The sequence below is a fragment of the Diceros bicornis genome, chromosome 27 (assembly GCF_020826845.1).
Source record: "Diceros bicornis minor isolate mBicDic1 chromosome 27, mDicBic1.mat.cur, whole genome shotgun sequence".
Lineage (NCBI taxonomy): Eukaryota > Metazoa > Chordata > Mammalia > Perissodactyla > Rhinocerotidae > Diceros > Diceros bicornis.
This window is the reverse complement of record NC_080766.1, coordinates 43,251,191-43,322,081: the sequence shown is the minus strand read 5'-3', so window position 1 is coordinate 43,322,081 and position 70,891 is coordinate 43,251,191. Positions and strand designations below refer to the sequence as shown.

Sequence of the window (70,891 nt, the reverse complement as noted above, 5' to 3'; positions counted from 1 at the left end):
AGCTGCGCTGCGAAGCGAGGTGAGGGATCATGAAGAAATCTGGTCAGGACGTCACGTGCCACCCACCTATGGGTTCTCAGCCCGAGTCTGCAGAGCTGAGAAGCAGTGCTATGGATCTGGCTTAGAAATGGGCTCTGAGGAACCTCAGAGAGAGAAGCAGAGCCCAGCTACCACCCCAAACTGCAGCCACATCCTCTGAAGAACAGTGGCACAGAGCAAGCTGAACCACTGGCAGAAGGGCCACTTTCTCCCCAGGCTGAGCACCTGCCTGACACCCACCCCTGACCTCATGACTTGCCCCACTAGATCCACGAACCCAAGCAAGCACAAAACCCTGCTGATAATGGGTATGTCAGACGCAGAGTGCTATGGGGACATATCCCCAGTCCCTCGGAATATTACTTTATTTGGAGGTAATTACCTTTACAGAGGTAATTAAGATAAAATAAGGTCACTGGGGTGGGACCTAATCCAATGTGACTGGCATCTTTATGAGAACAGATCAGGACACAGACACACACAGATGGATGACTGTGTGAGGACACAGGGAGAAGACAGCGTCTACATGCCAAGGAGGAAGGTCTTAGGAGAAACCAGCCGCACCAACACCTCAACCTCAGGACACAAACAGGGCATCTCTTATCTTCCATTACAGGCTTCCTCAACAGCAAAGGTTGATCAGATGGTTCAGTAAGGGACAGGCCTGCGTTCACTAACTCATTCAAGCGTCACCTGGTGAACACTTTGTACTTGGCCTTTTGTTGAGCACAAGAACTTTTCTGTAGGTTCTTAGAAGGTACAAGTTGTGGAGGATAATCTCCTCCACTAATTACTCAAATGCAGTTAGAGACTCTCCCAAACTGGGAAAGCAGCAACTGTAACTCTTTGCACACCCCCTAATTTTGACTACTTTGCCTACTTAAGTATAACTGAACTAAACCCTCCCACACAGCCAGGGGCATCACCAGCAATGGTCCTAGTGGTCTATCTAGGGGTCTATGCCAGTGATGCTGCCCAGCCCTGCTGCCCTCGGAGCACTGTGGGGAGGCTGCAAATGCTGGTGCCCAGGCCCCACCCCCAGAGCTTGATCTGACGGGACCAGGGTCTGGACATCAGGATTTCTAAAGACTCCCAAGTGATTCCAACAGGCAGGCAGCAGGGCTGAGAACTGCTGATCTCGGTCAGGACAAAAAGAGCAGAGTTAGAAAACCGCATGACAGGAATTCACAACTATCGGATGACATTCAGTCAAACAGCTCGGTAACACCATCCAGCTTTCCATTTCAATTTTAGAATGTAAGATATCAGCCCTTTAGATTATTGAGCTGAATCTATTTTGGGTAACTGAGTTAATGCGTGTTGGACACTCAGGAACAGTGTTTCACACATAAGCACCAGCAGAAGCCAACTAGAACAGGGACCTCTCTTGCCCTAGATCTTAGAACACAAGCCTGTGTCTGGTAGCTGACTCGCAGTGATTCTGGCCTTACAAAGGCCTTACCCCTGGCCAGGATACTCACGTGCCTCTGTGCTCCGAAAAGCGTGCATGAGCTGGGAAATGGTCCTGCTTAGTTCCTCCTGTGCAGGAAACAGTAAAAACTCCCTCAGTCCCTGAAGAAAGGTGGTCTTACAACCACAAGCAAAAGCAGAAAGACAAACATACTCAACTGTCCACTCATCACGAGAACCACTTCCGCTGGCTCTTTCAGCCCAGTGTGCTTGAGGTTTGCAAGGTTCACCCCTGCTGGGAAAAGCCTCCCCTACAGCTGGGGCCAACAGAACCTCAAAACAGGAAAGGGCAGTAACTGCCCTCAGGACGGAGGCTGAGCCCGGAGCAAGAGGCCGACTGTCAGAGGAGGGGGTGGCAGGGAGCAGGGAACCACCTGACCAGCAGAAAGAGGGAGCCGACCAGACCCCGCTAAATTGCTCCCTGCCTTGCTGTATCACTGTGCCAAGCGTCACCTGGCACACACTGACTGCAGAGACGATTCCAGAGCCTTCCCGGAGAGACCCCAGCTTAGAAGGCATGGAACACAGCACAGGGATCCACATTTTAAACAAGTACCTCACCACCCAGGCGATTTTAAAGAAGAGTAGACAATGCACATTCTGAGACACACTGCTCTAAAAAGGCTAGCATTTTAGGGCGGTGAAACTACTCTGTGAGATGCCACAGTGGTGGATTCGTGTCATTATACATTTGTCCAAACCCACAGAACACACAGCACGGGTGAACCCTAATGGAAACTGTGGACTCTGGGTGACAAAGATGTGTCAATGCAGGTTCATCAATTATAACAAACGTACCACTCCGGTGGGGGATGTTGATAGTGGGGGAGGCTGTGCGTGTGTGGAGGCAGGAAGGATATGAGAACTCTCTGTACCTTCCTCTCAATTTTGCTGTGAAGCTAAAACTGCTTTAAAAAACCAGAAAAAAAAACAGGCTAGTGGGAGAAATCCTTGTCTCAGGAGACCTGGATTCTGTGCCTTGGTTTCCATCGTCTCAGCGCTCAGTCTGCGATCTCTGACAAACACAAAGCAGATACCTGGGTTCTCAGCCACGCCGTGACCGCGCTGCCATCAGCTGCGTCGCCATGGTGCACAACTCAGCAAACATAAGACACACTCTAACCACAGGCCCAGGCCGTCTGGCCAGAAAAAAAAAACCTTGGAAGCTGTGAAACTCCATCCAGCATCTTTGGCTACATTACAATGAGGGCCGAGCACGTGCCCACCTGTCCTCCCACTGACACCCCTGCTCCAGCTTCTTCCGCTACCTTCCCACACACTCACCTGGAGGAGGGGCTTGTCCTGCATCCACATGCAGTAAAACAGCCCTTTCCACACCTTCAGCAGCTCATCGTGAGTGAAACCACCTGCACCAAAACAGCAACACTCAGACTAAGTGAAGCCAGCCCTTCAGCGCCAGGAACAAGGCCAGAGAAATAGGACCGCCTGAGTCAGACCCAAGTCTTCCTATCGAAAAGGCACCTGGCCTTCCCCTCTCAAGCCGTCCTCCGGACTCAGAACCTGCCGGGCCTGTGGCTATAGGGCCTCCCCCAGGTAACTGCCACTTCATTCACTCAATAAACACTGAGAATCTCACGTATCAGGCACCTTACTCCGTTTTTGGAGATTCAGAATTGAGTGAGCCACCATCTCCTGAGCTGGATGGTGGCGACACAGGCGAACTTGTTGGTGATAATGCATCCAGCGTTACACTAGGAGTTTGTGCACTTTTCTGTTATACCTCAAATTTTAAAAGGAAAAGTCAACTCATTCAGGCTAGTAACATAAAACCACTCGAAATATTTACTTAGGTCCTAACTATGTGTCTGGCACGCTGTTCCTGGAGCAGTGGATCTCAGACTTGAGTTCTCGTAGGGAAATCACCTGGAGAGCTTCTCAAAACACAGAACACTGGCCCTACCGCCGGGGTTTCTGATTCAGCAGGGCTGGGACGGGACCCAGAATTCGCAATGCTAACAAACGTGCAAGTGATGGTGATGCTGAGGCTGCTGATGGGGGGCCACCGTTACAGAAAGCAGATAACAAGCAGCTTGTTCTCTGCCCTCGCGAAGCGTACAGTACAGTGAAACTCAGGCGACAACCCAATAATTACACAAAGAGAAAGCTACCAACAGCGACAACTGCGCTCGAAGAGAAAAATACGAGATGCCCAAACAGTGGGCACCGGTGTATACGGTCTGAGGGGGGACCGGTTCCCAGCAAGAGGGCGGTCTGAGCCGGGAAAAGGAAATATGGGGCTGGGGAGGGGAGTCCACGCAGAGGGACAAGTGGTCACCGTCCCCGAGCTGGGGGCCAAGCGGCCTGGGCGTGGGAGGGGGCGCAAGGCTGAGCGCTCCGGGGGCGGGGACGGGAGGAAGCGCCGCCCGCCGGCCCGGCCACGTGGAGGCTCCACGCGGTTCGGAGGCCCCCGGCCGCCGCCGCCCCCGGCCGCCCCGCCGCCCGGCCCGGCCCCTGAGGTGCCCCCCCGCACACCCCGCAGCCCCGCGCCAACCTGCGGGCCGCTGAGTCCTGGCGACGATGTATTTCCGGAGCCTCCTCACCGCCCGGTCCCGCGTCACCTGCTCGTTCCCCGCCAGGCGCTGCGCCAGCTGGATCTCGGGCGGGAGCTGCACGCGCGGACCCATGGCGACCACCGCGCAGACCCCTGAACACCCGCGACCGCGCCGCTTCGCCTGGACGCGCGGAGTGACGACACAAGATCGCGCCGCCCTCCCCCGGGCGCGTGACGTCACACGACCACGCCGGTCTCCCCGGGCGCGAGGAGTGACGTCACAGGTCAGCGCCGACCTCGCCCGAGCCGCACACCACCGCCGCGTAGTGGCCAGGCGGAGCAATGACAGCGCCGTTGCCTGGCCCTCCTCTGGGTGGAAGTCCGCTCCTGACAACTTGCAATTAAAGGGAGATCGTTAAGCGTGTGCCTGACTTTTGGCGGGGGGCTGTAGTCCACCCGGTTGATGAGAAAAGGCTTTTCTTTAGCAAAGAATGTCAGCGAGTGGGCCAGCCCCGGTGGCCTAGTGGTTAAGGTCCACGAACCCCGCTTCCGCTGCCCACCTTTGGTTCCTGGGCGTGGACCTACACCACTCGTCTATCAGTGGGCATGCTGTGACCCGACTCACATACAAAACAGAGGAAGATTGGCAACAGATGTTAGCTCAGGGCGACCCTTCCTCAGTAAAAAAGAAAAAAGAAAAAAGAAAAAAAGAACGCCAGCGAGCACAGGCAGAAGGAATACTAGGAGAAAACCCTGTGCTGCCCCCTAATGAATTGTTGATTCAGGCAAAGGCCATCAGAAAACTCCACAACGGCCATAGAAAGGTGTCGGGGATGGGGTATTGCACGAGTACCAGCCCCTACTCCACATGGCTTGCCACCGCTGGCAGGCACCCTCACCTGGGCAGCGGCAGCAGCATCTGTGGGGCAGTCTAGCCTGACCCTTGTCCAGCCTTTGGGTCTGCACCGTGGCTGTCAGGAGAAAGGGAAGGCCGTCCACCGTGCATAACAATGAACCCAGATCTGGGACAGTCCACAAGACAACAGTCCAGGTCTCTTCACAAAGTTAGCATCACGAATGAAGGAGCGAATAAAATAAAAGTAAAAGAGGGGGAATGCAATGTGCAAATCTTGATTGGATCCTGGTTCAAAGAAAAAACTATAAAGTCATTTTGGAGACAACTGGGAAAGCTTGCGTATAGACTAGATGTTAGATTATAGTGCAGAATAACTGTTTATTTTCTTAGGTGTGACAATCGTGTTTGTATAGGTTGGGACTCAACAGACTTTTTCTGTAAAGGGCCATGTGGCAGGGGCCCCCAAGACCACTCCCAAGTTCATTGATTTCCTAGGAGGACTCACCACTATGATTTATTATGGATACAAAGATACAAAACAAAGTCAGCACAGGGAAAAGAGTGAAGTCCAGGATGTCAACTTGAAAGCAAATTTTCCTGTTATTTTACCCTCAAAATGACTTTACTCAGGAACAGCCAGAAGAATGGCAATTCAGGCCATGCATGCTATGGCAAACCACAGGCAAATCCAGGAAGCAAAGGATGGGAGCTGCTTTTATAGAGAAAAGGGGGAGGGGAGGGGCTGTTCAAAGGAAAGTCCTTTGGGGGAAAGTAACAGTTTAGGGCGGCAACAGCTTCTCATGGCTGAGCTGCGGTGTTTCTCATTGGCTGAGCTGCAGTGTTTCTCATTGGCTGAGCTGCAGTGTTTCTCATTGGCTGGGCTGATGCCAGGTAGGGAGAGAAACCTCCCTTCAGTCTTAAAGTAGTTGTACTTCCTGTGGAAGATGCAAGCCTCTGTCTCTTCCTGTTTGGTGTGATTCATAATGTGTGAGATTGATAATGTGTGAGAGCTCCCCCTGCAGGCCTTCCTGATCCAATTGAGTTAAGGTTTCCTTTATTAATTTCCACAAGTGGAAACTGGGAGGAAGCTACTTCAGGTTTAGTAACAAAATTAGACAGCCTGCCCTGGTTCTGGCCATTGTCGTGGCCCAGCCCCCTCCCCCTCCCTGGACCCCTGCTCTGTCCCCCAAAGCCCCGGCCTGCTGCTCCCAGAGCCCCTCTCCAGCCTCAAACTCGTTCACTTCCTATTGTGTGCTTGTCCCCCCATACTTACTCCCTCAATTTTTTACTAAAGAAAATTATGGACTAAGAAAATTTAGAAGAGGGAAACACTCAGAGTCTCATGGGCTAAAGGAACAACTTCTGACATATCTGTTCTTCATTGTCTGTGCATAGGATTTTTATAAATTATATTAATTTGTTGATGTTATGTATTAATTATACTAATCACACTATGTTGTCAATTTTGAACCTGCTTTTCAATACCATACCTAGCATCTTCCTGTGATATCATTAACTTTTCAAGACTGTACAGTATTCCGAAATAAAACAACTGTTGTTTCTAAAAACAAAAAGTCCTTTAAATGAAACTTTGGAAAAATGCAGAGCATCTCAGATAGATAGCCCTATCCCACCCTGAGATGGCTACTGCTCCATTTCAGTGAATATCCTCAATCCTGCAGCTGCCTAGACCCGTGGAGCCCCAGGGAATCCAATGTGGGAATTCGGCATCGCCACAGCACCCGGGGTGCACACCTCAGGGTCCCTGGGGACACACTGTTGTATACACGCTTTTTCCCAGCTGCACGGTGCTCCTTGCTCTGGATGGAGGCTGGGCTCTGAGATGCCTCCTAACTTCTGGGATAGACATTTTTTCTTTCTTTTTTCCCTGAGCTAACATCTGTGCCAATCTTCCTCTATTTTGTATGTGGGTCACCGCCACAGCATAGCTGCTGACTGGTGGTGTAGGTCTGTGCCCAGGAGCCAAACCCAGGCCGCCGAAATGGAGCATGCTGAACTTAACCACTAGGCCACCAGGCCAGCCTCTGGGGTGGACATTTTTATAGATAAATCTTCTGTCCATCCACTAGTTTTCATTAAGATACATTCCTGGCATCGATTGCTGTAATTGTGAAATTTTATCTGTGAATTACGCAACTGGATAAGGAGTCAAATATTTATTTAGTGCCTCCTTTGTGAGAGGTACAGAGGAGGGGAACAGGCCCAATGCCGCCTGTCTGTCTGCTGGGGACACCAATAAGGACACAGGTCATTAGGAGACACTGAGAGAATAGCAGGACAGCCCAGGACAGATGCAACAGGTGCCCCCAGAGAGTCCGCTGCCCCATGCGGGTCCCAGGCTCTCCCTCTGACTCTTCTGATGCTTCCAAGCTCAGAAAATCCTTTGCTGACATTAGTTTACAGCAACGGCCTTGTAAGACTGTACATCTGTCCCCTTCCTTGACTCGCCCCATTTCTGTGCCTCCCTCCCCTTTCCAGAGGAATTCAGGGCTGCCTCTGCTCACGTTCCTTCGCTTGGAGGAGTCCCAGCTCGGAGGTCGAGCCACTGTCCCCTCTGTTGTCTGCTCCATTCCCGGCAGCCAGGCCTGTGAGGATCCTGATGCAGAGGCGGGGCAGTGCTGAGCCCACGTGGGGTACCTACTCTCAGCTTTACTGCCACTAACATTTCCCTGGCTATTGAAGACGAATTGGTCAATTTAATAAATACTTAGTTGTTTAAATGTCTCATCTTTCTTTTTCTCTCCTTTTTTTTTTTTCCAAAAGTTTTCTTGGGCTAGAATTTAATTAGCAGCAAATTCTAACAATGACATTTCTGCATGATGAAACACAAGCCACAGATTAGAACCAGGATCCAGTGTGACTCACCTGCCTAAGAATGTGAACAGGAGAGCAAGACAGCTGAATTCTCCTGCTGGGAAGAAGGGATCATGAGACACAGAGGGAAAAAAAAAAAAAAAAAGGAAAACTCCTGGCTTCTACTTTCGCTGGGAAAATCAGAGATTTCATAAGTGAGATTTCAAAAGTGCTTGAATTTCACATTTGACCTTCTGAATACAGACTTCAAACTGAAGGGACATTTAAGACCCTGGAGGAGGCCCCAGGACTCCGGGTGGGGAGACAGGATACTCTCCCCCAGCTCTAGGAAAATGAGACACTGTGGCATCAAGGAATGAGAGATAAGTGTCAGCATCTCACAGGACCTTCGGATAGAAAAAGCAATACTAATTACGGGTAAGGCTTTCATTAGTAAACTAATCATAGACAGTAATAGTAATAACTCTATCAACTCACCCTGGGGCTCAGACACTGTCGCAAACATATTACACATATTAACTCATCTAGTGTTTAAAAAAAAACCTTGAGATTCATTATGAATATTATCCCCACAGAGGGGGTTTAGCAGTTAGTCCTATGCCACACAGGAGGTACAAGGGCTGGATCCCCACTCAAGCCTTTGGCTCCAGAGCCTGCCCTCCATGGCAGCTTGAAAACATCTGTCTGGATGCAGACTTGCAGCAATACAGCAACACTGATTTCATCAGCAGCTTGAGAAACTGACTCTCCATGCGGATGATGGTCAGACCACATACAGGTGACAAGAGAGCTCTACCCACAACCCCTGTAACCACCATCCAGAAGCCGAACCACAGGCTCTGCAGCCATCGGCCCAGAAGGGGCAGGACTCTGCCGTGACTGACCGCCTCCCTCATTTCTGTCCCTCCCCCTCTGACTCAGGACAAGCAGAGAAAGCCAGATATGCCCCTGAGGTCAGTCACACAGGACGCCCAGCTTGTGTGAGCCCACAGGCTCCCCAGGCCCCAGCCTCCACCAGGGCACAGCCGAGCCTTCCTTTCTTCCACCCTAAGCCGTCCCCTCCCCTGCTCCTCTGAGTCTCTGCCAAACCCGAGTGATGGCGGTGGACCCCTGCTCCCGCCTCTCTGAATAAAGGGCCTCTGCTGCTTCTCATCTGGGTGGCCCTTGTGGACTCCCACAGGTGTCCCCTCCTATTTGTAAGGTGTGAGCACCCACAGACCCAGCTCCAGCAGGGAGGCAGAGTGAGACACCAGGACGCATCTCAAGATGGGTGGAAACCTTGGGCAAGACAGTGCAGGGCTGAGCCTCAGGAGCTGCAGGAGGAGAAAAGGCAGCAAGACCACCTTCCTTTCTCTCCTGATCATTATTTTCTGAGGCTTGGTTTTCTACACGGAGGAGTTTTCTGTTATGTGGTCAGACTGTCTCTCCTTCATTCACCAATTATGAATGAATTACGGAGTCTTTCTACCCCACCACCCAGGGCTCAACCCCACCTGACCTCCCACCCTCCCTTGAAGTTTCAGACCAGGCTGTGCCCCAGCAGGTAGGGGAAAGTTACCTCCCCATACACCTGCTCTCAGCCACTGCCCTTGGGGCTCAGTGCAGGGCCCACATGCAGAAGAGGCTGGGCCTGCTCCTGCAGAGTCAGCACCCAGGGATGGGAGAGGCCCGTGTCCACTGAGGTGCAGCCCTGGGCAGTGGTGGGGGCCAGATCTTTCTGAAAGGCCAGTCCTGTCCAGACAGCTAGTGGCACAGGCCCCACCTTGCCCAAAGTAAGACGGGGACTCTTCCCTTCCCGGTTGGTTGAATCTAATTTTGATACCGGCCACAAGCACAGGTTCGTTTACCTGTTACACAGGGGGTCCAAAAATAAAAACTGGAAAGCCAGGAAAGGGGCTTTTTATTATCGAAAGGCAGCCAGCCATGGAGATGGCAGCCAAAACTCAGATCCACCTCCTCGAACGGAAAAAGGTAGGGGTTTTTATTTGGGGTTTTAGGTGGGAGGGGGAGCATCTGGCCTTGCTGGTTGGCACTTTCCCACCAGCCTGCGTTTGACCTTATGAGGCTGCTTGCAGGGAAGGGGATGGCAAGATAAGGGGATCTGCAGGTGGTTGTCCTTGTTTGTTGGCCTCCGTGATGGATGGTGGATTCTGGTGCGAGGAAGCCAAGGAGGACATCAATTTCTTGATATCCTCTGGACATCAGTTTCAGTGTAATAAACCTCAAGGACCCGTAATTAGACAAAACTTCAGTGTGAGCCCAGCATGAGGCCACCTGGGCTCTAACAATTCATAATTTGTATTTGCCTTGTGAAGTTCAGGGATACAAAGTTTAAAGAAACCAATATTTACATACCAATGAATGTAACTAACGAAGCAGGGAAAGGCGATGGGTGCTTTTGCTTTTAACGCCATATATGCTGCGTTTAATGTACGAGAGTCAATATCAGGGCCAGTATCAATTTTTATTTATTTATTTATTTTTGCTGAGGAAGATCTGCCCAGAACTAACATCGCTGCCAATCTTTCTCTACCTTGTATGTGGTGCACCACCACACCGTGGCTGATGAGTGGTGTAGGTCCACGCCCAGGATCCAAATCTGCAAACTCGAGCCGCCAAAGTGGAGCGTCCCAAACCATCACCAGTACGCCACAGGGCCGAGGGCCAGATCAATTTAAATCCTAAACCAAATCCCGCCAGAACCAAGTCCTTTACTAACGCCCTTGATCTGACATTGTTATGAGCGGTTAATAATGGGCTGTCCACTCATTTTTGTGTCTTTCCACCATGCCAGAATTTATTAGGGTAAATTCAAAGGATCTTGTCTCAAGAGACTGAGGTCTGGGAACGGCAGTAACAAGCCGGCGTCCCTTTATAGAGACTCGAGCAAACATCACACATCAAATCATCTGAGTATCACAAGAACATATTCATTAACACCAACCACGGCATTGGATCTGCAAGGGGTCACCAAGCAAAGTCCAAAGACTGTCCTTGGCTCAGTCCAACAAGAAACAGGAACAGGAAATCGGTCCAGCGAATTCCTGCCTGGTCTGGGGGACGGTGAGAAGCACAGGAATCAGCAAGGCGACCAGCAGCGCATTGTCCTCTCTCGGGTGTGGCTCCCTAGCACCGTTGTAACCTCTTCTCATCCTTTTATAGTGCTTCCATACTGTCAAGGTGGGGCAAAATCCCCTACTTCCCTTCTTGTGTTCTTCTGGCTGGACTGATAATAAAATTGACCCAAAACCAGATTAACAGGAGAAAAACCCAGTTTAACAGGTACGTTTTGGAGACCATAAAGAAATGATGCTCGGAGAGGGAACCAAGCAGGCAGTATGTATATCTTCTTCACAGAGAAACAGTAAATTTGTGAGGACTTGACAGGACAAAGAAGCTTAGCTTTGGGGTACATAAATAGTGAGGAACTTAAGCAGAGTTTAGGCTGGAGGTCGTAAATTAGCGAGGTTTGTTTATGCAGGCTTCTCAGCCTGGAATCCCCTAGCTCTGGTGATGGGGATGCGGGGAGAGCACCTTCCACACTCTAAATAAAGCAGGGAGATTTAGTTCTTGCTTTCAGGGGGAACAGAGACAGGAGGGTCAGAATGCCTTTTTTGCTTCTCAAGTAACTTTAATTCAAAAGAATGAATTTGCAATTGAGGGATATGGGGCCCTGGGCGGCAAGGATATCTTGTGCAGGTCTGCAGTCGAACCCGCTGGTTATCTCTGGGCATGTCTGTGGGTTTTGTGGTTTTGGGTGTTCCATTAAGGCATTGTCAGTTATGCCGGTAACTCCGTTTTCTTGTGCCAAGTCCTTGGCATGAGTTCTTCCATTTTGTATGCTCCCTGCAGACCCCTACAACCAACCAGCCTGAGGCCTGGGAGTCAAATCCTCCCCACCACTGGAGCCCTTTGTGCCCTTCTGTCCGCCCACGCATGTCAGCCCTTCTCTGTGTCCCCGGGTCCCATGCTAGGGATGTCCACAGCAGCCCACACGACAGGACGGCACAGGTGGGATGCAGGCCCTGCAGATGAGAGGGCAAGGCGGGCAGATACACGCGGGAGTGAGGCTGCACCAGGCCTGACCCTGGAGTCTGGATGCCCTGGCAGTGCCCTGCCCCTCTCCCCCAGCTCCTCCATGTCCAGGGCTGGGCATGGACTTCTCTCCCTGCTGCCCTCAGCAGTTCTCAGGTCCAGCTCCCCACTCCTCCCACTTGTCTCCAGGCCCCAAATGTCTCAGCCATCTCACAGCCTACTGCTGCCCACGGCACACACTGGGCACTGGGTCAGGCTGTGGGGACATGGAGACCAGAGCAGGACAGGGGGGTCTGGGGTGACTGTGCAGTCTGGTGGACAGAATGGAGCCTAGCTGGGTCACTCCCATCCTGCGTCACACCCCCAAGGACCCTCCATCCTCTGGAAAGCCCACACTCGCCACACCGTGGGACCAGACCACCCTCCCCTTACCACACAAAATTGGGGTTCTCTGCCCAATGGGCATAAACAAGCCAATTAATTACAGCATCAACTTTTTGGGGAGAAATCAGCTTTATTCTGTGAGATTGAACTGCAGGGAGACAGGGGACGTGTGCCCTCAGATCTGTCTCCTCGATTCAGGACTTGGGGCCAGTTTGAAGAGGTTAGAACAGGCCGGCATGAGGAAACGCAGGTGGGACAGGCTTTGATTGGTGGGCTTCAAGCATTTATGGTAAGGTTCTAAACATTTAAGACAGGGTAAACATTTATGATGAGGCTATAAACTTTTCTGATGTGGTGCTAAACATTTATGATCGAGGTGGGGAAGGAATTTTCACGCCAGATCTTCCTGAATGAGGGACTCCTCGCTTCTGATAAGAGTCTGACTTTCAAGTTGGGTGGTTTCAAGAACCTTGGGTTCCGTGGGAAGGAGGGTCTTTGGATCCAAGGTGGGTTCAGGCCACCATTTCTTCTTTACTCAGGCCCTGGCTACAGGACTTTGCAGGTTTTCCGCGACTCAATCCTTAATCACTTTGTTGATAAGAGGTGGGCTCTAGATGGGCCTGTGGTTACACCCTCACTGCACTCAGCCCACGCACTGGAGACCCCCCACTCTCCCCACCCCTGTGGCGCCTGTCCCAGCCCACCTCCACTGCCCAGGGCTCCCTCAGGGCCACACCCCAACCTGAGCCCTCTTACCTCCGCCCCCCTGGGGAGGAGGACACCAAAGCCAGGTGTGGGGGGGGGCACTGCAGCACAGGGACGGTTGGTTCAAAGACTGTGCCTGAAGCAAGAGGGGGGCACTGAGGCTGCGGCAAGTCAGGTCGCACCCATCCAGATCCCGACGGCGCCCCCTCCCACGCCAAGTCCTGCGCCCTAATCCCACTCACGTCACGTGAGAGCCGCACCCCTGGGGTGGGGCCTCGGTCCACACTAGGTGTAGGCACTGGGTGTCCCTACTCGCTCTCAGTGCTCGCTCTCCGTGCTCAGTCTCCGCACTCGCTGTCCGCAGCTCCAGCATGTCCCACGAAATGGTTTGTGGCGGGTTCATCAACACGCAGCCCGCTACGCCTGAGATCCAGGCCATCGCCGACCAGGTAGGCCGGGCCCACGGCCGGGCTGCGGTGCGTGGATGGGGGTCCAGGTCCTTCTCAAGTCCTGGGGACTGGCCCGCCCAGGACGCTGAGATCGCGGCTGGAAGGCAGGCAGTGCGCTGGGTTCAGGGCCCGCACCCGGGCTGTGTCACGGGGAGAATGCCCTCCAGGCCTGGGGATGTGCACAGAGGGGCTCGGAGGAGAAGGGCCCTAATGTAAATACCCTCAGGTAGTTCGGAAAAATCCTGCACAGAGAGAGAGCAGAGGATGGAGCAGGTTGGGGGGAAGTTGACAGTCAGTGAATCTGGGGAGAGTGTGTCCGGGTGTGCTGAGCTGAGCTGTGATTCCAGCACTGTTTGCCCAGGTGTGAAATCACCTCCTAATCAAAAGTTTTCAAAGCATAAAGAAACGACACAGACCAGGATGGGTGGCAGAGGCAGAGCCTGGTCAGACCCTGGGCAGTGGCCTGACTCCCCATTCCTGAGTTCCTCATCTGTAACCTGGGCGTCAGGAAGGGACCTGCAGAAGGTTCTGGTGGCGGTGGGTGAGGGGGCCTGACCCTCCCGTCCTCATGTGTCAGCAACGTGGAGTCTTGACAGGCAAGACAAGATGCAGGGCACGGAAGGCTCCAGTCCTGAGTGTGGAGAGGAAAAGGGAAACAACCTTCTCCTGTGACTTTCCTCCTCTGCTGCCCCTACACCCGATGGCGGGCGGTCAGCCTGACGTCCTGGCTCTGGGTGTGACCACCTGATGGCAGGAAAAGGGGGTGAGTCAGCCCCACGAGACCTTTGAAAATGAGGAATTTGCGGGGACTCCGCGGGTGAGCCTCCCCGGGCGCTGGTTTCCGCTCTCTCCCCGCACCCGCTCCAGGGCCCGGCCCTTCCTCACAGTTCCTGGTTTTCCAGGCCCAGACATTGCTCACTGTGCCCTGAACTTTGAGGTGTGTGAGCTCATTCAGGAGAAGAGTGGCCGTCTCAGAGGGCTCCCTGAGTTGGTGTTGGTCACTTGAGAGTGTCGTGTCAGTGGCAGTGTGACTGCTACCTGGAGAGACTGGGGCAGCCGTGGGGGAGCCGGCTGCTTGCTGGGCGGCTCTAGGAGGAGAGGGGCTGGGCAGCCTCATGGAGCCTCTGGCTGCAGAGAACAGAGGTAGAGGCTGACCCGGGTCAGAGGTCATCAAAGTTGGGCATTCTGTTCCAGCTTCCTTGAGAAGTGCCCACCAGACGGGTTCTTGAGCCTTCCCTGGCCCTCTGCCCCACCCTGGTCCCTGAGGGCCAGGAATGGGTAGCTTCCTGACTTGAGGTCTTCTGTGCCACCTTGGTCAGCCCAGCCCCTCTTTCTTTTTCCTTTTATTAAATAAGGACACTTTTTATTGTTTATTTATTTATTTATTTTTATTATTTTTTGAGGAAGATTGGCTCTGAGCTAACATCTGCTGCCAATCTTCCTCCCTTTTTCCTTTTTTTCTCCCTAAAGTCCCAGTAGATATTTGTATGTCGTGGCTGTACGTCCTTCTAGTTGCTCTATGAGGGACGCCGCCTCAGCAAGGCCCTGTGACTGGTGCATAGGTCCGTGCCCAGGATCCAAACTGAAGAACCCTGGGCCAGCGAAGTGGAGTGCATGATCTGAACTGCTACGCCACTGGGCCGGCCCCCAGCCGCTCTTTCTGCTGGTCAACGTGGGAGTCAGTGAACTGTCGTCGCAGACAGTGGCCTGGGCTGAAGTTCCAGGCCTCCTCGTCCCCTGTTCCACCCCGTCCATTTCGCTTTTCTCACTGGTCCTTGCTCACAGCCAGGGCTTTCCTGCCTCTGCTCCTGAAACAGGCAAAGAGAGAGGCCATTCTTGCCCAGACCCCGGGCTGGTCTGTGGGTGTCACTCCCCTAGGCTTGTAAACTGTCTGTGGGGTCAGTTCCCTGTGGACTCAGTGCGGCATCTTGCAACACAGGTGAGTATTCAGCAGGTAACTATTCAGACAGAGGTGGGCATTGGCTCGGGGAGACACACGCACCACACCCGTGCCAGCCAGGTGGAGAGAGCAGAGGATCCTCAGGATGGGGCCTGCCTTCTCCCCACTGACCGCCCTCTGGCCTTCGCTGCCCAGACCCCAGTCTTCTCCCCATCCTCACCCCCAGGGGCCCCTCCGTGAAGGTGTTGGAGGCCAGGCTCCCGGGACTCACCTGCAGGTGGTGATGGAGATCCCCCTTGTCTCCCAGCACCTGGCCTGCTTCCTGCAGCCGGTTTAACTAAATCTAAGAACCCTCTAGAACCACCTGGTCACTCCAGCACAAAGTCAGTGTACACCAGTGCCAAACAGTTCATCCAGAGAGCAGCCAGAGCACTTCCACACTAGATTAGACTTTAAATTAAATAAAGACACCTGCTCTCTCCTTCCTCCATAAAGATGCTCAGTTACTGAAGGGCCAAGACCCTGGAAACAGGATTGAAGCAAAAGAACGGTGACTGTGACACTGATGATGAGGAGCAGCCTCTGCCCAAAGTCCCTGCATCCCAAAGAAATCAGTACAAATGCAGCAAAAAGTGCTTTGTCTGCTGCATTATCTGTTACAGGAGAAATGAGGAACACCCAGGGTGCCCACAGTAGGGGAATAGTTAAGGCAATTAAGGCACATCAGGAATAGGACTAAATTTAGTTTAAAATGTTAAAAGTTCTTAGTTTTCGATTTTAAAAGAGTAACGTAAAAATTATATACAGTCTTTCAAATGAACTGTTTCCATGTCAAGTAAAAAGAAAAACAGGGCATGAACTCGTACACAGTGTTGTAATGATGAAAATGCAAAGATCTCCCAGGCCTAGGAAAGGAAGTGTAACCGAGTGAAAATGGGGCTCATTCTGCTCACCACCATGCACTGTCAATCAATTACACACAAGCCCATGGTTGAGAAAGGAAAGTTTATATGATTAGCTAGCCTAATACAAAGATGGCAGACTAGTGTCCTAAAGAACCATCTTAAAATCATACAGAATCTTGAGGCAGATATATAGAGGAAATGGGCAGGGTAGGAGGGGGTTTAGCGATGTCGACCATCTGGTGTGATGAACTTTAAGGCGCCACATTATCTCTATCTTCTGTCATGTGTGAGGGGTACCAATGCAAAGTTTTTCTTTCTGGAGGTTGTCATGTTCCTGGGGGACTCAGAGAACAATGTTATCGTCTTATCACAATTGGGAGATATACGTGAGCAAGAGTCATACAGCTAGCAGATCAAGTATTTTGCAAAAGTGAGAGGTGCTAATCATCTAGGCTACGTGCTGGCTAGAACGTGTTCACAGAGACTAGTGAGTCAGGGTCGTAGTTACAATATTGCTTCCTTTCCCTGAGATGGCTTCCCTTGTGCTAACTTCAGATCTAGCTGTTACAATTTCCCCACTGTCAGTTGTAACTTCATAATAATATGATGTACTTGGCAATAAGGCCATCGACATCTTCTGGCTACTTCCTGCTGATGGGGGGTGCCGCAAAGGGGAAGAATATGGAAGCTAAAAACTGACGTTGTGGATCTCAGCAAGACTTAAATTGCCTCACTCTTTTTTGGAGCTGAGGGTTAGTTCTGACCTTCGTTAAGGCTATTCACTCCCCTGATTATTTTGATGGAGACCAACAACCTTGTCAGAGACACCAGCAACAACATTTTCTACATTCCCAACAAAGGAAGAAAAGGAAAATGGTGGCATATACCAGGACAATGGTTCCAGTGGGGGTAGATAGTGAAGTTGAGAGAGCAGAAAAAGGCAGATCATACCAGCCATAAATCCTATATATGTGTGTTCACATTTGTTGACCAACTGGACAATTGTTTTCCCTCACTGTCTACTGTGATCTGTACTTTATGATATACTTAACTAGTTTCGTTTAGAGTCTGTGTTTATTCTCCATTAAGGAAAGTTAGCTCTTCTTCCGGCCAAGAAGTTTTTAGGACTTGTACCTTGGAGGAAGTCTAAGTTCTAGTTCCCATTTTAAGTAGGATTTTATATCAGTTTTGTCCAATTTTAGATTGTAGGGCTTCAGGAAAAATGGCAGTTTTAGTTTTCAATGATTCCAAATGAAAAGGATAGAAAAAATTGAAAACATTAATTTGGAGATCTGTACCACATGTTTGAGGAAACTAGAAGAATTTAGGATCCGGTCCAGTTTGCAGATAGAAAACAAAAACCTCAAAGACAATTAACAGAACCAGAATCCAACATCTACAAATGTATATTATAGCTGTTATTCAAACATAATTTTTCTCTCTAAAATCACTCTCATTTTTACCAAATATAGCCAAATTAAGACTCATTGACTTGTAAAATGTCTAGTTTTAATAAACTTGGCCCAATTATTTACATAAGTACAGCAAGAATAGTAATTGATCATATAGGCTCTTTTATATCTGCTTTGCTGCAACTTTTTCTGTCTTTTTTTTTTTTTGGTGAGGAAGATTAGTCCTGAGCTAACATCTTTTGCCAATCTTCTTCTTTTTGCTGAGGAATATTGGCCCTAGGCTAAATCCATGCCCATCTTCTTCTACTTTATACGTGGAACACCTGCCACAGCATAGCTTGATAAGCGGTGTGCAGGTCAGCGCCCGGGATCCGAACCTGCGAACCCCGGGCCACAGAAGCAAAGCGCATGAACTTAACCACTACGCCACCGGGCTGGCCCCCTGCTTTGCTGGAACTTTTTACAAGGAATCTCAGATTGACCTTTAAAGGACTCTTGAGGCCACGAAAGCCAAGCCAAGGACTTTTCATTAGACTCCACCTGCAATACCTACAGATTTGGGTGAATTCCTCTCTTCTCGAGGTTCCCAAAATATCCTGGGGTCCTCTGCACATGCCAGAGGAGTGACATTCCTCACTCACCTGGAAAGGTTGCTGGGAACCCTGTAGGCATGGTACCAGGCCACTATTTCCAAGTGGCTTTAGTCCACAAAGTTAACCTTTTGTCCCTTAGCTCTCTTGTCGTATCTGAGTTTATGTACATTTTTCTCAAGTATGATGTTCCAGTGAAAGCCTCTTTAATACAACCAGTGTTTCCAATTGTGTCCTGCTATAAGGAGAACAGATTCTTATTGAACTCATGCAAACAACCATATTGCAATGAAAATAATACTTATTCACTACAAGTTTCCAAATTCTGGAGGGATCAGGTAGGGAGAAAAAGGTCAATGTTTCAATTCTATTTACAAATACATGATTTACCAACTTGTTACGCCATAGTTAGCTTAAAAGAAAAGAGAAACAGCTTTCCTTACACCTGAACAAAACATTAAAAAAAAAACAATGCTTCAAATAAAAATTATAATCATCCTTATCAATTCATTTAGTCTCATGTCACCAACTCTTGATCTTCTGTTGGCCGTTTCATGAGGCCATCAGTTTCTCTATTACAGTTTTGTAATTTTTTACCCAGCTCAGTTTCATAATCTACAAGTTTATCAGAAACCTGCATTCTAGAGCACATGTCAGAGTCCTTTCCATGAATCTCTCTGAAGATGAACATATTTGCAAAAACATCAGAGCAAAATAACAACTGTCTACAAATAATATTCAACAATGGAAATTGACAAAGAAACTTGGCTGTTTCTGTAACATATAACACTTAGAGACAATAACTAGAATTATGACTGACAACCAGGACAGATCAGAATTTTTGGAATGTTATGTAATTTTTAAAACACTCATATCAATAACATTTACCCACACGGTACAACCTAGGAAGGCTTATTATCATTAATTTGTTCATTTATTTATCATTAAATATCATTTATTTCCCATGTAATTTAACATACCAAATGAGTCTAATTAGTTTAATATCTTTCTCTTTATAGAAAGACAGAACAAATTCTTTGAGAATTCCCAGAGGCTGATTGGAAATTCTTAAAGTTCCCTTTTAAGTCAAAAGAACGACTTTAATTTGGGGGAGAAGATCATCAAAAATATCAAAATGTTTTCAAATACTGGGTAAATTGGAAACAGTGTCTAGTTATCCATTTAATCAAGGCCACAACAGAAACAGTCAAAGGCAAACAGAGAGTTAAAACAGTCAAAAAACCTTAATAGACAGACCTCAGTCCTTTTGAAAATAGGAAATTATTTTAACAAAACATAGATGTTCTCTCCTTAAGGTAAACTTACTCAAAGGTAGAGAAAAATGTTTTATAAGCTCTTTATCAAGAGCAGACCAAAAGTTCCAGAGAAGTATCTTTTTGAGAGAGAGAGAGAGAGAGAAAGCCAAACTCTAATTTTGTACCAGCTTACTTGTGATATTAAAACTCATTCATTTTAATCTCAGCCAACTTGACCACGCACAAAACTCCTCAGGGCTTTCCTTCCACAAAGCTTCTGTCACTTACTTGTTACATTCAGAATTTGTCCCATGCCTTTTTCCTTTTTTTCTTTCCTAGTACTTTAGGACAAATATATCTTTCTTAACAAACAAAAATATCTCTGTTCTTTATACCCTCTTTACTGAAAACACACATTTTACTTTCCTTGTATGCAGACTTTCTAGAAATACGTGCTTTCTCATAGAAAATATCTTAGCATGTACAAAGGATGTTTATCAATAAACTCAAGCATCTTTTAGTTTCTTTGAGATAAGAAGCCAAAGGGAGACAAATCTGTGCTTAGTAATCAATTTCTAATATTTTATCTGATGTGGAAGTGACCTACATACTTGATAAATTTTTATGATTTAACTTAATTTAGCAAAACTAAAAAGTTTTAAGTTACTGAAAAGATTGTGGAAGCTATATTTTAAGTGTATATACCATAAAACATAATTATTACACCCAAAACCTCTTACCCATTTTTATTTATTTAAATCATTTGTTGCCAATGATTATGTTTAGATTACTCTCAAAAACTTTATGTGACATTAAAGCAGTTAGCCATTACCTTTAATTGTTTTAAGTACATATACCAGAGCACATATATTGTTAAAAATAATTCCCCCAAAACTTTTGTCCTTTTCACATCTATTTAGTTTACTTGTTCCCAATAATTATATATAGACTGCCTACAAAAGCCTCAGGAGACATCAGAGAGAAACACTTATTATTCAAAGTTATTACTTTTGATGACAAATTTTGCAAAAGAGAAAGTATGAGCTCTCTTGATCGGTAAACCCAGGCTGTATGTCTGCATCATAGCCAATGCTGATAATTCTGAAAACATAATTATTTTCGTTAAAAAAAACAACTTAGACAAGCTTTCATTTACCAAAGATCATTTTATATCATGTTAACTTGAAAGACATCTGGGCTAGTTTCTATTACCTTTAGAAATAACTTATAAAAGTGTTTACACCAAGCCAATTAAACAGATAGCCTTTAGAAATTGTACCATCCGGAGACAGACAAATACATAAAGAGACAGATAAACATAAACAGAGATCTTCCAGATTTTAACCAGGTCTCAGGTACAAAATTCAGAAGAACAGTTAGATCCAAATTGCTCGCTGGCAGATAGAACTACTTAGATAGCCAAAGATATTTACTAAAGATTCTTTTTTTGTTGTAAGGATCCTCTTTACAGCTGCTTTTGAAATGCTTTTGTCTTTTAGAAGTTTCTGTATATTAATCAAAGACTGCATCCCATCGTGAGACGTTTTGAATCGTATCTCTTAAGGGTATTCACTTAAGGCGGCCTCATCTGAAACAGAGGTTCCCCGGAATGGCCATTATAATTCCAAATTACCTCAAAAGTATGCTTATTTTTACTTGCTTAATTTTAAGTCAGGAATGTCAGGGGAGTCGAAGTAGCGAAGCTCAGCGAGAGAGAAGATTTGGTTTAATTTCGCTAGCATGTGTAATTATTTAATTATTTTCCTTTAAAGAGGCAGCAAAGTATTCCTGATTTTATGCAGAAGCCTCAAAAGATTAAAATAGGCTTCTCATTGGTTGTTTAATTTTATAGTCGACTTTTTCCAATTGCATATGCAGATATACCAGGTTGGGTAAAATGAAATTGCCCCATTCTGACCATTTTCTCGCTGGAGTGTAGAGAATATTGTGGCCATGTGGGGTTACAAAAGAAGACAATCTTCTTCTTGGACGTGGGCTCATAGCTGAAGTCAGACCATTTAGCCAAGAGGCAGCCCAGAGGGCTTTTCTTGGGGACAGATGGAGTTCCCCATTCTGATATACAGAGATGGATAGACACACAGATCCAGACACAGCAAAAAGGAGACACCAGTGAACCAGTTCCCATATTTCGGGTAGAAAGTCCTACAACTGTTCTCGCTCCAAATGCACACCCAGATGGTCCCTCTGTGAACTGAAGGGAATCTAGGTGGCCCCTCCATGAATGGAAGGGACCCCAGATGGCCCTGCCATAAATGGAAGGACCCCAGAGGGAGAGGAAGGGAGTTCACGGGCATCCGCAATGTGAATTACACTACTCCAGATTGAGCCCATCAACTCACAAGAAGCAGAAAACAACAACCAAATCTAGAGCCTGTTTCATTTCTTCAGCCACCCGGAAGCCTCTGAGGCAGTTGACAATCAGGAGAACTCAGGGGACAGTCCCCAGGAGAAAGAACATCTCAGTAGCCACTTGGAGAGTCCCAAGATTTCTGCTGGAGTTGACTAGCCATGGACCAGCTATCAGACCAACAAAGCCAGGCATGACGAGCTGACGTATTTCGAGCTCCGGATTTTCTTTTTGTTTTTTTTTTATAACTTTATTTTTATTTATTTTTTCCCCCCAAAGCCCCAGTAGATAGCTGTATGTCTTAGCTGCACATCCTTCTAGTTGCTGTATGTGGGACTCGGCCCAGCATGGCCTGAGAAGCGGTGCCTCGGTGCACGCCCGGGACCCGAATCCGGGCCGCCAGCAGCGGAGCGTGCACACTTAACCGCTAAGCCACGGGGCGGCCCCCTGGAGCTCCGGATTTTCAATAGTGCCCATCGTCCACATGGGTCTCTGTCCTCCGAGGATGCGTGTCTGGGATGGTAAATGAATGTCGTCTCTACACTGTGCCACTTGGGGTGGAGGGGGTGTTACGCACCTCTCTGTGCCTCTGTTCCTAACTTTCATTGTGTTGATTTTTTTCCTCGCCATCAATGATCTTAACGAAATTACTTTCAAAGAGGCCTTATTATCTTTAATTATATATATTTTAAATTCTTTTCAAATTTCCTGTTTTGGACGTTTTTCTTCCTTTAAAGCCGTAATCACAATGTAGACATGTCAAGAGGTATGAGTGACATCTGAATAAAGGGCTTTCACAGCCACGTGACAGCTGTCTCACGGGGAGCCACTCTTGGGCTGAATGCGGACCTGAGCTGGCCGGGGATCCCTTCCATCTGAGGAGTTGAGTCCAGGGGTGTCGCTCAAGGTCACAGCAAGTGGGTGGTAGACCCAGGATTCCAGAAGCCTGTGTTCTAACCACAGTTCCTGCCACTGTGGCCTTGACTCTGCATCCTGTCTCCAGGCCTCGGTTTCCCCCTGTAGAAAAAGGATTTGAGTAAATCTGATTCTAGAGCATTGGCTCTAGATGGACTCAGACACATTCACACTATGCTCTGGTAGAGATACGCAGATGCACGTGGAAAAGGCAACAACTTTGCAGGTAACCAAGGTGTTCCTGCAAAGTAGTCGTGGGCTTCCTTGAGTGTTGTCAGCCTGGTAGGCTCTCTGAGCTTTTCCACGGACCTCCACGGGCTCAAAACCTGGAGCACCTGGGCAGGAGCACGTCTGCTTTAGTGATGCTTCTGGATTTCAACAGGGTTACTGCCCATTAGTGAAGGCAACAATAAGAGCGCCCCGCATGTTGTGAGAGTAAAGACCGTTCCGTGAAATTCCTTTGTGGTTCAGGCTCACGGTAGAAAGTGTGTTCCTGAGGGTTAAAGTCAATCTGACATTCCAGAACTCCACTTTGCCTCTCTGGGTGGCATGTGGCATTTTATGCCAGGTCTGCAGCTTCAGGATGGAGCAGTCCAGATCGTGAGGGCATGAAGAGCAGACAAGGCTCGGAGGGTGAGCAGAGCTTTGAAAGAGGCGATGAGAAGACTCTGGAGAATGAGCTGTGTGTGTCCTGTTCTCTTTCCAGGAACTATGAGAATAAAGCAGCATAACATGCTCTTAATCTTGCAAACAGAGTCAAGCAATCTTGCATTGAAATGAAGACCTTATATATTTCCCACCTGAGACCTTCTGGTGAAAGGCATGTGGGGAGGTGCCAAATGCGGTGCTAAGAAAGGGCCAGCGGCCCATGCCCTCCAGGCAAGGAACAGGAATCAGCAGGGGCAGTGGCCAGGGAGCCCCCACGGAGGGAGGTCTCACCACCACGTCCAGACAGAGTGACCGCTTCATGGGCACGGGGTGTGTTCCTGGGGTCATGAGAGAGTTTTGAGACCAGAGAGGTGGGGGACACACAACATTGCAAATGCACCAAATGTCACTGCACTGCGCACTTCAAATGGTTGTGTGTGTGAGGTGTGAATTTCACCTCACTACAAAAAAACCAGCATCAGACTGTAAACCAGAGCCTGGTTTGGGGCCACCACGGCAGAGATTTTGGGGGACAGATGCTGGGCTGGAGCTCTTCCATCTTCCCCAGGTCCAGCCTCTGTCCTCCGCCCTCCCTGGGCCCTGGGCACTGACCCGTGGGGACCCCTCACCCTATAGCTGCCAGGAAAACCTCGGGGGCTCCTCTGGGCTCTCCCTCCTACAGGACTTTTCTCCCGTTTCTGGCAACTTGCCCGCCAGGTAGCCCTTCCCAGCAGCCTGGTGAGTGCTCCCCTCCGTGGCCACCGCGGGGCCCTGCACCACCCCGTCCTTTCCTGCCCCTTTACTGAGCTCACCTCAGATCACCTGTCTGAGTGCCATCTGTTTCAGCAGGGAGCAGGACTGATGTAAATGCACGGAAGACACTGATATAGGGCCCCGCCCCTCCCCTGAGAGTCACAGACCCTCATTCTCAAGCTCTCCAGGCAGGGATAAGCCCCTCAGGGTGGGTAGGCTCCTTCCCCCAGCCCGCCCCATCCTTCCTCAGCTGCCCTCAGGGGACTCTCCTACCCTCACCTAGAATTCTCCAAGAAAGCCACTTCTCCCAAAGCCTGAGGCTCTGCCAGCCTGCTCCCAGTCTGGCTGAGCAGGCCCACCCCTCCGAGCAATGCTCAGGTCTGTCCATACCAGATGCTGACCCACGGGGACGCCCTCACCCTCTGGCCCCCAGCCCCTCGCTGTGGGGACCACCTCGGGGGCTCCTGTCGGTGCCCTCTCTTCTGCAGGACTTTTCTCCCAATTCTGGTGACTCCCCAGAGGGGCCCATCCCTGCATCCTCACAAGCTGGGAGAGGAGCTCGCCTGACACCCTCCGTTCTCCACTTGCCCTCAGAACTCAGTGCCGCCAGAAATCAGAGTCCGGTAGTTCAGGTGAGATCAGATGACCATAGACTAGATACTGGAACACGTCACTGATGCAACTTGTGGCTTGGGGACAACTGCCGACGCGGTGGTCTGTCTCATCACCAGGTGGAGCGTCTGGGAGACCCCAACTGAGATGCCCGGAAACGGCGATAGCTCATGTTTCTATCCTCAAAATAGCAGGGACACAGCTCCAGCAGGCAAGGGCTAGAAGAAAAGCCTAGAATTCCAGAGGAAAGGATGAATTCCTCTAGAACCTGGGTGTGGGGCAGGCTTTTTATCTGTGACTCAGAATCCAGTTACAATAGAGGAGCAATGAATTCACCTGTAGAAAGGGGGGAAAGAACGAACTTCTGCGTGGCAAAGACCACCAAAGTCAACGGACAAATGACAAACGCGGAGAAAACACTGCAACTTATAGATAAAGGATTAACACCACTAATGTGTAAAGAACTCTTCAAAAGAGGGAAGAAAAGGATGAAAAGTCCTACAGCAAATGGATAAAGACCTGATCAGACAATCCACAAAACTATCCAGATGCCCACTAACCTCTCTCGGTTGGAGAAGCGCTGATAAGCCACCCTGAGATCCTCTTCTGTCCTGTTCCACTGGAAACACCTGGAAGCTCACTGACCATCCTGCAGGATGGGCTGTGGGGACACCGCCTCAGAGGGAGAGGGGGGCTCCCTTTCCAGGCCCCTCCCTCTCAGATTCTGAGAACCAGCTTCGGTCATTGATCAAGTGTCTCTGTTCCTTCTGGTTCCAGTTCTTTCAGGCCTGGGAGGTGACAGTGCTGGTCCCACTAGCCCGGCAGGTACCGCACTGTCCCTGTGGCTCACCCACACCTTTGTAACTGAGTCCTCGGGTCATCTCCAGGCCACGCTCATCCAGAAAGGCAAGGGGAAGGGTGGGAGCAGACGAGAAATGCAAAATGGTGCTACCTCTGTGCAGGGGACCAGGGTGACCCCTCTCAAGGCCACGCATGCACGTGCCATTCCAGCAGGGTTCCCTGCACATTGGTTTGTTAGCCTGGATTATTGTAACCCTGGATCATTTGCCTCCCCCACCTGATCAGGGCCTGGTGTCCACAGTGCCTGGCACCTGGTAGGTAGTGGACAAATGACCGAATAACAGGACGAGGATGGATCCCTCATCTGATTCAGGGCTCTGCTGTAGTAACGTGTTCCCAGCTCACCTCTGTAGGCCCTGAGTCCGTGCTTCCCTAGCTCGTCCCTCCAGATCTGCCCCCGGAGCTTTGCCCCATGGCGACACCCAGTGGGACACACAGTGGCTCGAGGCCGGGCAGCACACCTCAAAAACCCAGGGCTGCCCAGCCCTGTGGGTGAACTTTGACCAATTAGAGGAGATGGGAGGGAACAGTCCAGACAGTGGTCCCCACGGCCCCTCCAGAGATGCCCCTGTGTGACCCAGCAGCCCAGCGGGTGTCCTGGCCAGCCAGGTCAGCACTTCTCTCCCTCTCCCTGCCTCACTCCCCTCCTCTGTCCTCACCCTGAATCCCTGGATGGCACCCTCCCCTCCACAACACTGGAGCTGGAAGCTTGGGCCAGGCTCTTCTCCAGTAATCCCAACTGTGAACGCCCTAAGCCAATGTGGTCTCAAGGGTAGGGCTGCACTTGAGGCCAGTCTTCCTGTCCCCTGGGGAAGCCTGCACCCCAGTCCTCTCCATGGTTGAGGTGGGAGGGCCGCACATGATCTTTCTGCTGGACATTTGGCTCAGAGCCTCCGAGATGGAAAGGTGACCGGGTCAGGACTAGCCCCACCCTACCCCATCCCCATCACAGGATGTGGTGGGTAGAATAACAGCCCACCCAGGATGCCCACTCCCAGTGCCTGTGAATGTTCCCTTACAGGGCAAAAGGGACTTTGCAGATGTGATTAAGACCGTGAGATGGGGGATGATCCTGGATCATCTGGGTGGGCCCAATGTCATCACAGGGCCCTTACACGAGGTAGGCAGGAGGTTCAATGTCAGAGAGACTGAAGGGGCTACACTGCAGTCTTTGAAGATGGAGGAGGGGCCATGAGCCAAGGATGCAGTTGCCTCTACAAGCTGGAACAGGCAGGGAACAGACTCTCTCTTGAGCCTCCAGAAGGAACCAGCCCTGTCCATCCATTTTTAGGCTTCTGGCCTCCAGAACTGTAAGACAGGAGATTTCTGTGGCTTCAAGCCACTAAATTTATGGAAATGTGTTACAGCAACTTCGGGAAACTCACCACCAGGATCAGGCCTCCAGGCCAGGGGGGGCCTTGCTGGGAAGCTGATCCCAGGCCAGAGTGGGTTTGAGAGGTGGAGTTAGAGGGGCTTCAGACACGAAGAGAGCAGGAAGAGACTGACACTTGCAACTTTGACAGGAAGTACAACAGCTTTACTACTGAAGGAAGATTTCTCTCCCACCTGGCAACAGCCCAGCCAATGAGAAATCCCACAGCTCAGCCAATGAGAAGCCGAACTGTTACCTCCCAGCAAGGGCCTTTGGAACAGCCCGCTCTCCCCTTTTTCTCTATAAAAGCAGCCCCCTCCTTTGTTCTCTGGATTTGCCTGTGGTTCACCACAGCACGCACATCCCGAATTGCAATTCTTTGGGCTATTCTGGAATAAACTCATTTTGAGAGTAAAATAGCTGGTAAATTTGCTCTTAAGTTGACGATAGACTACATGTTGGATTGTAGTGCAGGACAATTGTTGATTTTCTGAGGTGTGACAATATTTATGTAGAATGGGGCTAGCAGACTTTTTTTTGTAAAGGGCTATGTGGCAGGGGCCCCCAAGACCACCCCCAGCTTCACTGATTTCCTAGGAGGACTCGTAGCTGTGGTTCATTATGAATACAAAGATACAAAGCCAAATCAGCACAGAGAGAAGAGTGAAGTCCAGGGGAAACCAGGAGGAAGCTTCCAGAATCCTCTCCTGGTGAAGGTACACAGGACTTGCTTATTCCCCAGCAAGGAGCTGTGACAACACGTGTGAGAAGCCATCTACCAGGGAGCTTGTCTAAGATCAGCACCCAGGGTTTTTACTGGGGGCTGCTCCCGTGGGCAGCAAAATTCAAGACTCCTAGAGGGACAGCAGGTGTCAGCACAAGCCATAGTGCTTACACCAATGGTTTACACCCGGTGAGGCACCCTTATCACAGTTAGGGTAATGGGAACCCTCCTGAAATCCACGTTCCCAGACACCAGCCAAGGACCAGCCTCGTGAGTAGGACTTTCCAAGGATGCAGTCAGGGCTTATGTTCACTCTTTTCTGCACAGGTAAGATAGTGAATATTCTCAGCTTTGTGGGCCAAACAACTGCTATATAGTGCAAAAGCAGCTTTGGACAACATGTAAATGAATGGGTGTGGCTGTGTTCCGATAAAACTTTATTTTCAACAACAGATCGTGGGCCAGATTCGGCCCATGGACTACAGTTTACCAACAACTGATGCAGAAGAATCTCCTCACTTTAGGAAATGACTGTGAAGTACATGGTGGGCGAGAGGTGTCAGGATGTCAATAAATAGATAAATAATCACACACACGTAGCTCATATGCAAATACGGCAAAATGTTAACAAAGGTGGAATCTAGTAGCAGGAATACAGGGGTTCATTGCCCTATTCTTCCAACTTTTTCTATGTTGGAAAATGTTCATGACAAAAAGGTGGGAAATAGTGTAGAAACTGGTTTTGGAATCAGATTAGTTCTTTCACCGACTACTTAAGTCCCATCTACACGCCAGGCTCCACTCTAGGCAACGCTGATGCTCTGAACAAGACAAGGTCCCGCCTCGCGGAGCTCACGTTTCAGCGTGTGATGCTGGGCAATATAATAACAGATCCACATGATACAGAGAGGATGGTGCTTCATGTGAAAAAGCCGAGAGCAAGGAAAGACAGCCAAGCTTAAAGAAAATAGTGATTTTCATAGACGTAGTGAATTTCTGACACAAAACTTCACCAAAGTAACTCAGTGAAATGCACCAACATGTACTTTAAAAATATACTTTACGGTATCTACAGCTGTTAGATGCTGACAGCTAATGAAAGATTGGTAGAATATTCATTGTAACTAAAAAATAAATGTGCTTTGTTCTAAATGCAAAATCATCCATCTTTAGGAAAGTTTTCAAAGTGGGCTCTGCGCTGCAGGCAAGAACTATCAATGGATATGAAAATGAGTGGCAAAAGTATGATAAGAAATATATTTGCATAGTCTCAAAGGTACTTACTTGTTACAATGAGAAAAACAGCAAGATAACAATGGAGAAACCTGGCAGGCACCACTTTACTCAAGATCAAGATCAACAAAACCAGTGATAAGACTCATGGGCATCACGTGCCCTCGATATGATGCACTGAAAGGACACAGCATTGCTTTGGTGGTGGAATTCCTGCCCAAAACACATAACCTCAATCTGATCAGGAGGATACATCAGACAAGCCCAAACTGAGGGTCTTTCCTCAAAATAAGGGATCGACACTCTTTAAGAGCATCAAGGTCATGAAAGACAAAGACTGAGAAACTGTCCCAGATTGGAACTGCCTAAGGAGACGTGGTCACAGAATGCAAGTGGAGGGAGCCAGGTTCAGAAAGAGGACTTTAGTGGGACAATGGAGAAACTGAGTCAATTCCGTAGATGTGCTCATTGTATTGCATCTCAATGCTCACTTCCTGCCCTTGATAACTATGCTACGCCCATCCTTATGTACGAGGTTGACATTGGGGAAACTGGGTGAAGAGTCTACAGAGACTCTATTCTATTTTTGGAACCTAAAATGGGGTCAACATCAACAGTTTTAAAAATTAGAAAAGCAAAAAAAGAAATTCTGTTGGGAATTTGGGAATGGACGTACTTTCCAACTTTATACATATCACCCTCCACTCCCCGGGAACACTCACCCCACGAGGGCAGGGGTTTGTCTGTCTCACTCGCCCTGCACCCAGGACAGCGCCTAGGAGTTGACAGTGTGTAGGAACACCACTGAATAGCTCACTATGCACAAATCAGCAATAGAAAGGTGCTCATTTATCCCACAAATAATAACGCCCAGCATTTCTCATTTCATACACTATCACGTGGACCCATTTATCCTGAGGTTGTCCTGTTTGTGCTTTGTTTTCCAGAATGTAGAAAAATCTGTGTTCATGGATCCCGTGTGTTTCCCGAAGTCTTGGTCTTTCAATTCTAGACTCAACTTGATGAAAACAGGTGAGTCCAAGAGTGTGAGTGTGATATCTTAGAGGCATAATTCTGTATCTGAGCCAGGAGGTGTGTGTGTGACATGCAGAGGAGGTAACAGTTTCCTGGGGCTCCACAACCTGGGGGCCTTACAACAGGAGACATTCATCGTCTCACAGGTCTAGAGGCCGGAAGTCTGAAGTCCAGAGGTCAGCAGGGCCGTGCTCCCTCTGAAGGCTCTAGGGGAGGGTCCTTCCTGCCTCCTCCAGCTTCTGGGGCCCCTGGCGTTCCTAGGCTTCTGGCAGCATCGCTCCAGCCTCTGCCTCCATCCTCACGTGGCCTCCTCCACTGTGTAGCTCTGTCTTCACGTGCTGTTCTTCCTGCCTCTCTGTGCCCTCGTTTTCTCATAAGGACACCAGTCATTGGACTTAGGGCCCACCCTAATTCACTGTGAACCACATTTTAACTAATTACCCCTGCAAAGACCCTATTTCCAAATTAGGGTCACATTCTGAGGTTCCAGGTGGACATGACTTTTGGGGGGACACTACTGAACCCACTACAGAGGTGTAAAGAAGATAAACAATAGTCACTACACATAAAGAGTGCCTATTGCATGCCTGGGACTCATGTACTCCTTTTGTAAACCTCCAACAACCCTGCAAGGGAGGGATGATGTCCAGGGGCGGCCTGCTGGATGGAAGTTTGCACCAGATACTGCGGGTGGGGAGGGCGTTGCTTATACAGGCAGGGGGCACAAAGGTTATGTGCTTGCCAAGATGGGCTTCCCTTGGCACGTCCAGCATTCCCAGGAACACTAGCTCACGTGGAGGGGTTCTGTGTTCCTTCGTGATGTCCTTTGAGTGAGCTAAGGAAAGATCTGGGCTGGCCAGGCCCTGCATTGTTACAAATCCCAGCAACTGGGGTCCTGCCCAGAAGGGAGCAGAGGGACCCATGGCTGTTAAAGGGCACTCAGGCTAGTGCCCCTACAATGGTCCTCCTTGCTATGGATGGAGGCTGGCACTGAGGTGGCCTCTAACTTCTGGGATGGACGTTTTTATACATAAATCTTCTATCCATCCATTAATTTTCCTTAAGAAAACATCCTGGCATCAAGTGCTTTAATTTTGAAGTTTTATTTGTGATTTACAAAGTGTGTTAGGAGTCAAATATTTATTTAGTGCCTCCTATACAACAGGGAACAGGCCCAATGCCACCTGTCGCCTGCTGGGGACCCCCACAAGGACACAGGTCGTCAGGAGACATGGAGAGGACAGCTGGAAGGCCCAGGACAGATGCAACAGGTGCCCCCAGAGAGTCCTCTGCCCCTTGTGGGTCCCAGGCTCTCCCTCTGACTCTTCTGACGCTTCCAAGCTCAGAAAATCCTTTGCCAACATTAGTTTACCGCAACGGCCTTGTAAGATTATACATCTGTCCCCTCCCTTGACTCGCCCCAATTTCTGTGCCTGCCTCCCCTTTCTAGAGGGGGCTCAGGGCTCCCTCTGCTCAGGCTCCTTCACTTCGAGGGGCCCCAGCTCAGAGGTGAAGCCGCCGTCCCCTCTGTTGTCTGCTCCATTCCCGGCAGCCAGGCCTGTGAGGATCCTGATGCAGAGGCAGGGCGGTGCTGAGCCCACGTGGGGTACCTACTCTCAGGTTTACTGCCACTAATATTTCCCTGGCTACTGGAGACCCATTGGTAAATTTGATAAATGCTTAGCTGTTTAAATGTTTCAGCCTTTTCTTTCTTTCTTTTTTTTGTCCTCCAAAAGGTTTCTTGGGCCCGAATTTAATTAGCAACAAATGCCAACGATGACATTTTTGCATGATGAAACACTGCAACAGATCAGAACCGGGAGCCGATATGTGACTCTCCTGCCCGAGAGTGTGAACAGGAGAGCGAGACAGCTGGATGGTCTTGCTGGGGAGGAAGGGATCACGAGACACAGAAAAAAACAAAACCCTGGCTTCTACTTGCGCTGGGAAAATCACAGATTTCACAAGTGAGATTTCAGAAGTGCTTGAATTTCACATGTGATCCTTCTGAACACACACTTCAAACTGAAGGGATGTTCAAGGCCCTGGAGGAGGCCCCAGGACTCCGGTGGGGAGACAGGATACTCTCCCCTGGCTCCAGGAAAATGAGACACTGTGGCATCAAGCCATGAGAGACAAGTGTCAGCATCTCCCAGGGCCTTCAGATAGAAAAAGCAATACTAATTACAGGTAAGACGTATGTTAGTAAACTAATTATAGACAGTAACAGTAATAACTCTATCAACTCACCCTGGGGATCAGATACTGTCCCAAACATTTTACACTGATTAACTCGTCTAGTGCTTAAAAAAACCTTGAGGTTGGTTATGAGTATTATCCCAACAGAGAGGCACAGAGGGGTTCAGCAGTTAGTCCCATGCCACACAGGAGGTACAAGGGCTGGATCCCCACTCAAGCCTTTGGCTCCAGAGCCTGCCCTCCATGGCAGCTTGAAAACATCTGTCGGGACCGGACCTGCAGCAATACAGCAACACCGATTTCATTAGTACCCTGAGACTGACTCTCCATGCGGATGATGGTCAGACCACATACAGGTGACAAGAGAGCTCTACCCACAACCCCTGTAACCACCATCCAGAAGCCGAACCACAGGCTCTGCAGCCATGGGCCCAGAAGGGGCAGGACTCGGCCATGACTGACCGCCTCCTTCAATTCTGTCGCTCCCCCTCTGACTCAGGACAAACAGAGAAAGCCAGATATGCCCCCGAGGCCGTCACACAGGACGCCCAGCTTGTGTGAGCCCACAGGCTCCCCAGGCCCCAGCCTCCACCAGGGCACAGCTGAGCCTTCCTTTCTTCCACCCTAAGCCGTCCCCTCCCCTGCTCCTCTGAGTCTCTGCCAAACCTGAGTGATGGCGGTGGACCCCTGCTCCCGCCGCTCTGAATAAACGGCCTCTGCTGGTTCTCATGTGGTGGCTTGTGTACTGCCTCAGGTGTCCACTCCTATTTGTAAGGTGTGAGCACCCACAGACCCAGCTCCAGCAGGGAGGCAGAGTGAGACACCAGGACGCATCTCAAGATGGGTGGAAACCTTGGGCAGGACAGTGCAGGGCTGAGCCTCAGGAGCTGCAGGAGGAGAAAAGGCAACAGGACCACCTTCCTTTCCCTCCATATATGCTGCGTTTAATGTACGAGAGTCAATATCAGGGCGGGTATCAATTTTTATTTATTTATTTATTTTTGCTGAGGAAGATCTGCCCAGAACTAACATCGCTGCCAATCTTTCTCTACCTTGTATGTGGTGCACCACCACACCGTGGCTGATGAGTGGTGTAGGTCCACGCCCAGGATCCAAATCTGCAAACTCGAGCCGCCAAAGTGGAGCGTCCCAAACCATCACCAGTACGCCACAGGGCCGAGGGCCAGATCAATTTAAATCCTAAACCAAATCCCGCCAGAACCAAGTCCTTTACTAACGCCCTTGATCTGACATTGTTATGAGCGGTTAATAATGGGCTGTCCACTCACTTTTGTGTCTTTCCACCATGCCAGAATTTATTAGGGTAAATTCAAAGGATCTTGGCTCAAGAGACTGAGGTCTGGGAACGGCAGTAACAAGCCGGCGTCCCTTTATAGAGACTCGAGCAAACATCACACATCAAATCATCTGAGTATCACAAGAACATGTTCATTAACACCAACCAAGGCATTGGATCTGCAAGGGGTCACCAAGCAAAGTCCAAAGACTGTCCTTGGCTCAGTCCAACAAGAAACAGGAACAGGAAATCCGTCCGGCGAATTCCTGCCTGGTCTGGGGGACGGTGAGAAGCACAGGAATCAGCAAGGCGACCAGCAGCGCATTGTCCTCTCTCGGGTGTGGCTCCCTAGCACCGTTGTAACCTCTTCTCATCCTTTTATAGTGCTTCCATACTGTCAAGGCGGGGCAAAATCCCCTTCTTCCCTTCTTGTGTTCTTCTGGCTGGACTGATAATAAAATTGACCCAAAACCAGATTAACAGGAGAAAAACCCAGTTTAACAGGTACGTTTTGGAGACCATAAAGAAATGATGCTTGGAGAGTGAACCAAGCAGGCAGTATGTATATCTTCTACACAGAGAAACAGTAAATTTGTGAGGACTTGACAGGACAAAGAAGCTTAGCTTTGGGGTACATAAATAGTGAGGAACTTAAGCAGAGTTTAGGCTGGAGGTCGTAAATTAGCGAGGTTTGTTTATGCAGGCTTCTCAGCCTGGAATCCCCTAGCTCTGGTGACAGGGATGCGGGGAGAGCACCTTCCACACTCTAAATAAAGCAGGGAGATTTAGTTCTTGCTTTCAGGGGGAACAGAGACAGGAGGGTCAGAATGCCTTTTTTGCTTCTCAAGTAACTTTAATTCAAAAGAATGAATTTGCAATTGAGGGATATGGGGCCCTGGGCGGCAAGGATATCTTGTGCAGGTCTGCAGTCGAACCCGCTGGTTATCTCTGGGCATGTCTGTGGGTTTTGTGGTTTTGGGTGTTCCATTAAGGTATTGTCAGTTATGCCGGTAACTCCGTTGTCTTGTGCCAAGTCCTTGGCATGAGTTCTTCCATTTTGTATGCTCCCTGCAGACCTCCACCACCAACCAGCCTGAGGCCTGGGAGTCAAATCCTCCCCACCACTGGAGCCCTTTGTGCCCTTCTGTCCACCCACGCATGTCAGCCCTCCACTGTGTCCCCAGGTCCCATGCTAGGGATGTCCAGAGCAGCCCACACGACAGGACGGCACAGGTGGGATGCTGGGCCAGGCCCTGCAGATGAGAGGGCAAGGCGGGCCGATACATGCGGGAGTGAGGCTGCACCAGGCCTGACCCTGGAGTCTGGATGCCCTGGCAGTGCCCTGACCCTCTCCCCCAGCTCCTCCATGTCCAGGGCTGGGCATGGACTTCTCTCCCTGCTGCCCTCAGCAGTTCTCAGGTCCAGCTCCCCACTCCTCCCACTTGTCTCCAGGCCCCAAATGTCTCAGCCATCTCACAGCCTACTGCTGCCCACGGCACACACTGGGCACTGAGTCAGGCTGTGGGGACACGGAGACCAGAGCAGGACAGGGGGGGTCTGGGGTGACTGTGCAGTCTGGTGGACAGAATGGAGCCTAGCTGGGTCACTCTCATCCTGCATCACACCCCCAAGGACCCTCCATCCCCTCGAACGCCCACACTCGTCCCCCCGTGGGCCCAGACCACCCTCCCCTTACCACACAAAATTGGGGTTCTCTGCCCAATGGGCATAAACAAGCCAATTAATTACAGCATCAGCTTTTTGGGGAGAAATCAGCTTTATTCTGTGAGATTGAACTGCAGGGAGACAGGGGACGTGTGCCCTCAGATCTGTCTCCTCGATTCAGGACTTGGGGCGAAATTGAAGAGGTTAGAACAGGCTGGCACAAGGAAACGCTGGTGGGACAGGCTTTGATTGGTGGGATTCAAGCATTTATGGTAAGGTTCTAAACATTTATGACAGAGTAAACATTTATGATGTGGCTATAAACTTTTCTGATGTGGTGCTAAACATTTATGATCAAGGTGGGGAAAGAATTTTCACACCAGATCTTCCTGAATGAGGGACTCCTCGCTTCTGATAAGAGTCTGATTTTCAAGTTCGGTTGTTTCAAGAACCTTGGGTTCCGTGGGAAGGAGGATCTTTGGATCCAAGGTCGGTTCAGGCCACCATTTCTTCTTTTACTCAGGCCCTGGCTACAGGACTTTGCAGATTTTCTGCGACTCAATCCTTAATCACTTTGTTGATAAGAGGTGGGCTCTAGATGGGCCTGTGGTTACACCCTCACTGCACTCAGCCCACGCACTGGGAGACCCCCCACTCTCCCCACCCCTGTGGCGCCTGTCCCAGCCCACCTCCACTGCTCAGGGCTCCCTCAGGGCCACACCCCAACCTGAGCCCTCTTACCTCTGCCTCCCTGGGGAGGAGGACACCAAAGCCAGGTGTGGGGGGGGGCACTGCAGCACAGGGACCCTTAGTTCAAAGACTGTGCCTGAAGCAAGAGGGGGGCACTGAGGCTGCAGCAAGTCAGGTCGCACCCATCCAGATCCCGACGCGCCCCCTCCCACGCCAAGTCCTGCGCCCTAATCCCACTCACGTCACGTGAGAGCCGCACCCCTGGGGTGGGGCCTCGGTCCACACTAGGTGTAGGCACTGGGTGTCCCTACTCACTCTCAGTGCTCGCTCTCCGTGCTCGCTCTCCGTGCTCACTCTCCGCACTCGCTGTCCGCAGCTCCAGCATGTCCTCCGAGATGGTTTGTGGCGGGTTCACCAACACGCGGCCCGCTACACCTGAGATCCAGGCCATCGCCGACCAGGTAGGCCGGGCCCACGGCCAGGCCTCCGTGCGTGGATCGGGGTCCAGGTCCTTCTCAAGTCCTGGGGACTGGCCCGCCCAGGACGCTGAGATCGCGGCTGGAAGGCAGGCAGTGCGCTGGGTTCAGAGCCCGCACCCGGGCTGTGTCACGGGGAGAATGCCCTCCAGGCCTGGGGATGTGCACAGAGGGGCTCGGAGGAGAAGGGCCCTAATGTAAATACCCTCAGGTAGTTCGGAAAAATCCTGCACAGAGAGAGAGCAGAGGATGGAGCAGGTTGGGGGGAAGTTGACAGTCAGTGAATCTGGGGAGAGTGTGTCCGGGTGTGCTGAGCTGAGCTGTGATTCCAGCACTGTTTGCCCAGGTGTGAAATCACCTCCTAATCAAAAGTTTTCAAATCATAAAGAAACGACACAGACCAGGATGGGTGGCAGAGGCAGAGCCTGGCCAGACCCTGGGCAGTGGCCTGACTCCGCAAGCCTGAGTTTCCTCATCTGTAACCTGGGCGTCAGGAAGGGACCTGCAGAGGGTTCTGGTGAGGGTGGGTGAGGGGGCCTGCCCCACCTGTCCCCATGTGTCAGCAACGTGGAGCCTTTACAGGCAAGACAAAGTGCAGGGCACGGAAGGGTTCAGTCCTGAGTATGGTGTGGAAAAGGGAAACAAACTTCTCTCCTGTGCCTTTCCTCCCCTGCTGCCCCTACACCCGATGGCAGGCGGTCAGCCTGGGGTCCTGGCTCTGGGTGTGACCATCTGACGGCAGGAAAGGGGGGTGAGTCAGCCCCACGAGAACTTTGAAAATGAGGAATTTGTGGGGACTCCGCGGGTGAGCCTCACCGGGCGCTGGTTCCTGCTCTCCCCCGGCACCCGCTCCAGGGCCCGGCCCTTCCTCACGGTTCCCGGTTTTCCAGGCCCAGACATTCCTCACTGTCCCCTGGACTTTGAGGTGTGTGAGCTCATTCAGGAGAAGAGTGGCCGTCTCAGAGGGCTCCCTGAGTTGGTGTTGGTCACTTGAGGGTGTCGTGTCAGTGGCAGTGTGACTGCTACCTGGAGAGACTGGGGCAGCCGTGGGGGAGCCGGCTGCTTGCTGGGCGGCCCTAGGAGGAGAGGGGCCGGGCAGCGTCATGGAGCCTCTGGCTGCAGAGAACAGAGGTAGAGGCTGACCCGGGTCAGAGGTCGTCAGAGTCGGGCATTCTGTCCCAGCCTCCTCAAGAAGTGCCCACCAGCTGGGTTCTTGAGCCTTTCCTGGCCCTCTGCCCCACCTTGGTCCCTGAGGGCCGGGAACCGGCAGCTTCCTGACTGACCTGGGGCCTTCTGTGCCTCCTTGGTGCAGCCCAGCCCCTCTCTCTGCTGGTCCAGAAGGGAGTCAGTGAACTGTGGTCCGCAGGCAGTGGCCTGGGCTGGTGTTCAGGCCTCCGTGTCCCCTGTTCCACCCCCTCCATCTGGGTTTTCTCACCGGTCCTTGCTCTCAGCCGGGGCTTTCCTGCTTCGGCTCCTGAAACAGGCAAAGAGAGAGGCCATTCCTGCCCAGATCCCGGGCTGGTTTGTGGGTGTCACTCACCCCATTGGGTTTATAACCGTTTGCAGGGTCAGTTCCTTGTGGACGCAGCACAGTGCCCCGCAGGCAGCAGCACCGTTAAGTATTCAGACCCAGGTGGGCGCTGGCCCCAGGGAGACACTAGCACCACACTAGAACCTTCCAGCCACGTGCAGAGAGCAGAGGAGCCTCAGGACGAGGCCTGCCTTCTTCCCCGCTGAACACTCTCTGGCCTTCGCTGCCCAGACCCCAGTCTTCTCGCCATCCTCACCCCCAGGGGGCCCTCCCTGAAGGCGCTGGATGCCAGGCTCCAGGGACTCACCTGCAGGTGGGGATGGAGATCCCCCTTGTCTCCCAGCACCTGGCCTGCTTCCTGCAGCTGGTTTAACTAAACCCTGGAACCCTCTAGAACCATCTGGTCACTCCAGCACCTGTAGTGTACACCAGTGCTGACCAGTTCATCCAGAGAGCAGCCAGAGCACTTCCACACTAGATTCCACTTTAAATTAAAAAAAGACACACCTGGTCTCTCCTTCCTCCATAAAGATGCTCAGTTACTGAAAGGCCAAGACCCTGGAAACAGGATTGAAGCAAAATTACGGTGACTGTGACACTGAAGATGAGGAGCAGCCTCTGCCCAAAGGCCCTGCACCCTAAAGAAATCACCTACAAATGCAGCAAAGTGCTTTATCTCCTCCATCATCCGTGAGAGGAGAGTGAGTCCTGGGGAGTGCCAGCATTAGAGACAGTTAAGAGAATTAAGGCACGTCTGTAAGGTGGAAGATTACATTTAGCTGAAAATTTTAAAAGTGTTTAGTTTTCAATTTTAAAAGAGTAATTTAAAAAGTGTATACAGTCTTTCAAATGAACTGTTTGGTGTCCAGTAAAAGCACACACAGGGCATAAGCTTCTATATAGTGTTGTAATGATGAAAATAGAAAAATCTCCCAGGCCTGGAAAAGGAATGGCAAGGATACACTGAAGTGGCATCATTAAAGCTTTGGGAGAATTAAGGAATCGCTTCCTGAACTTTGTGGTTGGAGCTGAGAGTTTCCCAGGTCCCCCTGGTGATGAAGAACAGTTCTGATACAGAAGAGCTTAGAATTGGCCTTAGAATTCAGTTTGTAACATGTAATGTGAGAAGTGAGCTCCTGTGTAAGTTACTCTTGCAGGAGGGAAGCCCCCATGATGTGTGCATTCTCTCTCCTTCCGCAGGTGAAGCCCCAGCTGGAAGAGAAGGAAAAGAAGAAGTTCTCTATTTTTAAGGCCGTGGAATTCATGAGCCAAGCGGTCGCGGGCGCAAACTACCTCATCAAGGTAGGGTGTCAGCCACGCGGGAGGGTCTCGCCTCAAGTGGGTGCTCGAGCAGACATGGGTGGCGTGGTCTCATTGGTCCCAGGGCAGTGGTGCTTAAAGCGGGGTCCTGTGGCAGCCCCAGCTTCTGGGGGTTCATGGCCCTCTAAAACGAGTGTGTGTGCATGTGTGTGTGTGTGTGTGTGTGTATGTGTGCACGTGCGTAAGCACCCCAGCATCCTTGGAGGAGACGACCGAGCCTTTCAGAACTAAGAACTAAGGGCTGTGATGGAGTGAGTGTGGGGTGCCAGGGGTGCGGGCTGGGGTGATGAGAGCGTCCACTGCCCTTGGAGGAGGGAGATGGGAGTGTCATCAGCCCCGTCACTGATGACCTGAAGGGACGCGGCTTCCACGCATCCAGGCCTTCCTCGAACTGTCCAGTCCTGCAGGGAAACTTGGGGTCAGAGGCTGTCCCTGCCCCCCTCACTCCACTCTCTCTTTGCAGGTTCAAGTTGGCGATGACGACTACATACACATTCAAGTGTTTGCAAGTCTCCTGCATGCAAATAGGCCCCTGGAGTTGACCAGCTATCAGACCAACAAAACCAGGAATGACAAGCTGGAGAGTTTCTAGCTCCCGATTTTGAACAGGGCTCGTCGTCCACGTGGTTTTCTGTCCTCTGAGGGCATGTATCAGGGATGATAAATGAATGTCATCTCTATGCTGTGCCACTGGGGCAGGAGGGGGTGCTATGCACCTCTGTGTGTCTCTGTTCCTAACTTCCATTGTGTTGATTTTTTTCTCCCAATCAATGATCTAAACTAAATTACTTTCCAAGAGGGCTTATTATCTGTGAGCATTCCTTTGAGGCATTGTCAGTTACACCGGTAACTCTGTTTGCTTGTGACAAGTCCTTGGCATGTGTTCTTCCATTACGTATGCTCTTGGAAGATCCCCACCGCCACACGAACCTGAAGCCCTGAGAGCCATCTCCTCCTGACCACCAGACCCTGTCATGCCTCTTCTGTCCACTCATGCACATCAGCTCTTCACTGTGTACCCAGGTACCACACCTGTGATGTCACAGCAGCCCACATGACAGGACAGCACAAGTGGGACACTGGGCCAGGCCTTGCAGATGAGAGTGCAAGGGGGGCAGATGCATGTGGGTGTGAGGCTGTGCCGGCACTGATCCTGAACTCAGGGATGCCCTGGCAGCCCCCTGCCCCTCGCCCTCAGCTCCTCCACATCCAGGGCTGGACATGGACTTCTCTCCCCGATGCCCTCAGCACCTCTCAGGTCCAGCGCCCCACTCCGCCCACTTGTCTCCAGGCCCCAAATATCTCAGCCATCTCAGAGGCCACCACTGTCCATGGCACACACTGGGCACTGGGTCAGGCAGTGGGGATACAGAGACCCAGGGCAGGACGATGGGGTCTTGTGGACTGTGCGGTCCAGGGGGACGGAGTGCAGACTGGCTGGGCCCTTCCCATCCTGCATCACACCCCCAAGGATCATGGACCCTTCACATCCTCTGCAAGGCGCACACCTACCCCCCGCACGCCCAGACCACCCGCCCCTTACCACACAAAATAGGGGTTCTCTGCCCGATGCACATAAACAAGCCAATTAATTACAGCATCAGCTTTTGGGGGAGAAATCAGCTTTATTCTATGAGATCGATCTGCAAGGAGACAGAGGATGTGTGCCCTCAGATCAGTCTCCCCGATTCAGGAATTGGGGCGAAATTGCATAGGGGCCCTTTCTCAGCCCACGTCCTCTGCACGGGGAGCTCAGCCGGGCGGCGCCACGACCCGAGCCCTCCTAACTCCGCATCCCCGGGGAGGAGGACACCAAACCCAGGTGAGGGCGACCCTGCAGCACAGGGACTCTTGGTCCCAAGACCGTGCTGGCTAAGGGAGGGGTCACTCACGCTGTGGCAACCCAGGTCGCGCCCACCAGGACCCTGACAGCGCCTCCCGCCCTCTCTAGGCCTGCACCCTGGTATCACTCGCGTCACGTGACTGCCGCACCCCAGGAGGCGAGTGGGGCCACGGTCCACACCCGGTATCCGCACTGGGCGTGAGCACTCGCTCTCCGTGCTTGCTCTCCGTGCTCACTCTCCCCTCCCGAAGTCCGCACTTGCTGTCCGCTGCTCCAGCGTGTCCCATGACAGGAAGCTGTGTGGAGGGTTCACTGACACCCCCGCCCCGCCCGGCCTGGACCCAGGCGGTCGCTGACCAGGTAGGCCGGGCCCACAGGCTGGGCTGCCGTGCAGGAGTGTGGGCCGGTCAGGAAACTGAGATCGCGGGTGGAAGGAAGGCCGTGCGCTGGGTTCAGGGCCTGCCCCCAGGCTGGTTCACAGGAGAATGCCCTCCAGGCCTGGGGATGAGCACGGAGGGGCTCGGAGGTGAAGGGCCCTGATGTAAATACCCTCAGGCAGTTCTAGGAAATCCTGCACAGAGAGAGAGCAGAGGATGGAGCAGGTGGGGTGGAAAGTAGACCGTAGTGAATCTGGGGAGAGTGTGTACAGGTGTGCTGACCTGAGCTGTGCTTCTAGCACTGTTTGCCCTGGTGTGAAACCGTCTCCTAATAAAAAGTTTTCAAACCATAAACAAACGACACAGACCAGGCTGGGTGGCAGAGGCAGAGCCTGGTCAGACCCTGGGCAGCTGCTGGACTCCCTGCGCCTTGGTTTCCTCACCGGTAACCTGGGCATCAGGAACGCAACTACAGAAGGTTCTGGTGGCAGTGGGTGAGGGGGCCTGACCCTCCCGTCCTCATGTGTCAGCAACGTGGAGTCTTTACAAGCAAGACAAGGTGCAGGGCACGGAAGTCTCCAGTCCTGAGTCTGGAGAGGAAAAGGGAAACAAACTTCTCCTGTGACTTTCCTCCCCTGCTGCCCCTACACCCGATGGCAGGCGGTCAGCCTGGGGTCCTGGCTCTGGGTGTGACCACCTGACGGCAGGAAAGGGGGGTGAGTCAGCCCCACGAGACCTTTGAAAATGAGGAATTTGCGGGGACTCCGAGGGTGAGCCTCGCCGGGCGCTGGTTCCTGCTCTCCCCCCGCAGCTGCTCCAGGGCCCGGCCCTTCCTCACGGTTCCTGGTTTTCCAGGCCCAGACATTGCTCACTGTGCCCTGAACTTTGAGGTGTGTGAGCTCATTCAGGAGAAGAGTGGCCGTCTCAAAGGGCTCCCTGAGTTGGTGTTGGTCACTTGAGAGTGTCGTGTCAGTGGCAGTGTGACTGCTACCTGGAGAGACTGGGGCAGCCGTGGGGGAGCCGGCCGCTGGCTGGGCTCTAGGAGGAGAGGGGCCGGGCAGAGTCGTGTAGCCCTCTGGCTGCAGAGGAGGACAGAGGTAGAGGCTGACCCGGGTCAGAGGTCATCAGAGTTGGGCATTCTGTTCCAGCTTCCTTGAGAAGTGCCCACCTGATGGGTTCTTGAGCCTTCCCTGGCCCTCTGCCCCACCCTGGTCCCTGAGGGCCAGGAATGGGCAGCTTCCGGACTTGAGGTCTTCTGTGCCCCCTTGGTCAGCCCAGCCCCTCTTTCTTTTTCCTTTTATTAAATAAGGACACTTTTTATTGTTTATTAATTTATTTCTTTTTATTATTTTTTGAGGAAGATTGGCTCTGAGCTAACATCTGTTGCCAATCTTCCTCCCTTTTTCCTTTTTTTCTCCCTAAAGTCCCAGTAGATATTTGTATGTCGTGGCTGTACGTCCTTCTAGTTGCTCTATGAGGGACGCCGCCTCAGCAAGGCCCTGTGACTGGTGCATAGGTCCATGCCCAGGATCCAAACTGAAGAACCCTGGGCCAGCGAAGTGGAGTGCATGATCTGAACTGCTAGGCCACTGGGCCAGCCCCCAGCCGCACTTTCTGCTGGTCAACATGGGAGTCAGTGAACTGTCGTCGCAGACAGTGGCCTGGGCTGGTGTTCAGGCCTCCTCGTCCCCTGTTCCACCCCGTCCATTTCGCTTTTCTCACTGGTCCTTGCTCACAGCCAGGGCTTTCCTGCCTCTGCTCCTGAAACAGGCAAAGAGAGAGGCCATTCTTGCCCAGACCCCGGGGCTGGTCTGTGGGTGTCACTCCCCTGGGCTTGTAAACCATCTGTGGGGTCAGTTCCCTGTGGACTCAGTGCAGCATCTTGCAACACAGGTGAGTATTCAGCAGGTAATTATTCAGACAGAGGTGGGCATTGGCTCGGGGAGACACACGCACCACACCCGTGCCAGCCGGGTGGAGAGAGCAGAGGATCCTCAGGACGGGGCCTGCCTTCTCCCCACTGACCGCCCTCTGGCCTTCGCTGCCCAGACCCCAGTCTTCTCCCCATCCTCACGGGGCCCCTCCGTGAAGGTGTTGGAGGCCAGGCTCCCGGGACTCAACTGCAGGTGGTGATGGAGATCCCCCTTGTCTCCCAGCACCTGGCCTGCTTCCTGCAGCCAGTTTAACTAAATCTAAGAACCCTCTAGAACCACCTGGTCACTCCAGCACAAAGTCAGTGTACACCAGTGCCAAACAGTTCATCCAGAGACCAGCCAGAGCACTTCCACACTAGATTAGACTTTAAATTAAATAAAGACACCTGCTCTCTCCTTCCTCCATAAAGATGCTCAGTTACTGAAGGACCAAGACGCTGGAAACAGGATTGAAGCAAAAGAACGGTGACTGTGACACTGATGATGAGGAGCAGCCTCTGCCCAAAGTCCCTGCATCCCAAAGAAATCAGTACAAATGCAGCAAAAAGTGCTTTGTCTGCTGCATTATCTGTTACAGGAGAAATGAGGAACACCCAGGGTGCCCACAGTAGGGGAATAGTTAAGGCAATTAAGGCACATCAGGAATAGGACTAAATTTAGTTTAAAATGTTAAAAGTTCTTAGTTTTCGATTTTAAAAGAGTAACGTAAAAATTATATACAGTCTTTCAAATGAACTGTTTCCATGTCAAGTAAAAAGAAAAACAGGGCATGAACTTGTACACAGTGTTGTAATGATGAAAATGCAAAGATCTCCCAGGCCTAGGAAAGGAAGTGTAACCGAGTGAAAGTGGGGCTCATTCTGCTCACCATCATGCAATGTCAATCAATTACAAACAAGCCCATGGTTGAGAAAGGAAAGTTTATATGATTAGCTAGCCTAATACAAAGATGGCAGACTAGTGTCTTAAAGAACCATCTTAAAATCATACAGAATCTTGAGGCAGATATATAGGGGAAATGGGCAGGGTAGGAGGAGGTTTAGCGATGTCGACCATCTGGTGTGATGAACTTTAAGGCGCCACATTTTCTCTATCTTCTGTCATGTGTGAGGGGTACCAATGCAGAGTTTTTCTTTCTGGAGGTTGTCATGTTCCTGGGGGACTCAGAGAACAATGTTATCGTCTTATCACAATTGGGAGATATACGTGAGCAAGAGTCATACAGCTAGCAGATCATGTATTTTGCAAAAGTGAGAGGTGCTAATCATCTAGGCTATGTGCTGGCTAGAATGTGTTCACAGAGACTAGTGAGTCAGGGTCGTAGTTACAATATTGCTTCCTTTCCCTGAGATGGCTTCCCTTGTGCTAACTTCAGATCTAGCTGTTACAATTTCCCCACTGTCAGTTGTAACTTCATAATCATATGATGTACTTGGCAATAAGGGCAATAAGGCCGTCAACATCTTCTGGTTACTTCCTGCTGATGGGGGGTGCCGCAAAGGGGAAGAATATGGAAGCTAAAAACTGACGTTGTGGATCTCAGCAAGACTTAAATTGCCTCACTCTTTTTTGGAGCTGAGGGTTAGTTCTGACCTTCGTTAAGGCTATTCACTCTCCTGATTATTTTGATGGGGACCAACAACCTTGTCAGAGACACCAGCAACAACATTTTCTACATTTCCAACAGAGGAAGAAAAGGAAAATGGTGGCATATACCAGGACAATGGTTCCAGTGGGGGTAGATAGTGAAGTTGAGAGAGCAGAAAAAGGCAGATCATACCAGCCATAAATCCTGTACATGTGTGTTCACATTTGTTGACCAACTGGACAATTGTTTTCCCTCACTGTCTACTGTGATCTGTACTTTATGATATACTTAACTAGTTTCGTTTAGGGTCTGTGTTTATTCTCCATTAAGGAAAGTTAGCTCTTCTTCCGGCCAAGAAGTTTTTAGGACTTGTACCTTGGAGGAAGTCTAAGTTCTAGTTCCCATTTTAAATAGGATTTTATATCAGTGTTGTCCAATTTTAGTTTGTAGGGCTTCAGGAAAAATGACAGTTTTAGTTTTCAATGATTCCAAATGAAAAGGATAGAAAAAATCGAAAACACTAATTTGGAGATCTGTACCACATGTTTGAGGAAACTAGAAGAATTTAGGATCCGGTCCAGTTTGCAGATAGAAAACAAAAACCTCAAAGACAGTTAACAGAACCAGAATCCAACATCTACAAATGTATATTATAGCTGTTATTCAAACATAATTTTTCTCTCTAAAATCACTCTCATTTTTATCAAATATAGCCAAATTAAGACTAATTGACTTGTAAAATGTCTAGTTTTAATAAACTTGGCCCAATTATTTACATAAGTACAGCAAGAATAGTAATTGATCATATAGGCTCTTTGATATCTGCTTTGCTGCAACTTTTTCTGTCTTTTTTTTTTTGGTGAGGAAGATTAGCCCTGAGCTAACATCTTTTGCCAATCTTCTTCTTTTTGCTGAGGAATATTGGCCCTGGGCTAAATCCATGCCCATCTTCTTCTACTTTATATGTGGAACACCTGCCACAGCATAGCTTGATAAGCGGTGTGCGGGTCAGCGCCCGGGATCCGAACCTGCGAACCCCGGGCCACCGAAGCAAAGCGCATGAACTTAACCACTACGCCACCGGGCTGGCCCCCTGCTTTGCTGGAACTTTTTACAAGGAATCTCAGATTGACCTTTAAAGGACTCTTGAGGCCAGGAAAGCCAAGCCAAGGACTTGTCATTAGACTCCACCTGCAATATCTACAGATTTGGGTGAATTCCTCTCTTCTCGAGGTTCCCAAAATATCCTGGGGTCCTCTGCACCTGCCAGAGGAGTGACATTCCTCACTCACCTGGAAAGGTTGCTGGGAACCCTGTAGGCATGGTACCAGGCCACTATTTCCAAGTGGCTTTAGTCCACAAAGTTAACCTTTTGTCCCTTAGCTCTCTTGTCGTATCTGAGTTTATGTACATTTTTCTCAAGTATGATGTTCCAGTGAAAGCCTCTGTAATACAACCAGTGTTTCCAATTGTGTCCTGCTATAAGGAGAACAGATTCTTATTGAACTCATGCAAACAACCATATTGCAATGAAAATAATACTTATTCACTACAAGTTTCCAAATTCTGGAGGGATCAGGTAGGGAGAAAAAGGTCAATGTTTCAATTCTATTTACAAATATATAATTTACCAACTTGTTATGCCATAGTTAGCTTAAAAGAAAAGAGAAACAGCTTTCCTTACACCTGAACAAAACATTAAAAAAAAACAATACTTCAAATAAAAATTATAATCATCCTTATCAATTCATTTAGTCTCATGTAACCAACTCTTGATCTTCTGTTGGCAGTTTCATGAGGCCATCAGTTTCTCTATTACAGTTTTGTAATTTTTTACCCAGCTCGGTTTCATAATCTACAAGTTTATCAGAAACGTGCATTCTACAGCGCGTGTCAGAGTCCTTTCCAGGAATCTCTCTGAAGATGAAACATATCTGCAAAAACATCAGAGCAAAATAACAACTGTCTGCAAATAATATTCAACAATGGAAATTGACAAAGAAACTTGGCTGTTTCTGTGACATATAACACTTAGAGACAATAACTAGAATTATGATTGACAACCAGGACAGATTAGAATTTTTGGAATGTTATATAATTTTTAAAACACTCATATCAATAACATTTACCCACACGGTACAACCTAAGAAGGCTTATTATCATTAATTTGTTCATTTATTTATCATTAAATATCATTTATTTCCCATGTAATTTAACATACCAAATGAGTCTAATTAGTTTAATATCTTTCTCTTTATAGAAAGACAGAACAAATTCTTTGAGAATTCCCAGAGGCTGATTGGAAATTCTTAAAGTTCCCTTTTAAGTCAAAAGAACGACTTTAATTTGGGGGAGAAGATCATCAAAAATATCAAAATGTTTTCAAATACTGGGTAAATTGGAAACAGTGTCTAGTTATCCATTTAATCAAGGCCACAACAGAAACAGTCAAAGGCAAACAGAGAGTTAAAACAGTCAAAAAACCTTAATAGACAGACCTCAGTCCTTTTGAAAATAGGAAATTATTTTAACAAAACATAGATGTTCTCTCCTTTAGGTAAACTAACTCAAAGGTAGAGAAAAATGTTTTATAAGCTCTTTATCAAGAGCAGACCAAAAGTTCCAGAGAAGTATCTTTTTCAGAGAGAGAGAGAGAGAGAAAGCCAAACTCTAATTTTGTACCAGCTTACTTGTGATATTAAAACTCATTCATTTTAATCTCAGCCAACTTGACCACGCACAAAACTCCTCAGGGCTTTCCTTCCACAAAGCTTCTGTCACTTACTTGTTACATTCAGAATTTGTCCCATGCCTTTTTCCTTTTTTCTTTCCTAGTACTTTAGGACAAATGTATCTTTCTTAACAAACAAAAATATCTCTGTTCTTTATACCCTTTTTACTGAAAACGTACATTTTACTTTCCTTGTATACAGACTTTCTAGAAATACGTGCTTTCTCATAGAAAATATCTTAGCATGTACAAAGGATGTTTATCAATAAACTCAAGCATCTTTTAGTTTCTTTGAGATAAGAAACCAAAGGGAGACAAATCTGTGCTTAGTAATCAATTTATAATATTTTATCTTATGTGGAAATGACCTACATACTTGACAAATTTTTATAATTTAACTTAATTTAGCAAAACTAAAAAGTTCTAAGTTACTGAAAAGTATGTGGAAGCTATTTTTTAAGTGTATATACCATAAAACATAATTATTACACCCAAAACCTCTTACCCACTTTTATCTATTTAAATCATTTGTTGCCAACGATTATGTTTAGATTACTCTCAAAAACTTTATGTGACATTAAAGCAGTTAGTCATTACCTTGAATTGTTTTAAGTACATATACCAGAGCACATAATTATTGTAAAAAATAATTCCCCCCAAGACTTTTATCCTTTTCACATCTATTTAGTTTACTTGTTCCCAATAATTATATGTAGACTGCCTGCAAAAGCCTCAGGAGACATCAGACAGAAACACTTATTATTCAAAGTTATTACTTTTGATGACAAATTTTGCAAAAGAGAAAGTATGAGCTCTTTTGATCGGTAAACCCAGGCTGTATGTCTGCATCATAGCCAATGCTGATAATTCTGAAAACATAATTATTTTCGTTAAAAAAACCAACTTAGACAAGCTTTCATTTACCAAAGATCATTTTATATCATGTTAACTTGAAAGACATCTGGGCTAGTTTCTATTACCTTTAGAAATAACTTATAAAAGTGTTTACACCAAACCAATTAAATAGATAGACTTTAGAAATTGTACCATCTGGAGGCAAACAAATACATAAAGAGACAGATAAACATAAACAGAGATCTTCCAGATTTTAACCAGGTCTCAGGTACAAAATTCAGAAGAACAGTTAGATCCAAATTGCTCGCTGGCAGATAGAACTACTTAGATAGCCAAAGATATTTACTAAAGATTCTTTTTTGTTGTAAGGATCCTCTTTACAGCTGCTTTTGAAATGCTTTTGTCTTTTAGAAGTTTCTGTATATTAATCAAAGACTGCATCCCAACGTGAGACGTTTTGAATCGTATCTCTTAAGGGTATTCACTTAAGGTGGCCTCATCTGAAACAGAGGTTCCCCAGAATGGCCATTATAATTCCAAATTACCTCAAAAGTTTGCTTATTTTTACTTGCTTAATTTTAAGTCAGGAATGTCAGGGGAGTCGAAGTAGCGAAGCTCAGCGAGAGAGAAGATTTGGTTTAATTTCGCTAGCATGTGTAATTATTTAATTATTTTCCTTTAAAGAGGCAGCAAAGTATTCCTGATTTTATGCAGAAGCCTCAAAAGATTAAAATAGGCTTCTCATTGGTTGTTTAATTTTATAGTCGACTTTTTCCAATTGCATATGCAGATACACCAAGTTGGGTAAAATGAAATTGCCCCATTCTGACCATTTTCTCTGTGGAGTCTAAAGAATATTGTGGTCATGTGGGGTTACAAAAGAAGACAATCTTCTTCTTGGACGTGGGCTCATAGCTGAAGTCAGACCATTTAGCCAAGAGGCAGCCCAGAGGGCTTTTCTTGGGGACAGATGGAGTTCCCCATTCTGATACACAGAGATGGATAGACACACAGATCCAGACACAGCAAAAAGGAGACATCAGTGAACCAGTTCCCATATTTCGGGTAGGAAGTCCTACAACTGTTCTCGCTCCAAATGCACACCCAGATGGTCCCTCTGTGAATTGAAGGGAATCTAGGTGGCCCCTCCATGAATGGAAGGGACCCCAGATGGCCCTGCCATAAATGGAAGGACCCCAGAGTGAGGGGAAGGGAGTTCACGGGCATCCGCAATGTGAATTACACTACTCCAGATTGAGCCCATCAACTCACAAGAAGCAGAAACCAACAACCAAATCTAGAGCCTGTTTCATTTCTTCAGCCACCAGGAAGCCTCTAAGGCAGTTGACAATCAGGAGAACTCAGGGGACAGTCCCCAGGAGGAACAACATCTCAGTAGCCACTTGGAGAGTCCCAAGATTTCTGCTGGAGTTGACTAGCCATGGACCAGCTATCAGACCAACAAAGCCAGGCATGATGAGCTGACGTATTTCGAGCTCCGGATTTTCTTTTTTTCTTTTTTTATAACTTTATTTTTATTTATTTTTTCCCCCCAAAGCCCCAGTAGATAGTTGCATGTCTTAGCTGCACATCCTTCTGGTTGCTGTATGTGGGACACGGCCTCAGCGTGGCCGGAGAAGCAGTGCCTCGGTGTGCGCCCGGGATCCGAACCCAGGCCGCCAGCAGCGGAGTGCGCACACTTAACCGCTAAGCCACCGGGCGGCCCCCTGGAGCTCCGGATTTTCAATAGTGCCCATCGTCCACATGGGTCTCTGTCCTCCGAGGATGCGTGTCTGGGATGGTAAATGAATGTCGTCTCTACACTGTGCCACTTGGGGTGGAGGGGGTGTTACGCACCTCTCTGTGCCTCTGTTCCTAACTTTCATTGTGTTGATTTTATTCCTCGCCATCAATGATCTTAACGAAATTACTTTCAAAGAGGCCTTATTATCTTTAATTATATATATTTTAAATTCTTTTCAAATTTCCTGTTTTGGACGTTTTTCTTCCTTTAAAGCCATAATCACAATGTAAACATGTCAAGAGGTGTGAGTGACATCTGAATAAAGGGCTTTCACAGCCACGTGACAGCTGTCTCACGTGGAGCCACTCTTGGGCCACATGCGGACCTGAGCTGGCCGGGGACCCCTTCCATCTGAGGAGTTGAGTCCAGGGGTGTCGCTCAAGGTCACAGCAAGTCGGTGGTAGACCCAGGATTCCAGAAGCCTGTGTTCTTTTTTTTTTTTTTAATTTTTTGTTAATTGCAGTAACATTGGTTTATAACATTGTAAAAATTTCAGGTGTACATCATTGTACTTCTATTTCTGCATAGATTACATCATGTTCACCACCAAAATACTAATTACAACCCATCACCACACACATGTACCAAATTATCCCTTTCACCCTCCTCCCTCCCCCTTTCCCCTCTGGTAACCACCAATCCAATCTCTGTCCCTATGGGTTTGTTTATTGTTGTTATTATCTACTACTTAATGAAGGAAATCATGCGGTATTTGACCTTCTCTCTCTGACTTATTTCACTTTGCATTATACCCTCAATGTCCATCCATGATGTCACAAATGGCTGGATTTCATCGTTTCTTATGGCTGAGTAGTATTCCATTGTGTATATATACCACAGCTTCTTTATCCATTCGTCCCTTGATGGGCACTTAGGTTGCTTCCAAGTCTTGGCTATTGTGAATAACGCTGCAATGAACACATGGGTGCATGTACCTTTACAAATTGGTGTTTTCAAGTTCTTTGGGTAAATACCCAGCAGTGGGATGGCTGGATCATATGGTAGTTCTATCCTTGATTTTTTGAGGAATCTCCATACTGTTTTCCATAGTGGCTGCACCAGTTTGCACTCCCACCAGCAGTGTATGAGAGTTCCCTTCTCTCCACATCCTCTCCAACACATGTTGTTTCCTGTCTTGTTAATTATAGCCATTCTGACGGGCGTCAGGTGATATCTCATTGTAGTTTTGATTTGCATTTCCCTGATAGTTAATGATTTTGAACATCTTTTCATGTGTCTGTTGGCCATCTGTATATCTTCTTTGGAGAAATGTCTGTTCAGGTCCTTTGCCCATTTTTTAATTGGGTTGGTAGTTTTTTTGTTGGTAAGATGCATGAGTTCTTTATATATTTTGGAGATTAAGCCCTTATCAGAGGTATGGTTTGCAAATATCTTCTCCCAATTGTTAGATTGTCTTTTCGTTTTGTTGATGGTTTCCTTTGCTGTGCAGAAGCTTTTTAGTTTGATGTAGTCCCATTTGTTTATTTTTTCTATTGTTTCTCTTGCCCGGTCAGACATGGTGTTTGAGAAGATGTTGCTAAGACTGATGTCGAAGAGCGTACTGCCTATGTTTTCTTCTAGAAGTTTCACAGTTTCAGGTCTTACATTCAAGTCTTTAATCCATTTGGAGTTAATTTTTGTGTATGGTGTAAGGTAAGGGTCTACTTTCATTTTTTTGCATATGGCTATCCAGTTTTCCCAACACCATTTGTTGAAGAGACTTTCTTTTCCCCATTGTATGTTCTTGGCTCCTTTGTCAAAGATTAGCTGTCCATAGATGTGTGGGTTTATTTCTGGGCTTTCGATTCTATTCCATTGATCTGTGTGTCTGTTTTTGTGCCAGTACCATGCTGTTTTGGTTACTACAGCTTTGTAGTATATTTTGAAATCAGGGAGTGTGATACCTCCAGCTTTGTTCTTTTTTCTCAGGATTCCTTTAGCTATTCAGGGTCTTTTGTTGTTCCATATAAATTTTAGGATTCTTTGTTCTATTTCTGTGAAAAATGTTGTTGGAACTTTGATAGGGATTGCATTGAATCTATAGATGGCTTTAGGAAGTATGGACATCTTAACTATGTTAATTCTTCCAATCCAAGAGCACGGAATATCTTTCCATTTCTTTGTGTCTTCTTCAATTTCTTTCAGAAATGTTTTATAGTTTTCAGTGTACAGATCTTTCACCTCTTTGGTTAAGTTTATTCCTAGATATTTTATTCTTTTTGTTGCAATTGTAAATGGGATGGTATTCTTAATTTCTCTTTCTGCTGCTTCGTTGTTAGTGTACAGAAATGCAACTGATTTTTGTATGTTGATTTTGTATCCTGCAACTTTACCATATTCGTTTATTACTTCTAAAAGTTTTCTGGTGAATTCTTTGGGGTTTTCTATATATAAAATCATGTCATCTGCAAATAGTGACAGTTTCACTTCTTCCTTTCCAATTTGGATCCCTTTTATTTCTTTCTCTTGCCTGATTGCTCTGGCTAGGACTTCCAGTACTACGTTAAATAGGAGTGGTGACAGTGGGCATCCTTGTCTGGTTCCTGTTCTTAGAGGGATGGCTTTCAATTTTTCACCATTGAGGATGATATTAGCTGTGGGTTTCTCATATATGGTCTTTATTATGTTGAGGTACTTTCCTTCTATACCCATTTTATTCAGAGTTTTTATTGTAAATGGATGCTGTATCTTGTCAAATGCTTTCTCTGCATCTATTGAGATGATCATGTGATTTTTATTCTTCATTTTATTAATGTGGTGTATTACGTTGATTGATTTGCGAATGTTAAACCATCCCTGCATCCCTGGAATAAATCCCACTTGATCATGGTGTATAATCTTTTTAACGTATTGTTGTATGCGATTTGCTAGTATTTTATTGAGGATTTTTGCATCGATGTACATCAGTGATATTGGCCTGTAATTTTCTTTTTTTTGTGTGTTGTCCTTGTCTGGTTTTGGTATCAGGGTAATGTCAGCTTCGTAGAATGAGTTAGGGAGCTTCCCCCCCTCCTCAATTTTTTGGAAGAGTTTGAGAAGGATAGGTATTAAGTCTTCTTTGAATGTTTGGTAGAATTCACCAGGGAAGCCGTCTGGTCCTGGACTTTTATTTTTGGGGAGGTTTGTGATTACAGTTTCCATCTCCTTACTGGTGATTGGTCTATTCAAATTCTCTACTTCTTCTTGATCCAGTTTTGGAAGGTTGTATGATTCTAAGGATTTATCCATTTCTTCCAGATTGTCGAATTGGTTGGCATATAGCTTTTCATAGTATTCTCTTATAATCTTTTGTATTTCTGAGGTGTCTTGTAACCTCTCCTCTTTCATTTCTGATTTTACTTATTTGTGCCTTCTCTCTTTTTTTCTTGGTGAGTCTAGCTAAAGGTTTGTCAATTTTGTTGATCTTTTCAAAGAACCAGCTCTTGGTTTTATTAATTTTTTCTATTGTTTTTTTGGTCTCTATTTCATTTATTTCTGCTCTGATTTTTATGATTTCCCTTCTTCTACTGATTTTGGGCTTTGTTTGTTCTTCTTTTTCCAGTTCCTTCAGGTGCATTGTTAGATTGTTTATTTGAGATTTTTCTTGTTTGTTGAGATAGGCCTGTATTGCTATAAACTTCCCTCTTAGAACTGCTTTTGCTGTATCCCATAAATTCTGGCATGTCGTATTTTCATTTTCATTTGTCTCCAGGTATTTTTTTATTTCTTCTTTGATTTCTTCGTTAACCCAGTCATTGTTCAGTAGCATTTTGTTTAATCTCCACGTATTTGTGGCTTTTCTGATTTTCTTCCTATAGTTGATTTCTACTTTCATACCGTTGTGGTCAGAAAAGATGCTTGGTATTATTTCAATCTTCTTAAATTTATGGAGACTTGTTTTGTGGCCTAATATGTGATCAATCCTGGAGAATGTTCCATGTGCCTTTGAAAAGAACGTGTATTCTTCGGTTTTTGGATGGAATGCTCTGTATATATCTACTAGGTCCATCTGTTGTAGTGTGTCGTTTAAGGCCAATGTTTCCTTATTGATCTTCTGTTTGGATGATCTATCCGTTGGTGTAAGTGGAGTGTTAAAGTCCCCTACTATTATTGTGTTACTGTCTATTTCTGTTTTTATGTCTGTTAATAATTGCTGTATATATTTAGGTGCACCTACATTGGGTGCATAGATATTTACAAGTGTTATATCCTCTTGTTGGATTGTTCCCTTGATCATTATGTAATGCCCTTCTTTGTCTCTTTTTACAGTTTTTATTTTAAAGTCTATTTTGTCTGATATGAGTACTGCTACCCCAGCTTTCTTTTCATTGCCATTTGCGTGGAGTATCTTTTTCCATCCCTTCACTTTCAGTTTGTGAGTGTCTTTAGGTCTGAAGTGTGTCTCTTGTATGCAGCATATATATGGGTCTTGTTTTTTTATCCAGTCAGCCACCCTATGCCTTTTAATTGGATCATTTAGTCCATTGACGTTTAAAGTAGCTATTGATAAGTATGTACTTACTGCCATTTTTTAACTTTTTTTTTTTCTCAGTGTTTTAGTAGTCCTTCTCTGTTCCTTTCTTCTTCTATACAGAATTGATGGTCACTTTAGTTTGACCTCTGTCTGAAAGCTGTACTCTTTAACTCCCCTCCTCACTCATGTTTTTGATATCATATCTAACCTCTTTGTTGTGCATTTGTATCCATTACGTTCTAATCATGGAAATAGATAATTTTTCCTATTTGTGGTCTTTTCTTTTCCCCTTAAATCAGTCCCTTTAACATTTCTTGTAGCACTGGTTTCTTGGTGACAAACTCCTTTAATTTTTGCTTATCTGGGAAAATTTTGATCTCTCCTTCCATTTTGAATGATAACCTTGCTGGGTAGAGTATTCTTGGCTGTAAGTTTTTTCCTTTTAGCACTTTAAATATATCGTGCCATTCTCTTCTAGCCTGTAAGGTTTCTGCAGAGAAGTCAGCTGATAGCCTTATGGGGTTTCCTTTGTATGTAACTTGACATTCTCTTGCGGTTTTTAGAATTCTCTCTTTATCTTTAATTCTGGACATTTTGATTATGATGTGTCTTGGTGTGGGCCTCTTTGGGTTTATCTTGTTTGGGGCTCTCTGTGCTTCCTGTACCTGGATGTCTGTTTCCTCCCTTAGGTTAGGGAAGTTTTCATCTATTATTTCTTGAAATAGCTTCTCTGACCCCTTGTCTCGCTCTTCTCCTCCCGGGACACCTATAACACGGATGTTAGTGCGCTTGATGTTGTCCCAGAGGTCCCTTAGACTGTCCTCACTCTTTGTAATTCTTTTCTCTTTTACCTGTTCACCTCGGGTAATTTCTTCTAGTCTTTCGTTCAGCTCACAGATCCGTTCTTCTGTATCCTCTACTCTGCTTTTGAGTCCCTCTAATGAATTTTTCATTTCCAGTGTTGTATTCTTCATTTCTGATTGGTTCGTTTTTATATCTTCCATTTCTTTGTTGACATTCTCACTGAGTTCATCTATTCTTCTCCCCAGATCAGTGAGCATCCTTAACACTCTTAGTTTGAACTCTCTGTCGGGTAGGTTGCTCATTTCTGTTTCACTTAGTTCCTTTTCTGGGGTTTTGTCCTGTTCCCTTACTTGGAATGTATTCTTTTGCCTCTTCATTTTGCCTCTTTCCCTGTGCTTGTGTCTACGTATTAGGTAGGTCAGCTACGTCTCCTGCTCTTGGATAGGTGACCTTATGTAAGTGATGGCTTAGGAGGCTTCCAGTGTGCTTCCCTCAGTTCTCAATGTTCCAGGGGTGACCCCTATGTGGGCTACATGTATCCTTCTGCTGTGGCCTGTTTGCTCTCCCTGTAGGCGCCCAGGGAAGCTGAGTTATGCTCCTGGCCAGCTGTTGTAATGCTCAGCTGCTTGTAGTTGTTGTGGGCCCTTCAGTCTCTTTATCAGGTGTGGGGATCCCCGGCACAGTTGGCTGCAAGTTCTAATACCACATTTGTGTTGCAGTATTTCTTTTAAGTGAGTAGGCCCCCACCGTGGCAGGTTGTTAGGCTCAGGGCCTTACAATTGCTGTAAGCCTCTAGCCTATTATGTCTCTTGTCAGCTCTCTGAGGATTGCAGCTGGGTGGGGCTGGCCTCAGGCACAGGAGCACCCAATTGTTTCAGGTTTTGGAAGGTGGAGCAAACCTCCTATGTGGGTCTTTGAGAAGTACAAGTCTTCTGCAGCTGAGAAGCCCTGCCGCCCACAGGTCCACACACACAGTCAACACAGTCCTGCCCCGTGTGAGTGCCCCGACCTCCCCAAGCGGACCCAGTCTCTCCACGGCGGGAGCCCCACACACTCTGCCACCGCCCCACACTCTCCACCCGCTCCTTGTGCACACCCTGCCCTGCTCAAGTCGGCTCAGTTGCCAGGCTGCAGAGAATCCAGTCACCAATCTATGCAGGCCCACAAGTTGCCTGAGGGCTTGTTGTTGGGTGAGGCCAGTCTCTAGGGTGGGGAGCTGGATTAAATCGGTGCTCTAGCGGGTGGGGCAGACCCTGGGCTAGCAGGCCTCAGGGAGAACTCCAATGGTGTCTGTGTCAGCACGCCCACACCAGGCCACAACAATGGCCGCCGCCAATGTCCCAGTCCCTGGAGAGGTCTCACCCCTCACCGAGATGCACTCAGGGCCTATTAGGTGAGTCTCTTGTCACCAAAGCACTGTACACCTTTCTTGTGATTTTAGGGTGCTTCCTGAAACGGGTGAGTTTGCGCGCGGGCCCTTTAAGAGCCAGTTTTAGTTTCTTTGTGAACCAGGTTTTCTGGGGGTGCTCCCCAGTGTTTTAGTAGCAGGCACAGTCAGATATTATGCCGCTGGTCTCGATTGTGCTGGGTCCACAATATGCCCACAGCGGGGGCGCTCCCGGCTCAGGACCCCGCGCCTCCAGGGAAGCTGCGTACCTGTGGGCTGCTTCCGGCGGCCGTGAAGCTGGCGGCTTGTGAAGGCGGCGTTTTTCCTCTCCAGAAGGGAGTCTCTGCCTCTTCCACCTCAGTTAGGATTGTCCGTTGTTGTAGGAGTTCCTCTCATCCAGTTTTCAGTTCTGTCTCAGGGGTAATTTTTCCACGAGTAGTTGTAAATTGGCTGTGTCCACGGGGGGAGGTGAGTTCCGAGTCTGCCTACGCCACCATCTTGACTCCTCTCCCTGAGAAGCCTGTGTTCTAACCACAGTTCCCGCCGCTGTGGCCTTGACTCTGCGTCCTGTCTCCAGGCCTCGGTTTCCCCCTGTAGAAAAAGGATTTGAGTAAATATGATTCTAGAGCATTGGCTCTAGATGGACTCAGACACATTCACACTATGCTCTGGTAGAGATACGCAGATGCACGTGGAAAAGGCAACAACTTTGCAGGTAACCAAGGTGTTCCTGCAAAGTAGTCGTGGGCTTCCTTGAGTGTTGTCAGCCTGGTAGGCTCTCTGAGCTTTTCCACGGACCTACACGGGCTCAAAACCTGGAGCACCTGGGCAGGAGCACGTCTGCTTTAGTGATGCTTCTGGATTTCAACAGGGTTACTGCCCATTAGTGAAGGCAACAATAAGAGCGCCCCGCATGTTGTGAGAGTAAAGACCGTTCCGTGAAATTCCTTTGTGGTTCAGGCTCACGGTAGAAAGTGTGTTCCTGAGGGTTAAAGTCAATCTGACATTCCAGAACTCCACTTTGCCTCTCTGGGTGGCATGTGGCATTTTATGCCAGGTCTGCAGCTTCAGGATGGAGCAGTCCAGATCGTGAGGGCATGAAGAGCAGACAAGGCTCGGAGGGTGAGCAGAGCTTTGAAAGAGGCGATGAGAAGACTGGAGAATGAGCTGTGTGTGTCCTGTTCTCTTTCCAGGAACTATGAGAATAAAGCAGCATAACATGCTCTTAATCTTGCAAACAGAGTCAAGCAATCTTGCACTGAAATGAAGACCTTATATATTTCCCACCTGAGATCTTCTGCTGAAAGGCATGTGGGGAGGTGCCAAATGCGGTGCTAAGGAAGGGCCAGCGGCCCACGCCCTCCAGGCAAGGAGCAGGAATCAGCAGGGGCAGTGGCCAGGGAGCCCCCACGGAGGGAGGTCTCACCACCACGTCCAGACAGAGTGACCGCTTCGTGGGCACGGGGTGTGTTCCTGGGGTCATGAGAGAGTTTTGAGACCAGAGAGGTGGGGGACGCACAACATTGCAAATGCACCAAATGTCACTGCACTGCGCACGTCAAATAGTTGTGTGTGTGAGGTGTGAATTTCACCTCACTACAAAAAAACCAGCATCAGACTGTAAACCAGAGCCTGGTTTGGGGCCACCACGGCATAGATTTTGGGGGACAGATGCTGGGCTGGAGCTCTTCCATCTTCCCCAGGTCCAGCCTCTGTCCTCTGCCCTCCCTGGGCGCTCACCCGTGGGGACCCCTCACCCTATAGCTGCAAGGAACACCTCGGGGGCTCCTCTGGGCTCTCCCTCCTACAGGACTTTTCTCCCATTTCTGGCAACTTGCCCACCAGGTAGCCCTTCCCAGCAGCCTGGTGAGTGCTCCCCTCCGTGGCCACCGCGGGGCCCTGCACCACCCCGTCCTTTCCTGCCCCTTTACTGAGCTCACCTCAGATCACCTGTCTGAGCGCCATCTGTTTCAGCAGGGAGCAGGACTGATGTAAATGGACGGAAGACACTGATACAGGGCCCCGCCTCTCCCCTGAGAGTCACAGACCCTCATTCTCAAGCTCTCCAGGCAGGGATAAGCCCCTCAGGGTGGGTAGGCTCCTTCCCCCAGCCCGCCCCATCCTTCCTCAGCCGCCCTCAGGGGACTCTCCTACCCTCACCTGGAATCCTCCAAGAAAGCCACTTCTCCCAAAGCCTGAGGCTCTGCCGGCCTGCTCCCAGTCTGGCGGAGCAGGCCCACCCCTCCGAGCGATGCTCAGGTCTGTCCATAACAGTTGCTGACCCACGGGGACGCCCTCACCCTCTGGTCCCCAGCCCCTCGCGGTGGGGACCACCTCAGGGGCTCCTGTCCGTGCCCTCTCTTCTGCAGGACTTTTCTCCCAATTCTGGTGACTCCCCAGAGGGGCCCATCCCTGCATCCTCACCAGCTGGGAGAGGAGCTCGCCTGACACCCTCCGTTCTCCACTTGCCCTCAGAACTCAGTGCGGCCAGAAATCAGAGTCCGGTAGTCCAGGTGAGATCAGATGACCATAGACTAGATACCGGAACACGTCACTGATGCAACTTGTGGCTTGGGGACAACTGCGGACGCGGTGGTCTGTCTCATCACCAGGTGGAGCGCCTGGGAGACCCCAACTGAGATGCCCGGAAACGGCGATAGCTCATGTTTCTATCCTCAAAATAGCAGGGACACAGCTCCGGCATGCAAGGGCTAGAAGAAAAGCCTAGAATTCCAGAGGAAAGGATGAATTCGTCTAGAACCTGGGTGTGGGGTAGGCTTTTTATCTGTGACTCAGAATCCAGTTACAATAGAGGAGCAATGAATTCACCTGTAGAAAAGGGGGAAAGAACGAACTTCTGCGTGGCAAAGACCACCAAAGTCAATGGACAAATGACAAACGCGGAGAAAATACTGCAACATATAGATAAAGGGTTAACACCACTAATGTGTAAAGAACTCTTCAAAAGAGGGAAGAAAAGGATGAAAAGTCCTACAGCAAATGGATAAAGACCTGATCAGACAATCCACAAAACTATCCAGATGCCCACTGACCTCGCTCAATGAGAGAAGGGCTGATAAGCCACGCTGAGACCTCTTCTGTCCTGTTCCACTGGAAACACCTGGAAGCTCACTGACCATCCTGCAGGATGGGCTGTGGGGACACCGCCTCAGAGGGAGAGGGGGCTCCCTTTCCAGGCCCCTCCCTCTCAGATTCTGAGAACCAGCTTCGGTCATTGATCAAGTGTCTCTGTTCCTTCTGGTTCCAGTTCCTTCAGGCCTGGGAGGTGACAGTGCTGGTCCCACTAGCCCGGCAGGCACTGCACTGTCCCTGTGGCTCACCCACACCTTTGTAACTGAGTCCTCGGGTCATCTCCAGGCCACGCTCATCCAGAAAGGCAAGGGGAAGGGTGGGAGCAGACGAGAAATGCAAAATGGTGCTGCCTCTGTGCAGGGGACCAGGGTGACCCCTCTCAAGGCCACGCATGCACGTGCCATTCCAGCAGGGTTCCCTGCACATTGGTTTGTTAGCCTGGATTATTGTAACCCTGGATCATTTGCCTCCCCCACCTGATCAGGGCCTGGTGTCCACAGTGCCTGGCACCTGGTAGGTAGCGGACAAATGACCGAATAACAGGACGAGGATGGATCCCTCATCTGATTCAGGGCTCTGCTGTAGTAACGTGTTCCCAGCTCACCTCTGTAGGCCCCGAGTCCGTGCTTCCCTAGCTCGTCCCTCCAGATCTGCCCCCGGAGCTTTCCCCCATGGCGACACCCAGTGGGACACACAGTGGCTCGAGGCCAGGCAGCACACCTCAAAAACCCAGGGCTGCCCAGCCCTGTGGGTGAACTTTGACCAATTAGAGGAGATGTGAGGGAACAGTCCAGACAGTGGTCTCCACGGCGCCTCCAGAGATGCCCCTGTGTGACCCAGCAGCCCAGCAGGTATCCTGGCCAGCCAGGTCAGCACTTCTCTCCCTCTCCCTGCCTCACTCCCCTCCTCTGTCCTCACCCTGCATCCTGGATGGCACCCTCCCCACCATAACACTGGAGCTGGAAGCTTGGGCCAGGCTCTTCTCCAGTAATCCCAACTGTGAACGCCCTAAGCCAATGTGGTCTCAAGGGTAGGGCTGCACTTGAGGCCAGTCTTCCTGCCCCCTGGGGAAGCCTGCACCCCAGTCCTCTCCATGGTTGAGGTGGGAGGGCCGTGTGTGATCCTCCTGCCGGACATTTGGCTCAGAGCCTGCGAGAGGGAAAGGTGACCGGGTCAGGACTAGCCCCACCCTACCCCATCCCCATCACAGGATGTGGTGGGTAGAATAACAGCCCACCCAGGATGCCCACTCCCAGTGCCTGTGAATGTTCCCTTACAGGGCAAAAGGGACTTTGCAGATGTGATTAAGACCGTGAGATGGGGGATGATCCTGGATCATCTGGGTGGGCCCAATGTCATCACAGGGCCCTTACACGAGGTAGGCAGGAGGTTCACTGTCAGAGAGACTGAAGGGGCTATACTGCAGGCTTTGAAGATGGAGGAAGGGCCATGAGCCTAGGATGCAGTTGCCTCTACAAGCTGGAACAGGCAGGGAACAGATTCTCTCTTGAGTCTCCAGAAGGAACCAGCCCTGTCCACCTATTTTCAGGCTTCTGGCCTCCAGAACTGTAAGACAGGAGATTTCTGTGGCTTCAAGCCACTAAATTTATGGAAATGTGTTACAGCAGCTTCAGGAAACTCACCACCAGGATCAGGCCTCCAGGCCAGGGGGGGCCTTGCTGGGAAGCTGATCCCAGGCCAGAGTGGGTTTGAGAGGTGGAGTTAGAGGGGCTTCAGACACGAAGAGAGCAGGAAGAGACTGACACATGGAACTTCGACAGGAAGTACAACTGCTTTACTACTGAAGGAAGATTTCTCTCCCACCTGGCAACAGCCCAGCCAATGAGAAATCCCACAGCTCAGACAATGAGAAGCCGAACCGTTACCTCCCAGCAAGGGCCTTTGGAACAGCCGGCTCTCCCCTTTTTCTCTATAAAAGCAGCCCCCTCCTTTGTTCTCTGGATTTGCCTGTGGTTCACCACAGCACGCACATCCCGAATTGCAATTCTCTGGGCTATTCTGGAATAAACTCATTTTGAGAGTAAAATAGCTGGTAAATTTGCTCTTAAGTTGACGATAGACTACATGTTGGATTGTAGTGCAGGACAATTGTTGATTTTCTGAGGTGTGACGATGTTTATGTAGAATGGGGCTAGCAGACTTTTTTTGTAAAGGGCTATGTGGCAGGGGCCCCCAAGACCACCCCCGGCTTCACTGATTTCCTAGGAGGACTCGCAGCTGTGATTCATTATGAATACAAAGATACAAAGCAAAATCAGCACAGAGAGAAGAGTGAAGTCCAGGGGAAACCAGGAGGAAGCTTCCAGAATCCTCTCCTGGTGAAGGTACACAGGACTTGCTTAATTCCCCAGCAAGGAGTGTGACAACACGTGTGAGAAGCCATCTACCAGGGAGCTTGTCTAAGATCAGCACCCAGGGTTTTTACTGGGGGCTGCTCCCGTGGGCAGCAAAATTCAAGACTCCTAGAGGGACAGCGGGGTCAGCACAAGCCATAGTGCTTACACCAATGGTTTACACCCAGTGAGGCACTCTTATCACAGTTAGGGTGATGGGAACCCTCCTGAAATCCACGTTCCCAGACACCAGCCAAGGACCAGCCTCGTGAGCAGGACTTTCCAAGGATGCAGTCAGGGCTTATGTTCACTCTTTTCTGCACAGGTAAGATAGTGAATATTCTCAGCTTTGTGGGCCAAACAACTGCTATATAGTGCAGAAGCAGCTTTGGGCAACATGTAAATGAATGGGCGTGGCTGTGTTCCAATAAAACTTTATTTTCAACAACAGATCGTGGGCCGGATTCGGCCCATGGACTACAGTTTACCAACACCTGATGCAGAAGAATGTCCTCACTTTAGGAAATGACCGTGAAGTACATGGTGGGGGAGAGGTGTCATGATGTCAATAAATAGATAAATAATCACACACACGTAGCTCATATGCAAATACGGCAAAATGTTAACAAAGGTGGAATCTAGTAGCAGGAATACAGGGGTTCATTGCCCTATTCTCCCAACTTTTTCTATGTTGGAAAATGTTCATGACAAAAAGTTGGGAAATAGTGTAGAAACTGGTTTTGGAATCAGATTAGTTCTTTCACCGACTACTTAAGTCCCATCCATACGCCAGGCTCCACTCTAGGCAACGCTGATGCTCTGAACAAGACAAGGTCCCGCCTCGCGGAGCTCACGTTTCAGCGTGTGATGCTGGGCAATATAATAACAGATCCACGTGATACAGAGAGGACGGTGCTCCATGTGAAAAAGCCGAGAGCAAGGAAAGACAGCCAAGCTTAAAGAAAATAGTGATTTTCATAGACATAGTGAATTTCTGACACAAAACTTCACCAAAATAACTCAGTGAAATGCACCAACATGTACTTTAAAAATATACTTTACGGTATCTACAGCTGTTAGATGCTGACAGCTAATGAAAGATTGGTAGAATATTCATTGTAACTAAAAAATAAATGTGCTTTGTTCTAAATGCAAAATCATCCATCTTTAGGAAAGTTTTCAAAGTGGGCTCTGCGCTGCAGGCAAGAACTATCAATGGATATGAAAATGAGTGGCAAAAGTATGATAAGAAATATATTTGCATAGTCTCAAAGGTACTTACTTGTTACAATGAGAAAAACAGCAAGATAACAATGGAGAAACCTGGCAGGCACCACTTTACTCAAGATCAAGATCAACAAAACCAGTGATAAGACTCATGGGCATCACGTGCCCTCGATATGATGCACTGAAAGGACACAGCATTGCTTTGGTGGAATTCCTGCCCAAAACACATAACCTCAATCTGATCAGGAGGATACATCAGACAAGCCCAAACTGAGGGTCTTTCCTCAAAATAAGGGATCGACACTCTTTAAGAGCATCAAGGTCATGAAAGACAAAGACTGAGAAACTGTCCCAGATTGGAGCTGCCTAAGGAGACGTGGTCACGGAATGCAAGTGGAGGGAGCCAGGCTCAGAAAGAGGACTTTAGTGGGACAAGGGAGAAACTGAGTCAACTCCGTAGATGTGCTTATTGTATTGCATCTCAATGCTCACTTCCTGCCCTTGATAACTATGCTACGCCCATCCTTATGTACGAGGTTGACATTGGGGAAACTGGGTGAAGAGTCTACAGAGACTCTATTCTATTTTTGGAACCTAAAATGGGGTCAACATCAACAGTTTTAAAAATTAGAAAAGCAAAAAAAGAAATTCTGATGGGAATTTGGGAATGGACGTACTTTTCAACTTTATACATATCACCCTCCACTCCCCGGGACACTCACACCACGAGGGCAGGGGTTTGTCTGTCTCACTCGCCCTGCACCCAGGACAGCGCCTAGGAGTTGACAGTGTGTAGGAACACCACTGAATAGCTCACTATGCACAAATCAGCAATAGAAAGGTGCTCATTTATCCCACAAATAATAACGCCCAGCATCTCTCATTTCATACACTATCACGTGGACCCACTTATCCTGAGGTGTCCTGTTTGCGCTTTGTTTTCCAGAATGTAGAAAAATCTGTGTTCATGGATCCTGTGTGTTTCCCGAAGTCTTGGTCTTTCAATTCTAGACTCAGCTTGATGAAAACAGGTGGGTCCAAGAGTGTGAGTGTGACATCTTAGAGGCATAATTCTGTATCTGAGCCAGGAGGTGTGTGTGTGAGCTGCAGAGGAGGTAACAGTTTCCTGGGGCTCCACAACCTGGGGGCCTTACAACAGGAGACATTCATCATCTCACAGGTCTAGAGGCCGGAAGTCTGAGGTCCAGAGGTCAGCAGGGCCACCCTCCCTCTGAAGGCTCTGGGGGAGGGTCCTTCCTGCCTCCTCCAGCTTCTGGGGCCCCTGGCGTTCCTAGGCTTCTGGCAGCATCGCTCCAGCCTCTGCCTCCATCCTCACGTGGCCTCCTCCACTGTGCAGCTCTGTCTTCACGTGCTGTTCTTCCTGACTCTCTGTGCCCTCGTTTTCTCATAAGGACACCAGTCACTGGACTTAGGGCCCACCCTAACTCACTGTGAACCTCATTTTAACTAATTACCCCTGCAAAGACCCTATTTCCAAATTAGGGTCACATTCTGAGGTTCCAGGTGGACATGACTTTTGGGGGGACACTACTGAACCCACTACAGAGGTGTAAAGAAGATAAACAATAGTCACTACACATAAAGAGTGCCTATTGCATGCCTGGGACTCAGGCACCCCTTTTGTAAACCTCCAACAACCCTGCAAGGGAGGGATGATGTCCAGGGGCGGCCTGCTGGATGGAAGTTTACACCAGATACTGCGGGTGGGGAGGGCGTTGCTTATACAGGCAGGGGGCACAAAGGTTATATGCTTGCCAAGATGGGCTTCCCTTGGCACGTCCAGCATTCCCAGGAACAGTAGCTCACTTGGAGGGGTTCTGTGTTCCTTTGTGATGTCCTTTGAGTGAGCTAAGGAAAGATCTGGGCTGGCCAGGCCCTGCATTGTTACAAATCCCAGAAACTGGGGTCCCGCCCAGAAGGGGGCAGAGGGACCCATGGCTGTTAAAGGGCACTCAGGCTAGTGCCCCTACAATGGTCCTCCTTGCTATGGATGGAGGCTGGCACTGAGGTGGCCTCTAACTTCTGGGATGGACGTTTTTATACATAAATCTTCTGTCCATCCATTAATTTTCCTTAAGAAAACTTCCTGGCATCAACTGCTTTAATTGTGAAGTTTTATTTGTGATTTACAAAGTGTGTTAGGAGTCAAATATTTATTTAGTGCCTCCTATGCAACAGGGAACAGGCCCAATGCCACCTGTCGCCTGCTGGGGACCCCCACAAGGACACAGGTCGTCAGGAGACATGGAGAGGACAGCTGGAAGGCCCAGGACAGATGCAACAGGTGCCCCTAGAGAGTCCGCTGCCCCATGTGGGTCCCAGGCTCTCCCTCTGACTCTTCTGACGCTTCCAAGCTCAGAAAATCCTTTGCCAACATTAGTTTACAGCAACGGCCTTGTAAGGTTATACTTCTCTCCCCTCCCTTGACTCGCCCCAATTTCTGTGCCTCCCTCCCCTTTCTAGAGGGGGCTCAGGGCTCCCTCTGCTCAGGCTCCTTCACTTAGAGGGGCCCCAGCTCAGAGGTGAAGCCACCGTCCCCTCTGTTGTCTGCTCCATTCCCGGCAGCCAGGCCTGTGAGGATCCTGATGCAGAGGCAGGGCGGTGGTGAGCCCACGCGGGGTACCTACTCTCAGGTTTACTGCCGATAATATTTCCCGGGCTACTGGAGACCAATTGGTAAATTTGATAAATGCTTAGCTGTTTAAATGTTTCAGCCTTTTCTTTCTTTCTTTTTTTGTCCTCCAAAAGGTTTCTTGGGCCAGAATATAATTAGCATCAAATTCGGACGATGACATTTTTGCGTGATGAAACACTGCAACAGATCAGAACCGGGAGCCGATGTGTGACTCTCCTGCCCGAGAGTGTGAACAGTGGAACAAGACAGCTGGATGGTCTTGCTGGGGAGGAAGGGATCACGAGACACAGAAAAAAACAAAACCCTGGCTTCTACTTGCGCTGGGAAAATCACAGATTTCACAAGTGAGATTTCAGAAGTGCTTGAATTTCACATTTGATCCTTCTGAAGACACACTTCAAACTGAAGGGATGTTCAAGGCCCTGGAGGAGGCCCCAGGACTCCGGTGGGGAGACAGGATACTCTCCCCCGTCTCCAGGAAAATGAGACACTGTGGCATCAAGGAATGAGAGACAAGTGTCAGCAACTCCCAGGGCCTTCGGATAGAAAAAGCAATACTAATTACAGGTAAGACGTATGTTAGTAAACTAATTATAGACAGTCACAGTAATAACTCTATCAACTCACCCTGGGGGTCAGATACTGTCTCAAACATTTTACACTGATTAACTCGTCTAGTGCTTAAAAAAACCTTGAGGTTGGTTATGAGTATTATCCCAACTGAGAGGCACAGAAGGGTTCAGCAGTTAGTCCCATGCCACACAGGAGGTACAAGGGCTGGATCCCCACTCAAGCCTTTGGCTCCAGAGCCTGCTCTCCATGGCAGCTTGAAAACATCTGTCGGGACCGGACCTGCAGCAATACAGCAACACCGATTTCATTAGTACCCTGAGAGACTGACTCTCCATGCGGATGATGGTCAGACCACATACAGGTGACGAGAGAGCTCTACCCACAACCCCTGTAACCACCATCCAGAAGCCGAACCACAGGCTCTGCAGCCATGGGCCCAGAAGGGGCAGGACTCGGCCATGACTGACCGCCTCCCTCAATTCTGTCGCTCCCCCTCTGACTCAGGACAAGCAGAGAAAGCCAGATACGCCCCTGAGGTCGTCACACAGGACGCCCAGCTTGTGTGAGCCCACAGGCTCCCCTGGCCCCAACCTCCACCACGGCACAGCCGAGCCTTCCTTTCTTCCACCCTAAGCTGTCCCCTCCCCTGCTCCTCTGAGTCTCTGCCAAACCTGAGTGATGGCGGTGGACCCCTGCTCCCGCCGCTCTGAATAAACGGCCTCTGCTGGTTCTCATGTGGTGGCTTGTGTACTCCCTCAGGTGTCCCCTCCTATTTGTAAGGTGTGAGCACCCACAGACCCAGCTCCAGCAGGGAGGCAGAGTGAGACACCAGGACGCATCTCAAGATGGGTGGAAACCTTGAGCAGGACAGTGCAGGGCTGCAGGAGGAGAAAAGGCAACAGGACCACCTTCCTTTCCCTCCATATATGCTGCGTTTAATGTACGAGAGTCAATATCAGGGCCGGTATCAATTTTTATTTATTTATTTTTGCTGAGGAAGACCTGCCCAGAACTAACATCGCTGCCAATCTTTCTCTACCTTGTATGTGGTTCACCACCACACCGTGGCTGATGAGTGGTGTAGGTCCACGCCCAGGATCCAAATCCGCAAACTCGAGCCGCCAAAGTCGAGCGTCCCAAACCATCACCAGTACGCCACAGGGCCGAGGGCCAGATCAATTTAAATCCTAAACCAAATCCCGCCAGAACCAAGTCCTTTACTAACGCCCTTGATCTGACATTGTTATGAGCGGTTAATAATGGGCTGTCCACTCACTTTTGTGTCTTTCCACCATGCCAGAATTTATTAGGGTAAATTCAAAGGATCTTGTCTCAAGAGACTGAGGTCTGGGAACGGCAGTAACAAGCCGGCGTCCCTTTATAGAGACTTGAGCAAACATCACACATCAAATCATCTGAGTATCACAAGAACATGTTCATTAACACCAAACAAGGCATTGGATCTGCAAGGGGTCACCAAGCAAAGTCCAAAGACTGTCCTTGGCTCAGTCCAACAAGAAACAGGAACAGGAAATCGGTCCAGCGAATTCCTGCCTGGTCTGAGGGACGGTGAGAAGCACAGGAATCAGCAAGGCGACCAGCAGCGCATTGTCCTCTCTCGGGTGTGGCTCCCTAGCACTGGTGTAACCTCTTCTCATCCTTTTATAGTGCTTCCATACTGTCAAGGCGGGACAAAATCCCCATCTTCCCTTCTTGTGTTCTTCTGGCTGGACTGATAATAAAATTGACCCAAAACCAGATTAACAGGAGAAAAACCCAGTTTAACAGGTACGTTTTGGAGACCATAAAGAAATGATGCTTGGAGAGTGAACCAAGCAGGCAGTATGTATACCTTCTACACAGAGAAACAGTAAATTTGTGAGGACTTGACAGGACAAAGAAGCTTAGCTTTGGGGTACATAAATAGTGAGGAACTTAAGCAGAGTTTAGGCTGGAGGTCGTAAATTAGCGAGGTTTGTTTATGCAGGCTTCTCAGCCTGGAATCCCCTAGCTCTGGTGACAGGGATGCGGGGAGAGCACCTTCCACACTCTAAATAAAGCAGGGAGATTTAGTTCTTGCTTTCAGGGGGAACAGAGACAGGAGGGTCAGAATGCCTTTTTTGCTTCTCAAGTAACTTTAATTCAAAAGAATGAATTTGCAATTGAGGGATAAGGGGCCCTGGGCGGCAAGGATATCTTGTGCAGGTCTGCAGTCGAACCCGCTGGTTATCTCTGGGCATGTCTGTGGGTTTTGTGGTTTTGGGTGTTCCATTAAGGCATTGTCAGTTATGCCGGTAACTCCGTTTTCTTGTGCCAAGTCCTTGGCGTGAGTTCTTCCTTTTTGTATGCTCCGTGCAGACCTCCACCACCAACCAGCCTGAGGCCTGGGAGTCAAATCCTCCCCACCACTGGAGCCCTTTGTGCCCTTCTGTCCGCCCATGCATGTCAGCCCTTCTCTGGGTCCCCGGGTCCCATGCTAGGGATGTCCACACCAGCCCACACGACAGGACGGCACAGGAGGGATGCTGGGCCAGGCCCTGCAGATGAGAGGGCAAGGTGGGCAGATACACGCGGGAGTGAGGCTGCACCAGGCCTGACCCTGGAGTCTGGATGCCCTGGCAGTGCCCTGCCCCTCTCCCCCAGCTCCTCCAGGTCCAGGGCTGGGCATGGACTTCTCTCCCTGCTGCCCTCAGCAGTTCTCAGGTCCAGCTCCCCACTCCTCCCACTTGTCTCCAGGCCCCAAATGTCTCAGTCATCTCACAGCCTACTGCTGCCCACGGCACACACTGGGCACTGGGTCAGGCTGTGGGGACACGGAGACCAGAGCAGGACAGGGGGGTCTGGGGTGACTGTGCAGTCTGGTGGACAGAATGGAGCCTAGCTGGGTCACTCCCATCCTGCATCACCCCCCCAAAGGACCCTCCATCCTCTGGAAAGCCCACACTCGCCCCACTGTGGGACCAGACCACCCTCCCCTTACCACACAAAATTGGGGTTCTCTGCCCAATGGGCATAAACAAGCCAATTAATTACAGCATCAGCTTTTGGGGGAGAAATCAGCTTTATTCTGTGAGATTGAACTGCAGGGAGACAGGGGACGTGTGCCCTCAAATCTGTCTCCTCGATTCAGGACTTGGGGCCAGTTTGAAGAGGTTAGAACAGGCTGGCACGAGGAACGCTGGTGGGACAGGCTTTGATTGGTGGGCTTCAAGCATTTATGGTAAGGTTCTAAACATTTATGACAGGGTAAACATTTATGATGAGGCTATAAACTTTTCTGATGTGGTGCTAAACATTTATGATCAAGGTGGGGAAGGAATTTTCACACCAGATCTTCCTGAGTGAGGGACTCCTCGCTTCTGATAAGAGTCTGACTTTCAAGTTGGGTGGTTTCAAGAACCTTGGGTTCCGTGGGAAGGAGGGTCTTTGGATCCAAGGTGGGTTCAGGCCACCATTTCTTCTTTACTCAGGCCCTGGCTACAGGACTTTGCAGGTTTTCTGCGACTCAATCCTTAATCACTTTGTTGGTAAGAGGTGGGCTCTAGATGGGCCTGTGGTTACACCCTCACTGCACTCAGCCCACGCACTGGAGACCCCCCACTCTCCCCACCCCTTTGGTGCCTGTCCCAGCCCACCTCCACTGCCCAGGGCTCCCTCAGGGCCACACCCCAACCTGAGCCCTCTTACCTCTGCCGCCCTGGGGAGGAGGACACCAAAGCCAGGTGTGGGGGGGGGCACTGCAGCACAGGGACCCTTGGTTCAAAGACTGTGCCTGAAGCAAGAGGGGGGCACTGAGGCTGCAGCAAGTCAGGTCGCACCCATCCAGATCCCGACGGCGCCCCCTCCCACGCCAAGTCCTGCGCCCTAATCCCACTCACGTCACGTGAGAGCCGCACCCCTGGGGTGGGGCCTCGGTCCACACTAGGCGTAGGCACTGGGTGTCCCTACTCGCTCTCAGTGCTCACTCTCCGTGCTCAGTCTCCGCACTCGCTGTCCGCAGCTCCAGCATGTCCCACGAGATGGTTTGTGGCGGGTTCACCAACACACGGCCCGCTACGCCTGAGATCCAGGCCATCGCCGACCAGGTAGGCTGGCCCACGGCCAGGCCTCCGTGCGTGGATCGGGGTCCAGGTCCTTCTCAAGTCCTGGCGACTGGCCCGCCCAG

The 70,891-nt window shown here is 49.1% G+C and overlaps 3 protein-coding genes across 4 annotated transcripts in view; 2 read left to right on the top strand and 1 right to left on the bottom strand.

Moving 5' to 3' along the window:
* The window catches only part of RRP1 (ribosomal RNA processing 1), a 22,711-nt gene extending 18,511 nt beyond the window's left edge, over nt 1-4,200 (bottom strand). For both annotated transcript variants that reach the window (XR_009215808.1, XM_058523204.1), the window contains exons 1-3: nt 4,022-4,200; nt 2,794-2,876; nt 1,521-1,578 (exon numbers count right to left, since the gene is read on the bottom strand). Coding sequence is in view for 1 of the 2 variants with exons in the window: in XM_058523204.1 (XP_058379187.1) it covers nt 1,521-1,578; nt 2,794-2,876; nt 4,022-4,154 (274 nt within the window). In the remaining variant the exon portion in view is untranslated. The remainder of the gene's footprint in view (nt 1-1,520; nt 1,579-2,793; nt 2,877-4,021) is intronic.
* A 31,903-nt stretch (nt 4,201-36,103) lies between these two features.
* Nucleotides 36,104-39,661, top strand: LOC131392919 (cystatin-B-like). Its single transcript, XM_058523203.1, has 3 exons — nt 36,104-36,181; nt 38,928-39,029; nt 39,511-39,661. Exons 1-3 carry the CDS (start codon nt 36,104-36,106, stop codon nt 39,637-39,639), a joined length of 309 nt encoding a protein of 102 aa, XP_058379186.1. The 3' UTR covers nt 39,640-39,661.
* Nucleotides 39,662-70,745: 31,084 nt separating this feature from the next.
* Nucleotides 70,746-70,891, top strand: part of LOC131393042 (stefin-C-like) — a 3,635-nt gene continuing 3,489 nt past the window's right edge. Inside the window, exon 1 of the mRNA XM_058523414.1 lies at nt 70,746-70,811. Within this exon, the coding sequence (XP_058379397.1) occupies nt 70,746-70,811 (66 nt within the window). The remainder of the gene's footprint in view (nt 70,812-70,891) is intronic.

Bases quoted from the DNA above. Each gene is read 5' to 3' on its own strand.
- LOC131392919 (XM_058523203.1), top strand. From the start codon at position 36,104: ATGTCCTCCGAGATGGTTTGTGGCGGGTTCACCAACACGCGGCCCGCT. The intron at 36,182-38,927 runs GTAGGCCGGGCC...CTCCTTCCGCAG, and splicing joins TCCAGGCCATCGCCGACCAG to GTGAAGCCCCAGCTGGAAGA. The intron at 39,030-39,510 runs GTAGGGTGTCAG...CTCTCTTTGCAG, and splicing joins GCGCAAACTACCTCATCAAG to GTTCAAGTTGGCGATGACGA.